This window comes from Aplidium turbinatum, chromosome 2 (assembly GCF_918807975.1).
Source record: "Aplidium turbinatum chromosome 2, kaAplTurb1.1, whole genome shotgun sequence".
NCBI lineage: Eukaryota > Metazoa > Chordata > Ascidiacea > Aplousobranchia > Polyclinidae > Aplidium > Aplidium turbinatum.
The window spans coordinates 4,168,955-4,241,043 of NC_137473.1; the positions used below are offsets into that span (position 1 = coordinate 4,168,955).

At 37.0% G+C, this 72,089-nt stretch overlaps 2 protein-coding genes and 1 pseudogene across 2 annotated transcripts; 2 read left to right on the plus strand and 1 right to left on the minus strand.

Annotated features, from left to right (window-relative positions):
* Positions 1 to 2,786: 2,786 nt before the first annotated feature.
* LOC145785963 (uncharacterized) lies at positions 2,787 to 35,585 on the plus strand. The gene is made up of 17 exons (XM_082597659.1): positions 2,787 to 2,862; positions 3,332 to 3,417; positions 3,745 to 3,904; positions 6,143 to 6,220; positions 7,252 to 8,571; positions 8,966 to 9,058; positions 9,363 to 9,455; positions 10,137 to 10,307; positions 10,505 to 10,594; positions 12,256 to 12,345; positions 12,707 to 12,820; positions 15,708 to 15,800; positions 17,751 to 17,909; positions 22,883 to 22,951; positions 32,975 to 33,285; positions 34,216 to 34,398; positions 34,489 to 35,585. Exons 1-17 carry the CDS (start codon positions 2,787 to 2,789, stop codon positions 34,540 to 34,542), a joined length of 3,240 nt encoding a protein of 1,079 aa, XP_082453785.1. The 3' UTR covers positions 34,543 to 35,585.
* Positions 35,586 to 37,501: 1,916 nt separating this feature from the next.
* LOC145785982 (protein FAM200C-like) lies at positions 37,502 to 38,145 on the plus strand. The gene is made up of 2 exons (XM_082597677.1): positions 37,502 to 38,027; positions 38,135 to 38,145. The coding sequence occupies exons 1-2, from the start codon at positions 37,502 to 37,504 to the stop codon at positions 38,143 to 38,145; spliced, it is 537 nt and encodes a 178-aa protein (XP_082453803.1).
* Positions 38,146 to 51,364: 13,219 nt separating this feature from the next.
* LOC145786022 (uncharacterized) lies at positions 51,365 to 53,015 on the minus strand (annotated as a pseudogene).
* Between the last annotated feature and the right edge of the window lie 19,074 nt (positions 53,016 to 72,089).

The following is a 72,089-nucleotide window of genomic DNA, read 5'->3' on the forward strand; positions in this document are numbered from 1 at the left end:
CAAGCAACAACTTCGTAAAAATGAAAAAGACATTAACAACACGCAAAATTAACATCAACACTCGAAAACGAATTATAAAATGTTATATCTGGACTACGTTACTTTACAATGCAGAAACATGGACACTGTCATCACAGATGGTTAAACGACTTGAGGCATTTGAAATGCGGATTTATAGAAGAATGCTTAAAATTTCATGGAAGGATAAAATCACAAACAAAGATGCACTATCCAGAATACAAACCAACATGGAAATTCTACAAACAATTAAATCAAGAAAATTGAAACATTTTGGCCACATGATTCGCAATAATTCTATTCAAAGACAACTACTAGAAGGAAAAATGAACGGCAAACGAAATAGAGGCAGACCACCAAGAATTTGGACTAATGATGTTGAAGACTGGTCAGGACTTAATTACAAAACTGCAGTAAAAAATCTCACAACAGAGAAACTTGGCGTCTCATTGCCTCCAACCCTCGGCGAGAGGAAGGAACTTAATGATGATGATGATGATGAAGTAGAGGGGTTGGTCAAACGTTAGCGGTGTACAATGTATGCTCATTTTTCTCGCTTGGTCTTGAACGAATACCATTGTATTGTAAACAGCTTCATCTGTTGCGGGATAAAGCGCTATCATAGGATTAAATGATACTGACGAAACCTGAAACTCACCTTGAACTACATTAGCCATGAACCCTTGCCATTGTACTGGCTAAGATTTGAATATGTTTGAACACAGCCATAGAGTGTCATGCAATTCATGGTGCGTAAATAACACGGAAGAGACGTTCAGCTGCTTGATTCGTACGTCTTTCCAAGTACCTGTCTTTGCACCAGTAGACGACTTGTCTAAATTGCCTGATTCCAGTAGTTCAGTTGCACTGACGTGTTGTTTTTCAATAACTAGTGATCGAGTTTCCATTCTTTGTGTTTGACAATTTATAATGCCCATTATATGCGTTGTATCATGAGTTCATGAAAGTCAGAGTATCTTCGTTAAAATCGAAGTTATCTGCTACCCACTGACAGAAAGAGCCGGGATGACTTGTAGAGTCCATTACCTCATCCGTATTATCACTATTCGCTTGGCTTACAGTAGCTGATCGTTTAAACGCTATTACTTGACCATAACTTGAACAAAGACCAAGGGATGATAGTACATCCAAGAGAATACTCGATCTTGTGACCTGATGTATAAAAATGCCAATTGACAATAAAAGTTTGGCGACATTGCATCGACGTAAGAATGGCTACTTATGTAACGACTTATTTCTTCAGGTAAGTATTTTTGTGCAGCTTTGGCGATGATGCAATAGATTTAATGACTTGGCTGGTATGATGTTATAGTTGTTATCCAACTCCTTAATTATGCTTTTTCTGAAATCTTTTCTTTGTGAAAGTTCAAGATATAAATCATTACCAAATTTTATGTGTCCGTAATTTTTATGTTCGTCAGATACGTTGTAACAGACGAAATTACATTTTCCGAAATCCATCTTGGTTAATTAGCATTTTGTAGAATTTTACAACCACTACACTGTGGGTTGGCACAACGGGTAAGGCGTTGGCTTTCCAATTATGCTAACCTGGCTCGACTCCCGGCTTCAGCTGGTTGTTGAAAACATCGCTTAGGCCTATCTCTACCTAGGGTGTAATAGATTGGGTGGGCATAACTGCTGCAGGAAAGGCGGCCGAGAAAAAGGAACTGGCCACCATACTCTCCTTAGTGCCGAAGGCTTAGTACAATGAGGACCTTATCTTCTCATACCTAACACTTGAATCAAGTATGGGACCACCTTTTTAGACTATCATTGGAGCCTAATTTCTGTTACATGAGGCACTCAGCAAACAAACTATGTTATTTTGCGTCGATTCAACGTTGCCAGACGTTGAATCAACGTAAAATAGCAAATTTTGCTGAAGGGTAATTCTAGACACTATGTTAATCATCCTTGTTTCACTTGAAATTCTCGAATTAGCACGACAGAAAATACATAAATTTTTCTTCCGCTAGGTGGCGCGCCAATCAATAATTGCCCCAGTGACAAAGGCCTTTCCCCATGTCCGAATTTTGCCGAATTTTAGATTTGGGGTGTCAAACAGGTAACCCATTATTTTATGAAGAAAAATGGTTGTTATCAAAAATGTCCGGGCCCGGCTATTTTTATGTCAATGCTTACTCGCCTAGTAGTCTAATGAAGGTCAAAACAAAGTAGCCTAAACAAATTAAATTGCTGTTTCTACTCTTCGTGATGAAAATAAGTTTGAGTTAGAACAATAACTTATGAATCCCGCGTGGATAATTTTGTATCATTTGTTGTTAAACAAGCTGGTTTTTCGCCAAAAAAAAACATGAAAATCATAAGGATCAGTGGAAACTATTACCCGCCCCGATAGCTCAATTGGTTAGCGCGTCACTTCTGGAATGAAGAAGCTTCACGATCAAGCGGCGCTGGTTCGACTCTGCGCTGGTTCGCGCTTGAGCATCGCACGGGACTGCTCTCCATTCAGCGGCATCTAATGGATGGAATAATTCCTGGCAACAAGACTTCAACAATCGGAAACTTCACTCTGTCAATCTCGGTGACCAGGCCTGCGTCAGTGATAAAGGTTTATGTTGGCTTGCTCAATGGAATTTTATCATTGCTTGATTTGCCATGTTTTTCTTGAGGAAAGCACCGCTAAAATCAATCACATTTGCGTTTTGCAGCATCACCAACAAATAGCCTACTTATAGTTTTAAACTTGTTTCTTTTTTCAAGTTCCTTAAACTAAATACAAAATGTCTCATAAACAAACCAGAACGGTTGTTCCGAATGAGGAAGGGATGGGTGAAGATGACTTGTCAACCAATCCTGGTGAGTTTGCTTGGAGGGTTTTTATGATGCGTAGATTAGCCTACTTTGATATTCATGATTTTTTGACATTTTGCACATAAATATCACGTTTTGAAATGTGTTGCTACATTTTACTGCAAAAGAACGAAAATTTGCGACCACTATGATTCTAGCATCAATTTGTGTGCGTCAAATTTAACTCTATGTATAATTACCGGGATTTTTTCTACCTAAAATTACCACAATTTTCTATAAGACACCGTTGATGATACCGTTTGGAAATTTTACTTCGTCAACTACTTCAATATTCCCACTGTCGATTACCAGTGTAAAAATGATCAATATGAAACTTGATTCAATGCTTTCCGTTGACCATGATGTCGATATTGATAACAATCATATGTTTGATTGCCACCTCGATATTGTAGATTATATTTCATGATGTCTTGATTATTCTTTTTTGAGTGTGAATTCATCTTTTACTTTCCAGATACTATGGAGAACGTGGAAGGTCAAACTCAGGGCAAAAAAGTGAGCAGAGTGGAGATTGGAAGTGGCACGGCGAGAAATGCTGAGGTGAGTCAACATCAGCAATGAATCGTTGTTCACTGAATAAGCACAATGTCCGCGTTTCTTGAATAATAACCTTGCGGTTAGCGGTGGCTACTCGATGTTGTGGATTTTACAATGTGGCCCGAAGCTTTCTTTGTGACTTATTCTAAGCCTTTTACAGTATGTGATTGTTTTGAGAAATTGCTTTGTGCCATCACAAAGATTAAATTCTTATATCCCACATGGAAAAACTGGATGGGTTTTATAATTTTGTTCTTGATTGGCTATTTTTTTAACTGTTAATATGTTTTTAACTGTTTAAACTATTTCTTTCAAATTTGTACTTTTCAGGAATGGGCAGTGGCATCTGGCAGTGGTTTGTCTTCTGGACCATCAATTCTTGTCGGACAAGCTGAAAACAGCATACTTTCAGCTGGAACGGTTGTTCAAAATCCAACAGTCAATCGATCTTATACCGTGATCCACCAACACCACCATCATCATCCGCCAGGTGAGAGTTTTTTTTTTTGCTGAGACATGTTTGCAAAGAAGATTGTTTATTTTATAGTTTACTTTTGTATGTATTAGCACAAACTACTGTATCTGTATTCGCACAACCATGCACAGCCACTTATAACCTTAATAACAATCATATTTTTGAGATAAACCACGCACAGTCACATAAAACCTAACAATAGCCCCTCTGAGATTTTAGCAGATTATTTCCGAAAGCACAAATTCGAAAAACTATCAATACAAAATAAATTTATTTAGACAACAATCAGTGTAATATCATACAGCTAAACAAGCGATTTCAATCTTGTTAGATCAATTTTTTTTAACCTTTTTTTCTTTTGTTTAAACCATTTTTTTATTCAACATTTCTTCAAACTCTCATGCTCCCTTTCGCACAAATGCTCCATAAATCTTTGTGGTTGAAGTAATAATCAATCGGTTTCTGGGAAGACTTACAAGCGTGAAATAATGAAAACGTCAAATCATAAAAACTCGAATGTGAAGCGACACTTAACAATGCAATTTAGCCTATTAATCTTATGGTCCTCTTACAGAGTAATGAGCTAATCTTTTGCACTTTATTAGATCATTATTGTGCAAGTTAAAAATTTTAGGATGATAACGAACTAACTAACTAGGATCATAATTTTATGACGTCATCTTGAGGTCATCGTCAAAAATAAATCTGAGGTCTCTTTCTGTCAGACTAGACCCATTGAAAAATTTTGCAAGATGTGTATGTAGGCTGTGTGTATAGGTTGCCTGAAATAAGCAAAATGTTCTTTCCACTAGTAGCGCTAAGTGCTGCTCCTTAATCTTCTTAATCCTCCACACTTTTCAAAATAGTGAAATAAAACAAAGTGACTACAGCGAGTTTAGCATGATGTATTACATACACAAATATAACATAATTAAAAATAAACTCTAACGTTTTCGACACGTACGTGTGTCCTCATCAGGAATTACATATCTGCAATATACATAAAATGAAAATTGTAAGGTAAATTTGACTTTGCACTATAACTGTAACTTTTCAAAATGATGCCAAATATCCAAAAGTTGATTTTCCCTTGTAAGCTATCAGTAAGGCATTGGATGAAAGTGTTTTCAGTCGAAATAAACAGTTCAACCGTCAAGGGCAACTTTTATCGCATTGGCAGCTCAATCACGGAAACATGATAATTTCATGCTATTTTTTCAGTTTATTATTGATTACTGTCTGCTTTGTACAGCGCTGAGGAGCAACGCATTCTGCGATATAAATATACATTATTATTATAATAACTTTATTATTCCTATCAAGGCTTTCGCCCGGTGGCTGAAGATTTAAATTAAGTGGACGGGAAGGCATGGAAGCTTCGTGTCCACCTTCAGGCATGCCTTTAAGTGTCCTGCCGAAGACACAGCCACATGGTCTTGAACGGTATCGAACCGGCACCCATTCGAGTGCCGTGCCAAAGCTCTCACCACTCGGCTGTGCTATCATTATAACTAAAAGATGTATATGGTGCAGCATATTGGCGGCCAGGTTTTAAAAGGAATTTAATATCATTCTGCGGCTATAAAATGTTGAATAAATTAAATGACCCGGGGTAGGGAGTTTGACACACGTGACCTGAAGCGTAGTTACAACAATAGTAGGTTACGTAATTGTCAAATAATGATAAATGGATCTTCTGTTACGACTTGTCAATGGAAATAGTTTGTTAAAACATAAAGAGCTAAAAAGAATAATAATAAAATATAATAATAGGAAATAACAATAAAATACAGTACAATGAGATAAATAATAATATTAAAAAATGATGTTTACTAGGAGAAAATAAGTGCAACCATAGTACCTTAAGTTAAATTTCAATAAATTAGAAGTGGAGTACTTCTACCCCTACTTCACCATTTAAACATAACATATTCAAAATGATTATTGGCGACTTGAGCCTTTCTAAGCAATAGGGGTGGCGCTGGCTACTTTTTGTTTGTAGCGGTAGTGCGTTACTTTCCATAACTGGTCGTACCGCTTTTTTGGCATATTGTAGCGGTAGCGATAGCGCGCTATTTTCAAAGTAACAGATGCCCACCATTGTGTGCACACAACTATCACACATCATAGATGGGAAACTCTAATGAGTGTTATACATCAACAACATCATCAAGAGTGAGCTAGTGAACCCAGTGAAGGATAACATGGCTTTGAAATCGAAGGAAACTAAATTTCTTTTTCTTTTTTCAAAAGCAACGCCTCAACTGACGTCACATACACCAACGTCATGCCAAGGAACTACGTCATCTTTTCACTCTGAACAACAAGAGAGTAAGCTCTAAACAATTTCAAAAAACACATTAAAATGTATTGTCTATTTCTAAAGTTTTGTTTGTATATTTTGTTGCAAAATAAGGTTCAACCCCAGAATTATTTTGAAAAGCTCCCAGATGGAATTTCATAATTATATAACTGTTGATTAGGCTAGGCTGGACAACACTCGGCTACCGCAAGATGTTCAAAATGACAACCACCTTTATTTCTGACATTTCGTCAGTCAGCACGACTGATTATCAAGGTGGCTGATACAGTTGCATACTACCAGTTCAGCAACAACATTGAACAACACAGAATTATATTGAACAAAATGAAGAACTTTTCAGGATAGAAAGTTAAAAAACCCACAAATTTGCTCCCCAATGTTTTAGCTTCCTTGATAAAGTCAGTCGTGCTGACTAAAGATACGTCGGAAATAAGGCTGGTTGCCATAGGCAACATTTTGTGGTGGTTCAGTCTACAACCACTGGAAAAAACTAATAATTAAATGCCTGGTTAACATATTCATTCTGTATTTAACACCATTAATGTTACTAAGTTTTGTATATCTGTAGTAAGTCTTTGTCAGCTTCCAAAAAGCATGGCTTATTAAAACTAATAAAACTTAGTAAAGCTAAGAAACTCCTTTCTTGTGGCGTATCATTGGAATATTGATAGCTTTTACAAAAGTTTTAAAACTAGAACCATTACTTCGCTTAATCACTTAATCAATAAATAAATCATCCAATCACGTTGTAATGAATGGAAGATAATAAGAATTAATTGATAGTTAGTTGATTTGTTAATATTATTTTACAATTATAATTAGTTGTGAAACTGCAGTTATAGACAAATCGATTTCTAATTATAAAAATGAGAAAGGTGAACTGTTGCTGCATTATTAACAAGGCACATTTAACTAAATATTTAATAAACTTTTGTGAAAAAATAAACCATCCAAAGTCTAATCACGGAAAGTTAATATTAACGCTAGTGGCTAGTTTGAAAAATAATGTTTTGCAGATGTTTTTATTTTTGATTTTAAGGTCCAAAAAAAGATTTCAAAAAATTGCAAAGGATAACTCGTAAACATTATGATCCGAAGCATGACGTTGTTCTCTCTAATTTTAAAGATCTTCCAATGAAAATTCCAGAAATTTATCCTGAAATGCTTCAAATTGATTTTTACCAAGGAAGGTTCATTCCTGATGATGAAAAGTACAATCCAAAAAGTCAAGGAATTAGTTTAAGTAAATCTGACCAAGCAGTAACAATCGATCAATTGGTTTCTGATATTCGAAAGAACAGTTTTGTGTCGATAATTGGATATCCTGGATCAGGAAAAACAACTCTATCGAAACGCCTGGCAAGACGACTTTCTCAAAATGAAAACTGCCTTGTCCTAAGGAAGCTTTTTATGGAGATGAATGACTGCAACGAACAATCATCATTGAAAGAGTTTCTACTGGGAGACTGCAATTACAACTTAAATGACGAAGAAAAGAATTCTGTTTTTAAATGCATCACAGACAATCCGGAAAACTTTTTTATAATTTTAGATGGATTTGATCAGGTGAGTTGGACCCTGGAAGAAAGTGTGAAAAAATCCAATTACAGCACTCCACTCAGTTATCAGAAGATTGTGGCAAATCTGTGTTTAGGAAGATTTCTTCAAAGCTGTCACTTGATATTCACTTCTCGACCACACGCTATGCTTGATATTCCAAAAACATATCGGCCCAAATGCACTTATTTCATTCGTGATCTGACCTCTGACAACATGAAAATTTTATTTGACGCCTCAATCAACGACCAACAACAATTTGACACTCTTTGGAACAATCTTACAGTGAAAACTCCACATTTAAAGTCAATCTGCCACAACCCTCTGATGCTGCAACTCTACCTGAGAGCATCCCTTGGATCGTCAAAAATTGATGATATATCCACAATGACCAGGATATTTCATACTGTATTGTTGAATCTTAAAACTTCAGAACATGCCGTTTCCATATCTGATAATATTGTCATCAGACTTTCCAAAATCGCATACGAAGCAACAAAAAAAGAAACCGTATTAATCACAGCAGACGACCTTGAAACAGAACATCTCTCCAGTCAGGAAGTTCAAGACCTTGTCGTCACTCTAATGGGAGCAAACAGAGAATATGCACTCCTGGAAGGGCAGCAACGCTTCTATTTTAGCCACCAGACCTTCCAAGAGTACTTCAGTGCTTTATACATCTGTAGTGAAATGTCATTACCTGATTTCAAATTATTTGTTCAAAATAACTTACTGAAGGGCCATTGGTCTGTGGTTGTCCAATTTACGGCCGGACTCCTTTTGGATCCGATCATGAACAAAGGTGAGTTTGTGTATTATCTACAATTTATTTGTCGTATCACTATTAACAAATCTTCAATATAATAAGCCAAGGCCAAGTCAAGATATAATTTGTCAACTTTATGGAAAAATCGATTATAATAATTGATATTCCTTTCAACAAATTATCATTTGTTATTGGACCCTTGACGTTATTTGTGAATGAGCGCTCAGACAATTATGTAATTAATATTTCTTATATTTTTGATTTTGTCAATTGTATTCTCTCAATCTTGTGTTATATAACTTTATACTAGAAGAGGCACAAGTGTTACACAGCGAGTACCTTGTGACAATAAACAATATTTGCTTGTTTATCTGCTATAACTAAATTACATCTATTGCACAAACAACAAATTATTTATTCAACTTTACAGATCAATCGAGTACTGCAATGCACCAACGTCCTTCAGTAGAATCTACGTCAGCACTGATGCAACAATCAACTTCGTCTTCACAAATTGCCTCAAGTAGGATGATTGGCTAAATATTTTGTGAATATGTTGTGACAAGGAACAAAATACTATATGTGCTTTCTTGTCAGCTACAAGTAAAATATATTTATCACCTTTTGAAACCACTAGGCTAGGCTATAGTTTATATACATCGATGATCTATTTTCCAGCTCTTCCACCACTCAGCTGCTTCAGAGCAGTGTATTGCATAGTGGGAATGAATTGTGGGAACTGCAGTTTGCAAAATGGGCTCCAACATTATTTCAACAAAAATAAATTTATTGATTTTGTTTTTACAACATCGTTAGTATCGTTTTAGATCTATTGAGCTCTGCAGTCAATCACCTTCCACCAAATGAATTTACGTCAACACTGATGCAATCAACATTTCAGACGTCACAAATCGCTTCAAGTAGGAATATTGTTTAGGTCGCTAGATCAGCGGTTCCTAAAGTCTGGCCCAACCTAAGTACATATCTTTCTTCTTCCCGACAGCGCAGTAGCAAGCTTACCGATCACAATGCTTTAATATGAAAGTTTCTTTGTTACGTATTAGTATTAGCTATTAGTTACCTTTTGGTTCATTAGTTGTCATAATCTGGCAATCTTATAGAGTTGTTGGCAAGATATGTAGAGGTTTTGTTTAGGTTAGTTATTCGACAGTTTGTATTTTCAAGTTTCTTTTTGTAAGGTAACACTATGTTTAAGTTCAATAGAGCTTTTGTTAAGTGAACAAAGGCTCTATTATCATGCCAATCACTAAATAATTGATTTGTATTTGTAGTTAATCTTTGTTACGTATTGTTACAACCAGTGTTTTTTTTAAGGTGTTTTGGGGGACCGAAACGGTCTCCCAAATTTTTCCAGCGGTTTACCAAAATTTGGACTTGCAACTACAGTAGCCTAATAAATAATTCGTTTAAGCAAATATGGCTATTTTTTGGTATTTAAATGAAACACTTGCGGTCTCTTAAAACTACTTAGCGGTCACCGAAACCAAACCTTAAAAAAAAACCTGGTTACAACCACACCAAAAGCTTTTCTAAGCAACTACATTATACAAAAAAACATATAACAGTATATTAATTTTTAGATCTCCTTCAAGATTCCCTTCTTCAAGAATCTCAACAACTGACTACACCACCCAACGCTTCAAATCGACTTCAATCATCATCTCAGAATGCTTCATCTTCAGCTTCACAAGACTCAAAACCTCAACTGTTGAAGCGCAGATTTACATCTTTAAGGAAAAAAATATTTCGAAGTAAAAATAAACTAAATAATTTTGTTTTAAAATTTTTTATTTCACCCAACCAGGGTAGTCTTTTCACTTTATACTTTGTTTATTAGTAGTTTTTTAACTTTGTTTATTAAGTTTTTTATTTCACCTAACAAGGGAAGTCTTTTAACTTCATTATGTTTAAATTTATATTAAAGTTAAAGTTAATAATAATTTTACAGGTAACTCAACCTTCAAAACAACCAAACAACCTTTAAGAGCATCTACCTCATCAGAGGCGACATCATCTTCCCACCAACCAAGCTCTTCTGGTGATATTATCGTATAACAAATAAACATCCCAATAAACATATTGTTGACATATTGTCAGGCATGTTAGACAAGCAGGAATATCGACTAGATAATGGTCACTGTGTCCATAAAATTGATTTTCTTGATTTTTGGCTTGATTTTCTTACAGAATAAGCTACTTTTTAAATGATTTCATAAGTTTCTTTGTTCTTCTTCATCGTGTGTCACACGGCCATAGCCCAGAGTATCACGCAAGATCTTGCTCTATCGTTGAACTTGGCCAAATCCTATTTAGAGCCCCTTTCTTTCAGGTCAGGGCATTCGAGTGGATGTTGCATTGTTTGCTCCTGTCCGCATTTGTAACTTGTACTCCGCATGGAATACTGCTGGAGTTTCATTAAATTTTTACACCTGCCAATGCCAGTTCTTAAGCGGTTGAGGCATTGCCAATAGGCTACTTCCACGGTTCACGCTTTCCGGGAGGAAGGCCCTCTACGGGTGAGAGCTCCATATTGGCCAATATCGGTCCGGCTGCCAGTCCCTCCTGCCATAGTTGAACCCGCACATTGGTGGCGACATCGTCTTGACCTAATGGGACAACTGAGGCAAGGAAACTTTTTCTTGACTTCAGATGCCTGTATGCTGGAGTCTGGCCATACAGTGGGTGTCTCAAATCCATGTCCTGGCAAGATCTTTCCTTTCTGCTGGTCACGCTTCTTCTGATGTTGGGGGAGTAATTCAAGACAAAATGTACAGCGACGTGATGTTGGTTGGTTTGAGACAACCTGTAATCAAACGGCAGCTTTGGTTCAACATGGGGTCAATTTTCTTGGCACGTGCTGAATTCTGAGCGTTCCCACACTGGGAAAGCATATTCTGCAACCAAATAGCATAAGGCTAAAGCAGTTGATCGAATTGTATCAGGGAAGGCACCCAATTAGAGTTTCCTAGTTTCTGTAAAATATTATATCTAGAACCAACCTTAGCTCTTTCTTTTTCGATATGGGATTTGTATGTGAGGGACATATCTAGTTTGACACCGAGGTATGTGGGATTGATACAGTGTGCCAGTTTGGTTCCATTCCAGGAAATGTTTAGTTGGCGTGATGCATCCCGGGATCTGAGGTGGAATGAGCAGACTTGAGTTTTATTGGGGTTGGCACGCAGGTGGTTGTCCGTGTAGTATGTTGTCTGCCCATCCAGAGCATCGCTGAGTACTTTCTCCGTGGAAGTGAAGTGTTTGTGTTGTGTTGTTATACACAAATCGTCAACGTATAGGAAGCTTCTTGTACCAGGATGGATTGGTTGGTCGTTGGTATAAATATTGTACAAGATGGGGGCTAAAATACTCACTGTAGTAGACCTTTGTTACGTATTGGTTCGTTAATTGTCATAATCTGGCAGTCTTGTAGAGTTGTTGGCAGGATATGTAGAGGTTTTGTTTAGGTCAGTCATTCGATAGTTTGTGTTTGCAATTGCAAGTTTTACCGCTTTGTGTCAATTTGTAAAGTAACACCATGTTTAAGTTTAATAGAGCTTTTGCTAAGTGAAAATGTTTATTAGTCACGAAAATACAATTTAGTTTTGAAGTTTATTTATGCACCTAACCAGGGCAGTCTATTAACTTCATTATATTTAAATTTATATTAAAATTAAAGTTAATCATAATAAAATTTTACAGGGAACTCAACCTCCAAAACAATCCAACAACTTTTAAAAACATCTACCTCATCACAAACGCCATCATCTTCCCACCAACCAAGCTCTTCTGGTAATATTATCGTATAACAAATAAATATCCCAATAAACATATTGTTGACATAATTTCAGGCTTGGTGACCGTATTTAAATGTGCTTTAATTTACATATATGCTTTAAGTCTATATTATAGCACGCTTTAAACTTTTGCAGTTTTGCCACTTTTTCCTGTTGTTGGTTTTGTTCCCGTATATTATTCCAACATTATCATTAAATGTTGCATTCAAGCAAAAGAAAAATAAATTGGATTGAATGTTTGTAATGAAGGATAAGATTTTGAAATATTTCAAAAATTGTTTGTAAGCGCTTTTTTTTCTTACAAGTTAAATATTGTTCAAAACATTAATTGTTGAAGTGATATCAATTCGTTACAGCGATTTCATCTTTCCAAAGTTCTTCATTTAAGTTTCAACTCAAGTCAAAAACACAAGCATTGAAGAAAAGTGTCAGATCTACAATGCAAAAAATTTTTCTACGTAAGCCTACCGGTGAGTAACAAATTATGCAAATTAAATTAAGAATCCCAATGGAGACCACAAAATCAATGTCAAAATTTCTATCAAATGAAAACAAGCTTTTTGTGTTTTCCGCACGTGGAATGGATATAAATAATGGATGAATATGACAAACATGAAAAATGTAAAGATGATGTCATACTTTTAAACAGTAGTTCCAAAGTGACTCCATGACGCGTCTATAATATCCCAATTGCAATTATCGCATGCAGACCAAGAAAACATTTTAAGAGGGTGTCGACAAAATGGACCATGTAAAAGTTGAGCCCCAACAAATAAAATAGTGCGAGAGATGGTCTCGGTACTTGCCCCAAGAAACAACTGACAATTTTAACCTTTATTGGCCGCCTATTGTGCATTCTAGGCTCATTAATGGGTTTTTCATCAAGACGGACACTTTGTATTTGCTCAAATTTATCAAATAAAAACTAGATGTTTTTACAAGGTTAAGTTTAAAATTGAAGTTACGGTTAAAGTTACATCAGGACTCCTTTTGGATCCGTTCATAAACAAAGGTTAATTTATATTTCATCTACAGTTTATTTATCGTACCACTAATAACAAATCTTATCATAGAGTTTATTTTTCTTCATCATAACAAGCCAAGTCAAAATATGATTTGTCAACTTTATGGAGAAATTCTTTATAATAATTGATATTCATTTCAAAAAATTATCATTGGCAATTAGACCCTTGACGATATTTGTGAATGAGCGCTCAAACAATTGTGTAATTAATATATTTTTGATTTTGCTAGTTGTATTTTCTCAATCTTGTGTTTGTTATCTTTATGCTGGAAGAGACACAGGTGTTACACAGCGATTACAATACAATATATTACATACATACAATACAAGATTACATACAATATTTGCTTGTTTGTTTATCTGCTATAACTAAATGATATATAGCTTTGGTAGAGAGATACTTTTTGAATACCACATACAGATAATCGATAACAGCTTTATAAGATTGAATTGCATAGTTCAAAAAATAATACATAAAATAAAATACAGTAGCTACATAACTTCAAACGTTTTCGGCAAAGCTTTATGCCCTCGTCAGGAAAATACCTTAATTCATCTAAACAAAAACAAATATTCGTGAAATGTTAATAATAAATGACTGAAAATAAATAAAACGGCACTGACCTGCGTACAAGCAACAACTGATGAACAAACACAAAAGGTGGAAACAATCTGTCATAAACTATGCGGAAGTGTGGTCATGAGACAAGATAGTGAGCGGAACGACATAAAGGCAATCCAGGAAAAAAACACTAAGCAACATAAAACAAACGTAATCTAATACAAATTCAACAGAATAGATGCCCCTCCAGGGAATAATTGTTTGTTGAGCCTGGGGTTGTGCTGCTTAATTTGGAGTGCCTCATGAATTTTAGTTTCAAACTCTGATTGACAGTTGCGAATTATTTTGAATGAATCTAATGTAAATTTGATGTTGGAACAAATACTGCAGTCATAGATGTGGTCTTTAATTGCACTGTGTTTGTTGATGTCTTTTAAATTTAGGTGTTCCGTTGCTCTAGTAACCAAGTGTCTTGTGGACATTCCTATGTATGTCATGTTCGTGTCACACGAACAAGTGAATTTGTAGACAATGTTGGAACGAAGAGAGTGCGGAACAGGAGATTTCAGCGAAAATTATCTACTTATTTTAAAAGTTTTGTACAGAGGAACAACGTCGATATCAAATTTACACTTAAAGAGTTTAGACAGTTTTTTAGCGTATACGAGTGATTCCTTTCCTAGGAAAGGTATGGCTATAGAGTTCTGGAAATTTACATACAGACGATTACCATTCAAAACTTGACTCTATTGTTGATGATCACTCCAAGTTCATTAAGATTGATGATACCGTTAGGACGCATCCTATCATCAAAAAAGAAAAGTCTATCGCGTACTATATCCGCACGTATTTGAAAGAATTTGATAAAGACTTGTGTAAAAAACTTATCCCATCCGGAAGCAACCCAGGAAAACTCTATGGTCTTATAAAAGTCCATAAAGATGAAAACCCAGTCAGGCCAGTAGTATCAATGATTGGTGCACCTGAATACCCATTAGCAAAATTTTTGGACTCGATAATTAAACCTTATATTCCTAATAAATATATGCTCATATAATCCTGCAAATCGGTGTCTAGCGCCAAATAAGACTTGGCTTGTACTCAAGTCATAACTAAAATTGTCATTGCAAGAAGCCAGATGTATATTTGATGGTTGAAGATTGAAATTAATGAATGAAAATCTAACAAAGCCGACCTGTGTGCCACGTTCAGACAACGTCATTAAGTGCCTTGTCTAAAAATATTTCCTGGATGGGAGTTGAACCGACGCCCTTTTGATCTTTGTAAAGTAAAATCATTTGACGTTGATCCATCTGCATACGTTGAATCAATGTAAAAAGAACCAATTTTGCTCTCTGGATTATTACAATATTACGTCATTGTGACACGTCGCCCATCGTCACACATCTTCCTTCTTCCTGTCAGCTCAGTAGCAAGCTTACCTTTGCAAGTTTATTTGTTACGTACCGGATCATCAGTTGTCATAATCTTGCAGTCTTGTAGACTTGTTAGACTTGTACCACTAATAACAAATCTTATCATAGAGTTTCTTACTCATCATAACAGGCCAAGTCAAGATATGATTTGTCAACTTTATGGAGAAATTCATTATTATAATTGATAGATCTTGTATTTCTTATCTTTATGCTGGAAGAGACACAGGTGTTACACAGCGAGTACATTGTGACAATAAACAATATTTGCTTGTTTGTCTGATGTAACTAAATAATATCTATCGCACAAACAACAAATTATTTTTTCAAATTTACAGATCAATCGAGCACTGCAATGCACCAACGTCCTTCAGTAGAATCTTTGTCAGCACTGACGCAAGCATCAACTTTGTCTTCACAAGTTTCCTTAAGTAGGAATATTGGATAATGTTTGTTTGTTTGTTTTATCTTTATCCTGCATTGCAAGAAAGCGAACTTGAGCGCTATGCATCGGTGTACGCCTTCCGACGTACACCTGACGCACGCTGCAGCCGACGGCAATGTCTGTTTCCGGTTGTCTACTCTACTTATGACTTAAATTTGGTACTACCCATTACTCGAAATCGATCACTGGGTAGACGCAATTATCGTAAAGTTTCTTCCCCAGAGAAACAACAGCAAGTGCGGGTGGCTCGAGTCGAACATGCAGGCTCTCGACTGCGAGCCCAACGCGCTAACCACGCTAACGCGCTAACCACGCTAACGCGCTAACCACTAAATATGTTGTGACTATGTTGTGACAAGGAACAATATACAATACAGTATGTGCTTTCTTGTCAGCTACAAGTGAAAGATATTTATCACTTTTGGGAACCACTTGACTCGGTGATCGCTCATATGCATCGATAATCTTTATTTCTCAGCTCTTCCATCACACAGCTGCTTCAGAGCAGTGTATTGTATTATGGGGAATAAATTGTTGGCACTGCACTTAGCAAAAAGGCTTCTAAGATTATTTCAAGAATAATAAATTTATTCATTTTGTTTTTACAACATCGTTTTAGGTGTATCGAGCTCTGATGTCAACCAGTTCTTCCAAATGAATCTAAGTCAACACTTATGCAATCAACATTTCTGACGTCACAAATCGCTTCATGTAGGAATATTGTTTAGATCGATAGATCAGCGTTTCCCAAAGTCTGACCCAACGTGATTACTTTTATACGTGTTGTATTTTCAATACGTAAAATATTCTACCCACCGACGCTGTTAAAATGGCGAACTTGGCCCTGTGCCGAAAAATATTGGTGATTGCTAGCCTACACAAGACAAAATCATTGTTTGTTTGTTACGTGCTGAGTGGGACCTGTATTGGTGGCAATCTTTTCTTCACAGCGCTTTAGCGACACAGCTGCATTAAGCGCGCTGTACTTCACAGTAGGAGATCACTTGTATATGACTGTTTTAATAGCAAGCTGCATTACATGATGGAGTTGTGATCCTCCTAACCAGTGTCCAGTGCCAAATAAGACTTGGCTTGTAGCCTACTCAAGGTATAACAAAAGTTGTCATTGCAAGAAGCTAGACAGATGTTTGATGGTTGAAGATTGAAATTAATGAATGAAAATCTAACAAAGCCGATCTGCGTGCCACGTTCAGACAACGTCATTAAGTGCCTTGTCTAAAAATATTTCCTGGATGGGAGTTGAACCGACGCCCTTTGATCTTTGTAAAGTAAAAATATTTCCTGGATGGGAGTTGAACAGACGTCCTTTGATCTTTGTAAAGTAAAATCATTTCAAATATAATTCCCATGTAAAAATATTGTGCATTTGACGTTAATCCATCTGCAGACGTTGAATCAATGTAAAAAGAAACAATTTTGCTCTCTGGATTATTACATCATTGTGACACGTCGCCCGTCGTCACACATCTTCCTTCTTCCCGGCAGCTCAGTAGCAAGCTTACCGATCACAATGCTTTAATATGAAAGTTTGTTATGTATTGGTTCATTAGTTGTCATCATCTGGCTGTCTTGTGGAGTTGTTGGCAGCATAAGTAGAGGTTTTGTTTAGGTCAGTTATTCGGTAGTTTGTGTTTGCAAGTTTTACCGCTTTGTGTCATTTTGTAAGGTAACACCATGTTTAAGTTTAATAGAGCTTTTGTTTAGCGAAAATGTTTATTAGTCACGAAAATATAATGTGCGCAATCATGTCATTCACCAAATGCTTGAGTTGTATTTGTCGTCAATCTTTTTTATTTCAAACAAAACTGAGTAATAAATAAACATGGTTGAAAAGTGTATCTTGTGGCAACCACACCAAAAGCTTTTATAAGCAACTGCAGTATAATATAAACATATTACAGTATATTATGTTTAGATCTCCTTCACCATTCACTTTTTCAAGACTTTCAACAACTGACTGCATCGCCCAACGCTTCAAATCGACCTCAATCATCATCTCAGAATGCTTCATCTTCAGCTTCACAAAACTCAAAACCTCAACCGTTGAAGCGCAGATTTACATCTTTAAGGACAAGTAAAAAATAAATTAAATAATTTAGTTTTAAAGTTTATTTATTTCACCTAACAAGGGAAGTCATTTAACTTCATTATATTTACATTTATATTAAATTTAAAGTTAATCATAATTTTAGAGGTAACTCAACCTCCAAAACAACCCAACTACCTTTAAGTGCATCTACCTCATCACAAACGCCGTCATCTTCCCACCAACCAAGCTCTTCTGGTAATATTATCGTATAACCAATAAATATCTCAATAAACATGTTGTTGACATAATATCAGGCTTGGTGGCCCTGTTTAAATGTGCTTTGATTTACATATATGCTTTAAGTCTACTGGTACATCATATGCACGCCTTAACCCAATCTGTAGCGACACGGGGATTTATGAGGACGCCCCACTCTAGTAGTGAAATATTTCTCAGAAGGAAATATGCTAGAAATGTGAAATTTCTTGACTTTTAGTTTTTGTTCTTTGCGAATTTTCTAAACCTACACTGGTCATTTTTCTACCTTCCTGCCCTTCACAATGAGTATTTCGTCTCAGGTAGCTAGACATTTTCGTGCAATGGTAGTTATACATATGTTAATGTTATTGCAATATAAATGTTAGTGCAATTACTTTGAAATGTAAAAACGCCTAAAAACGTCTTATATTTATGAGCAAAAGTAATTTTTTGTTTAGTTTAGCATTACTTTATGTTATAATTCAAAAATTTCAATTTTGAAGCTATTTTTGGGAAAGTAGAATAAAAACGACTTTCTGACGTCTTTTCATCTTAAACACTTTATTTCAATAAATTTTTTGGGTACAAATTTAATTTCTATACGCACAATACACATGGCTATTATCTTGCAAAAAATTTTCTTCTGTGATTTTCATAGTTTCGTTATTAACGATTAATTTGCACGGGGCTAAGATAGCCCGTGACGTGCTTTCCGCGTACGAAAACAGCTCGTATGAAGATGGGCTTAAACAGTTTTGTCACTTTTTTCTGTTGTTGGTTTTGTTCCCATATATTATTCCAACATTAAAATTAAATGTTGATATTATAAGAATATTATATCGTTATAAAATTTTCTTACAAGTTTAAATTTCAAATTGAAGTCACGTTTTAAATGATTTTTTCTTTCCGACCACAAAAGGGCTTCAATGATTTATTTACTAAGTTTGTTTAATGTTATGTCGTCTCACAGTTAAATTTCAAAAGTCTGACGTGTCCAAGCCTTTCCCTATGCGTGGTATACAAGGCACATTGTAACTCATACTTCTATCAATCTGAAATAGGTTATTTTAAGTGTTGAGTAGTTAAATGGGCTGGTGGTTTACATTATTGTCTTAGATTTTGACGAAACACATAAAACATTTCTACCCCTAAAATCCACAGCTGAAACTTTGCGTGCCAAATGCTGTCGATTAGGTTAATATCATGTTAAAAATTAAGAAAAATTACACTCTTTTTCTCGATTTTTGTTATGGGGTAGTACGTGACCAAGTGCCTCCCTACATATTTTATTGCTCACAAGCTCATTGAACAGTGCTTAAATAACTGAGGTTGTTAACAGAATTAAATCGCCTTTGAACGTAATTTTGCAAGGTTACGATAATTAGAACACTTTTAAAATCATCACGCATTGAAGCAACTTTGTCATAAATTTTTAAAGATCATTGACTAAAAAGCGGTTTGCGACGGTGACAAACAACAACAAACCAAACGTAATTATTTGAAATCGAAGTAATAAACCAAACATTTTTATTACACCTAGCGTCAAACATCGATGCAAAGGAAATATATTCGAATCATCTCGAAATCATTATAGGATTTAATTGAGTGATTGTGGAATTTTTATCCACAAACTGAGAAAACTTCTTTGGGAGCTTAATCATGGCAGTATCGCATACTAGTACAGAAGAAGCTTGAGCGGCCACCGAGTTTGACAAAAACTGTTGTTTGTCAAGCATTTCATTCACTTGGTGCCGCTAAATATATAGCTGTCCTTGAAATGCGTTTCTCAAGCGCACACCCCGAGAGGCGAACCAGCTTAGTTTAATGTTACGGTTTCTTATAGCCTACACAGAGTCGACGCTTAACTAACTGAGCTATCGCTCTGACAGTTTTGCAGCCACGTGTCATACAAACCTGTTCTGCATTGTGAGACCTATTAGTAGGGGTGGGCAAATAAAGGCATTTTGATAATAGTATTTCCAGGACCCAATTTTTTCATGGCCATTTTTCTCTCTGAATAAGAATCCGATGAGTTCTTTTGTCTATGACGTCATTTTAGGTTGGTTCAGTGGCCATTATCAAAATGGCCGCTGAAAAATTGATATTTTCCATCAATCAGATGAAGATTTGATCATATGGGTCATGTAATATGTCTAAATATAGGTTGTTTGGGGCGTAGATTCTAAAAATTAACTCAGTTTTGCGATTCACTGCATTGCTGTGGCGATATCATCTGAAAGTACGAAAAAAAAAACGCTTTTTACATGAAAAATTAAAATTTTTTAGTGTGTTTCACCATCTAACAGAAAATAATCATACGGATATCTCATTGACAATCATTCCCGCATAATTACACATGCCAGTTCACGTAATTCCGCTCAAAAGAGAGTCCACAGTCGTCGTAATGTTGGATACTGGCTTTAGTACATTTTTAATGGAGGACTTCAGTTCTTCTGCACCAAATTTTTCAACTCGGTATCGTCTGTCAGCCGCCTTAACTCGTCTCATTTGTCGAATTTCGGGTGCTATAGTTAGTCGAAGATGGCTAACTTCGGCTAAAAGTTGTTTTCCACTCAAACATTCCAATAAATCAAGCGATGTACTTGTAACTGGACCGCCACGCAACTTGCACAAGTCGATTTGACGTAAGGTCTTCTGTGTCTTCTTGTTCTTTAGATCTGCTTTTTTAATCAGTGAAAGCTGTTTTGTTGCCTCCACAGTAGCCAGAAAGTCCGATTCCAGTTTTTTCACGCTGTTGACTTCTTCTGAGCATCTTGCCCATTTCCAGCGTGCTTTCTTTTCCAATACAGATTTTTGTTCAAAGCTGGAGTCCACCAGTAAGCCATTTGTAACAACCACATTTTTTCGCGAGTGTGTAGTAACAGACGTACTCCCACCTGTAACTCTTATACGATTGTCAAATTTTGCAAACTGCGACTCACAGCCCAAATTTGTCAGTGGTGCCTGCTTCAGTGCTTCTCTATTTACGCCCACGTTTACATCTTGCCACAGGAATTCAACTGCCGAAAGTTTCCTCTCCACAGAATCAATAACCTCCCCCATCACTGCAGCTTCCAACTTATCCAGACCACTTGGTTCGCCTTCTCACTTCTTTCATCACATTCAATTTTTGATAAGAAAAAAACTTCACTCCATTCCAATTTCTGTCGTCATGCCGCACCTTGTTGTCAGTCTCATCAATGCCCAAAAATTGCATCAGAGGGAATATGATTACATTTCCCATTTTGGTGTAGATTTCTGAGCATCGAGTGAACCATTCATTCTGTGCGTATGCGGCAACTGCAAGCACCAACTTATTGCTGTTGATGTCTAACCCTTGGTTAAAGAACGCATCTATGTGCACACGATGTTGCAAATACAACCGCGCTAAATCTGCAATACGCCCAAATCGGTTAGATACAAATCCTCTGAATCCTCGGTGATCAATTTTATTATCTTCCATCCACTGTGTATAGTCATTGTAAAGTGAAACACTGTGAGACGCATGACTTGGCGAAAACAACTTAGCGAGTGCTATGAGTCCTAAGGTATGAACTGATGTGCCATGGGAGCCGAAGACTTTCTCACCAACAGTTAGTGGTAAGAGATTTTGCAATCCAATTTTCTGCTCATCATTTTTGTACACTTTATCTATGCCGTGGTCAACACACAGTAGGCTATTATGTGAGCACAACATTTTAATCGCTTGTTGGTGTCTATGTCCAGTTTGTCCAGTAAAATATTACAACCAGCCGCCCAGTCAGACATCCAAAAGTCAATTTGACTCTTGATATCCTCCACAGTGCAGTTCGCGAGGACAGCTAAGGTTTTCAATTTGAAACTGTACGCTTTCGCTCCGTCTTCCCGGAATGACTCAAATTTTCCACGTAACTAGTAGTAAATGACATTTTATCACCAGCATTTCCAACGATTGTAATGTGATCTGTTTTAACATCGTAATGACGGTGACTGGCAGCTTTCTGTGTGTCATCGAGTCCTGTAGTGATTTTCTTGAGCTGACGGAAGTTCGCGCGCCATTTTCGCTTCATGTGTGAAGTTCAGTGAACGAAGTTTGCGGAAGTTGACAACAGCCACGAACTAAAAGTACAAAAACGAATATCCGTGAACTTCCATGCAGTTTGAAAGTGCCTTCTCAATCTTCCTGGTAACATGGTTGCATATAACAAGAAGCTCAAACGATCATTGGCGTAATAAATACACAAATAAAAACCTAAAAATGATCTTTTCTGCAGAAAAATACAAGAAGGTGTCATGCCAGGTAGCTAAAAGTGCTTTTATTGTAATTTTTGACCCTCAAAACATATGTTTAGACATATTGCACAGGTATATTCGTCTCACTCGTATGTCCTGAGAGCAAAATAGCCATTTTTGGCCGCCATTTTGAAAATGGCCACTGAACCAACCTATTATGACGTCATAGAGCAAAAAAATCAACGGATTCATGTTTACCAGCCCAAATGGCATTAGAAAAAATGGGTCCCGAAAAATCGACCTGGATTTGCCCACCCCTACTATTAGAACAAATTATAAAATACGAATATTCACCAATAAATCATCAGGAAATTTATTGAAGCAATCTTCTATGAAGATGCATTTGCAATTTGGTAACATTTGTTTTATTTTAATAACATTTGATAATTTGTTTAAGAATTAAAATAAATGCATATACTATAGTTCTGCTACCTTATTGAAGTGACGTTTACAAATCATAATTTTATTGACAAATTTTTATAATTTAGATGAAAAAATGGAAAAAAGGCAAATATTTCTTGAGGAATTGATGTACAAAACCTGGAACGTTGCTGCAGGTAAATAAAAGTAGGCTAAAGTTAGTCTAAAACTCCAATACAATGAAAATCAAAAAGAAAATAAATTTAAATGTAAGTACAGTAGTGTCAAGTTTCCAGAATTTTTTACTTTGAAAGTTTTACTCAAATAAACACAAAATAGTGAAGTCGTAAAACAAAGATTCAAGATGAAAAATCATAAGAACCTGCTCTGTGCGACCGCACGAATTTATAAAAAAAAGACTAATTAAATACATTCGTACCACTTTTTGCATAAAGTTTGATGAATGAAATTAAGCTACTTTTTACTCAAATAAAAAAAATTGTGAAGTGAAAACAAAGATTCATCAACGTGAAAAATCACAGGAAACCGGCTCAGGAAACCAAGCGACTTTTACAAAATTCACTAGTAATATTTAGGAAAAGTCAAGAAATTTCAACTTAACTCGACCTGTTATCAGTCGGGACCTGATGGTCCCGCCCTTCACTAGTTTTGAAATTTTATATAGTAGGAATTTTCCTAAAACGCTGATATTTCTTGACTTTTACTTTTTATCATTTGAGCATTGTTTAAACCTAATTTGGTTATTTTTGGAACATTATGTTGTTCACAATAAGCATTTTGTCACAGGTTGTTCAGAAATTTTGTATAAATTCCTATATTTTGGCAATCGGCATCGAAGTGACTCATCGCTTCTGCTATTGTATACACAGTGGCCGCAGTCAACCGCAAGTCAAATCATCAATCACACATTTAAACTAAGAACTAAACGCAATAGAAATCCTAGTGCAATTTATCGTTTTATCTAAATCCAGGCAGTTTTTGTTGCGTCATTGCACAATCTCGGCAAGTGAAGTTGACCAGTTTTTACGAAGGTTCGACGTGTTCAAAACATGAAAAGCAAACTTTGGAAACTAGGAATGATCCATTACTTTAGTTTAGTATTTACACTTTGCTACTTCTGAAAAGAAAAACAGGGCTAATCACAACCGAATCATCAACCACAGCTATCCACAAAGCGTTGTACCATTATGTGTAGACGACATCAGAGGAACGGGTTATTTCAAAAAAAAGAAATAATCTCGGCAAAGTTTGTGATGGTCGCTCCAAATGCAATATGCCTTTTTGCACAAAGCACTTGTTGAAACTATGTATGTTATTGCCATTCATGACATGTACAGTTGAGAAGGAGCGATCTGCCTGGCGTAAGCACTACCTGACTACTTACAACAGAACAGCGAGCATTGTGTTTCGCTAAATGTTTGTAAACTGAACTTTTCATAACTCCACGATCATTTGTGTGTTGATCCAGAATTGTGGTACATTTCATTTTTAATCTTGTAAAAGTAAAATTAACTATTCTTACATTGTCTCGACATTGCCAGACTCAAATTAACCCAGACAGAAAAACCCGCCATTTTTACATTGATTCAACGTCTGAAAAATGACCGGTTTTGCTGTCTGGGAAATTTAGCAAAAAGCAGCAGCCCAGGCAGAAAAGTTGGCTTTTATGTCGTTTCAACGTTTAGCTACATTGAAAAGTATCAAAAATGATTTTTTTTCTGATTCTAAAACATTTTGGCAGGTTGAAATGAAAGCTACACTCTATGTCATGAAATGAAACACCTGAAAAAACAGCTGACTGGAAATCGTGTTACCTATACTTCTAACCCAGCCAGTAAATCAACCACTTTCAACAATGATTCGACGTATGCAGACGTTGAATAAATGTAAAAAGGACCAATTTTGCTGGCTGGGAAAGAATGTGATAAACTAGAGCTCTTTCAACCAGACAATCAATCTGCGAACGTTGAATCAATGTAAAAAAATGATTTGCTGGCTGGGACGCAACAACTATTTTATGCTTTCATTCATCTTGACTTGTCATGAGAGATACTGCGATGCTAAGCAGCCATGACCGCATGTGGAGAACCTATCAGTGCAATTCATCACAATAAACTCAAAATCGCTTGATGTAGTATGAATATGAAAAATACTGCATTTTTTGTAGGAAAAATAATTTGTTTCAAAGTATTTTTTTGAATGTTCACAAATCATCAAAATTAAAATTCGAACGAAGAAAATCGGACATAAAATGTTTAAATGCCAGTAAAATTTGCGTTTTTAGAGCTTTTTTGCAACATATGTCTTCAGAAGACACAAACAGGGTTGCATTCCTGGGAGGGGGGCTCGGGGGGGCTGAGCCCCCCGAAATACGAAAAGGCTTGATGTAGGGGGGGCTCGTTCAAGCTTCCATTTTTCAGCTTTTCTGGCTGAACAACAACTTCTCGACTGAACAAGTAACACTTTAACAGCTTTTTCACAACAGAACTGCAAAAAAAAACACGAACATAAGTTGATAGCAATCGCCAATTATCACTTTTGTCAGAAACTCTCCAGACTGGGAATATCAACTTCGTAGTAGCTAATCGTCATGTCAATGGACTGTTAATTCTCTACTTCAAATAAAAAAAGCTATTCAAGAAGGAAAGTATTCGTTTGATGAAGTTGTTAAAACTTGAGTCCCGGAAGTACAAAAAACTACTCCTTTAAAGGCACAACTAATAATATAATCAAAGCTCGACGTAGAGACTACCCTTCTTTTGATCGTAATCGGTTTATTCAAGCTTTAGTTGACAACATTGGAAGCAGGATGGTGGACACTAACAATGAAAATTCTGTGAAGAGCTTGGAAATTATTGTACCAGAGCTATGGCCTGCTGCAGTCGAAGTTCCATGGCAAGAAGGGGAGCAGAGATTACGAAAAATAGAGGAGAGATTTCATGTCATCACTCCTATTTCTGATTTTCGATTGTATGTTGACAATCCTTGTCATATACCAGATACGATCAAGTTTCTCAAGAACGTAGTACTAAACATGATACAATTTTGGTAAAGAGGTCACTTTCTTCAACCACAGACATATACAACCAAGCAACCACACGGCATTTAACATAATCGATTAAAATTGAACAAAACTATAAGCTACAAACGTTTTCGGCCATACACACGTTAGCCCTTATCAAGTAACAAAAAATAACTGCTTATCATATCTACAATGAAAATGAATAACTGATCTAAACACTGAATTGAAAAACGAAATGCAAAATGAAACGGCAGAACATAGGAGAAAGGCACATCACATGGAGTTTAAATTACACCAGGCAAAGACGCATCATATGACGTATCAAGAAAAGACGTTGAATAAATAAGAAGCACCTGAGGCAAACAACTGTGCATTGAGGCGAGGATTGTATGATTTTATTAGCAAAGCCTCGTGGATTTTAGTGTCGAATTCGGTGAAACATTCACGCATAATTCTAAAGGACTCCAAGGATGGTTTGTTATTTGAACATGTTTGACAATCGAATATGTGATCTTTAATGGCACTTTGCTTGTTCAAATTAGTTAAATCCAAGTGCTCCCTCACTCTCGTGGCCAAATGCCGCGTAGACATACCGATGTATGTACAATTCGCGTCATGCGAACAAGTGAACTTGTGCACGACATTTGCACACAAGCAGGAGGGAGTCCTAGATTTAAGCTGAAAATAATAGCCAACTTTGAACGTTTTATACACAGGAACAATATCCACGTTGAACTTCATTTTGATAAAACTTGACATATTACTGACAAAGCGTCTCGATGCTTTACCCACAAAGGGAACTGTAAGACAGTTTTTCCATTCACGCTCGTCCGCTTGAGAGTGCGTAGAACGTGAATCCAAAAACCCCCTCAGCACCTTATTGAAAAACCATGTGGGGTAGTTATTCGCAATAAAACAAGACCGTAAACGATTGACTTCAACATTAAAATTATCAAAATTAGAGCAAATATCTTGTGCTCGCTTGAGCAGGCATTTAATTAATCCAGATTTGTAGGTTGAAGGACATACAGCATTAAAATTGAGAAGGAGATTGGTATTGGTTGGTTTTCGCCAAACCCAAGTGTCAAATTTGTTTTTATTAATTTTAATTTCGACATCGAGAAAGGGAATGGTCTGGTTGGCTTTTTCTACCGTGAAAGTTATATTAGGATGTTGCGAGTTGAGAATGTTGAGAAACTGCATACAAGAATTATCATCATTAAATATAGCAAAAACGTCGTCAACATAACGTAGGTACAATTTAGGATGGCAGTTCACATCAGTTTCAGAAAAAAATCTTTTGTTCAATATGTGCCAAAAAGAAATTAGCAAGCGTTGGACCCAGAGGCGAGCCCATTGCCACACCATCAATTTGTTTATATTTGTCTTTGTATAAAAACATACCTTCGGTGGCTATGTGCAACAGTTTTATAAAAAATTCTTTTTTGATAGGTGGTTGGTTGGGTTGATCTTGCGAAAAAATACAATTGGCGATAATGTTTATAGTTTCTTTTAAAGGAACATTGGTGAATAATGACTTTACATCGAAACTAACCATCAGTGGTAGCACACTGGAATTTATTGAGTTTTTCCAAAAAATCGTTAGTAGAATTGAGCATGTAATCATTCGGTATATAAGGTTTGATAATAGAGTCCAAAAACTTTGCCAAACCGTACTCAGGGGTAGAAATCATGGATACAACAGGACGCGCGGGATTATTTTTTTTATGAACTTTGATAAGACCGTACAGCTTACCTGAGCTGCTCCCAGAAGGAATCAATTCCACATCAAGCAAGGCATGGTAGCCCATATCTCCGGCAACTGCAGTGAGGTGGACACGATTTGCAATTGCAGTGTATCATGTTCAGTAGGTTGTCCGGGGCGCGAAATTTTTTTTCCCACGAGCTTTCTGTCTCATTGATTCTAGTCACTCTAAAAGTAAGATTTTCCGAAAGTGTTTTGAGAGATTGGTTGATTCAGATTGCGAAATAACTATTTGCCAATGAAATTCTGCAATGATAATAAAATATAAGCTTTCCCTAACCCTACTTTTTTTGAAAAGCTCTTGTGCACCGCAAAAACTTAATTAAAGAAAAAAAAAAGTTTGACTTCGACGGGCGTCGAACCCTCATTCTTACGAACACTAGGCAGAGGATGAAACCACTGAACCAACCGAGCCAACGAGAAAATCTTGCATTCACACGGTTTTAATACAAACTTTTACCAAAATATGCAAATGAGACAGAAATCTCGTAGGAAAAAAAATTTCGCGTCCGGGGCAGCTTTCGTGTCCGTCATGGTTGGAACCATCTGATTATTGTCTACTTTCCATCCCCAGCCTAGAGCATCCATACCATCGTCTGTACCCTACCCTTCCAGACCATAATCTGGTAGTCAACTTTGAGGTAGTGAAGTTTGATAGAGGATGATGTAGGTGGCAAATGTTCAGGGTGAACAAAGGACTTGGCTGTTGTAATTTTCTTGAACAATGTATTGTAGCGCAGTGTGTCCACTGTAGGGTGGTCCTTATATGTAGTCAAAAATTTAAGTTGGAAGAAATTGTATGGGCGCCCCTTACATTGATTCCACTTGATGTAAAAACACTTACTGTAAAATATTTTCTATTCTAAACGAAAATTAAGGTATGCTCAATGCAAACGAAATTTCACGTGGCTGAATCCAATTAATATGATAACACAAAATGTTAGCGGTTATCAAATGTTCTACAAAAAAACAAAATGACGAATGTCTCTTTACTCTTCTACAATAGTCTGTCTTTCTGATTCTCAACAAGAACAGCTTTAGTTATGTGGGGCAGTTTCTTTCGGTGCATAGCCACTACTTGGAGGATAAATTGTGTTTGTTCCTCTGACTTTTTCTGCAACCCATTATATTCCTGAATGAGAGCTACACCCCTCTTTGCTGTGTCGTTCGTAACACGAAGTGTTCCAACAGTTTTCTTGGCCTCAATAAATGCTGGCAAACTGGACCATAAATTAGCATCTTCTTCTAGAAATGAAGTTGAAATACTCAAAGTCTCAAAGAAATTATTCGTGTTTTTTGTGACGAAGTCAGGGATCTCCTTCGTTTGTATGTCTTGGTCTGACAAACTGACTTGCTCGGCTGGATGTTCTGCTCCTTGTTCAACCAATGCCTGAACCATCTTTCTCTTGTCTTCTAAGGAAATGGAGGCATCAAAGAATGAAAATCCAATAGTTTCTTCAGACAGGTACCAAAAGTGTCGTTTCAGTTTCTTTAGAGCAGTGAGTGATACTTGGTCACCAGATGCCAACAATTCTTTAGCTAGTTGGAGGTCATTCTTTGGAGCTGAAATTCCAAGAGGTGAAGAAAACCAGCTTTTAATATAGAACTTCACTGCAAAGATACATAGGTCTTTGAGACCCTTTAGCTCACGCTTAGTCAGACAAAATCCACTGTTTTGAAAGATGAATATCTTCTGTAAATGAGACGAGACATAAATCTTGCTCGGTGCATGGCTCCAGGCTTCATGAATCTTATCTCTTCAGGTGGAAATCCCCCTAAGAAGATAATCGTGATTTCGACAAGTTCTCTGTAATCATCTCTGGGATGTTTGCTGTCTAGCTGCTCCTTGGCATAGGACAGCACCCTCTGCTGAGTTTCAGTATCCAATTCAGCCAGTACAACTTCATCCTGAATTCCAGGAGTGTAGTCATGATGCTTAATCTTAGGCCAAAATTGCTTAAACCTCTTGAATAGCTGTATTTCTGGGGCAGATGAAGGGCCAAAGCAAGACGAAAACACCTCCTCAAGTATAATCTCACGAATATGGTGGCGGCATGCCAGATACAGAGCATCATGTTCAAGCTTTGCTTCAAGAAGTGAACAAGCTCCTTTAAGTCGCCCAGTGTTGGCTGCTGTGGTGTCAAAGCTGAAGGCCTTAATGTCTTCCCTGATATTCCACTCATCAACAGTCTGGATTATGGCATCACATATGGCCTGTCCTGTTCCAAATGAAAGTTTAGGTATACTGCTAGAAGCTGATCAACGCCATCAGAAGAAACTATAATGGGCAGTCTATCAACTTTCTCATCTCTTGTCAAATCAAGCATCAGCTTTCCATCCCAGTGAATCGTTAGTGGTTTTCCATAACTCTGAAACGCTGCTTTCAGGTCCCTTGACCTATTTTCACGATACTTTCTGCGATATCGTCGAAGAGAAGAGCGGTTAATAGCAAATTCTGAAAGATTCAAACCTGTTGCAGATAGCACAGATGCTACAGTGTGAACTGCATGCCTATCGCTGATCCTACCTCTGTCAAGAGAAGCAAGGACATCTGGTTTAAAAAAAATTTTCTGCCACGTTTTTTTGAAGAGGTGAAGGTCTGAAGTCAGATGCTGAAGATCGTATGAAATCTTCGTCTCCTTGTAAATCCTCTTCACTTGAAGAAGAGCTGCTCTCTAGAACAACTTTATCAAACAGTTCCTTCCTGGCTTCGTCACTAGCAGTTTTCCGTTTCTTTATTTGTTTCACTCTTGTTGCCTTTTTATTCTCTCTTTTCTTCAGCTTCTTGTCCAATCCTGCCATATACCCTCTCCTGCCAGGTTCCCGTTGAGCAACCAAAAATTCTATGTCCTCTTGAATGTCAATCATTTTGAGAGCATTGCCATGAGAAACATCAAACAAATTTGGATACTCTGCAGTGAAGATTTCTTCATTCATTTTCTGCGTGTCGGTCTTTCTATTCTTATTCTTTTTTAGGTTCTCCCATGCTGTGATAAGACCATCCAACTTCTTAATTGCTCTTCTTTCATCCCGTACTGGAATCTTTGCTCGGCTCCAGTATGCGAAAAGTTTCTGGATAGTATGCTTAGCTTCCTCCCTTTTTGTTTCCTTCATGATCTTTATCCGGTAAAAGTAGGCTACACGGCGAGAGCATCATGCACAGATGGCAATTTTGAGCCAGTAAACTCATCCTTCACTGGCCCAACTAAGTATATCTCAGACTGTTTTCTTGTAGATTCTGCCATTAACGCTTACAGTACATGAAAAAACAAGACTATTAGTATTAGCCTATATTATTATTAATCAGGCTGCTACAATATTCAGTATCCTACTCAGCAGGCAAAACACGGCGCAGAGTGCAGACATAGCATTGTGACATCACTCAGTACGATTTGGCTGCACATGTGTTCGGCGTGTCTATCTCGTGATCACGGCGTGGAAAAGAAATGCCAAAATCTTTTATAGTTTGAAAGATTTGAAATAAGGATCCCCCTATAATAACTATCGTTATTAACTTCTCATTTGATATATGCGAGCCCCCAGTAGAATGAAAGTGCAGTAACACATGTGCACCCATGCCTCAATGCTATTACCGACTTAAGCCGTTATGCTTAGAAAGTTTAAGCTCTTTGAGCACACCTTAGACGTCGATGATTTTTTTTTTAATTTGAGGTTTTCCATTTTAACCAAATTGGAACAGCTTGAGAGGGCGCCCGCTTAAAAATTCAAAAGTTGACAAATAAGGACCACCCTAGACTGTCCAGGTTACTACTGCGATCGTTGCCAAACATAACGGTCATAGTTTTCAATCAATTGGTAATACTTGATCTATGTGCTTTTTTTACACGGATTTAGTCAAGAGTCTGCATGACCACATCGTATGAACTCTTTCTGCCTGCTTAGTTTACCCAAATATATAACTTATAGAAATTCACCGGGTTTTTTAATAACCAATACATTGTTATTGTTCATTTTTAATTGTTTTGGTAGCCTTCTTGGATTGCCATATTGAATTTATAGGCTATCAGATAATTCAACAACTCTAAGAATGGTCTCACGGACTTTACAGGGTATAAAAACCTAGATATAGACACCAAAACTACATGTTTTGGTCAAATGATGACCGAGTTATGGCCAAAAATACTGTTATTTTAATGGTTTGGCGCCCATCTTGGAAGCCATCTTGAAAATAACCACTTTCCGGAAGTTGGATCCCTTAAGATTTTGAATATGTTAATACTGACACCCAATACTAATCAAATAAGTTGAAAACCTTTTGTTTCAATTTTTTAGGGTAAGGGTACCATACGTCATAAATACCCCTACCTATTTGGTACAAATCAAAAAATCTTTCCATCGGAGTAACCACAAACAAATAATTTTTTCAATTTTACTAAACTTGAGGTGTCCTCAATTCTAGATTTTTTTGTAAGACAAAATTTTAGTTTTGAACGTAGATAGCGAAACTTAAGCTGTCGATTTTACAACAGCGCGGTAGTGCCACTCTTTATGGGTCCACTAAGCTGATACAAGAGAGAGTACCCGTTTCGCAATTGTCTTACTGACTAGAATAGATAAAATAATGGTAAACAACTTGTAAAGATGCGAATTATAGTCATTTCCAATAAATATTTTCAACCACTCGGTTTCATCTGTATACTTGCAGAATTTATACTCCAGAATATTTTTGAGAAGATTGTTGAGAGCCGAAACCTAATCAAACATCCTATCTCTGATTGCCATCTATAGACCAACTTGCTTTGCTAAGTGTTTTAACATTGCAGTCGTTGAAGAGAGAGGAATAGGATCAGCTTTGATTCAGTTACAAGAAAAATAGTTGGTTTAGCTTTCAATTCTGTCATCATTCTGCTTGGTTTCATCAGACAAATGTTTTAAAGTTTGTTTTTTACCATTCCTCTTGAGTTTGAAGAAAGCATCAGCTTTGATTGAGCTGCAGCAAGAAATGGCTGATTTGGAAATTTTCATGGTCAAGTTCTAGAGTTACTTCGAAGATTTATCGACAAAGAAATCAAAGTTTATTTTAATTTGCAAGCTCTGGTTCGTTTAATGTTTTAACACAAGTTTAGTTTCCACCTGCAAATTTAGCCTAACTATTTTGTCCTAATTTGATAAAACTTCGAAGCCGTTGAAGACAGGACTTGTGATTTTGTGACCAGCTAACAAAAGTCTACTCCTGTTATTTTTAAACTACATTGACTCAAACCTGAAAGTTTTGTTCAAAATAAGTTGTTGATATTTTTGTTTTAGAGATAAATAAATTAATATTCTGTTCTTTAGTAAACAACTTGTGTTCAATGTTTCATTATTTTATGCTCAAAACCAAACTTTGGTTTTAGACTACAACCTGGTTAGCCGAGCTAATATCAATTGATATTGTTCCTGCATTATTAGATCACAATAATCACAATTGCTCCACCATCTCGCATGCTCCAGCATTTCGCAATGATGGTCGCTCCATCTTCGCCATCACAAAGATTCTGCGGGAAGGCAACGACTTGGAAGTGACAGTCACTGCAGGACATCGTTTTTATAAAGGGTGGATAGAGATGGAATACTCTGACACTCAGAATGACATCCATGCTGTGACGTCATTCCTCAAGTCGATGCCTACGCGAGTTAAATTCCTTAATCTGGCCGGATGCCTCATGAATTCCAATCAATTCCGTCCATTGAAGGAGGCGATAAAATCGATGCCTGGATCCGTAAGTAATGTTTAACTTTCATAACCAACTTTTACATTGATTCATGGTCAGTTGTTACGTTGATTCAACGTTGCATTACGTTGTTTTAACGTCTGAGTTTCAACAAGTTTCTCAAAGTAAGTTCGAGTTTCTAATTTTTATCGTTTTCTAACAATTCTTATAAACATAAAATAAATAAACCAAAGTCACAACATAAACAAATTGTTTATGTTTAATTGTTGAATCATAATGACAAAGTAAGTTCGAGTTTCCAATTTTAATCATTTTCTAACAATTCTTGTAAAAACAGAGAGAGAGACTGTTCACCAGGCATTTGATTATTAAAGTAATTTGCGTTCTTCTGGTGACTATTTACTAGGTTACCTCCTGATGTTAAAGATGATAACTAGCTTTTTGTATTTCCGACGTTTCGTCAGTCAGCACGACTGACTTTATCAAGGTGGCTAAAACACAAAAACATACTGATAAATGATCTTTTTTCTGTCTTGTCTGATGTCTTTTCAACGTCTCTTGACGGTGGAACTATAGATGATAAGTTTACGCTGTTGGAAAGCAACCTACTGGTTTTAGGCATTTACTTTATTCAGTTTAACATCTAGGTATCTTGTTGCGTGTTTTAACTCTGATTCTTGCTGCTTTACTTTATTCATTTTATCAGTATATTTTTGTGTTATGCCATCGTTGCTGAACAGGTTCTGTTAACCTGTTTAAGCCACCTTAATAAAGTTAGTCGTGCTGACTGACGAAACGTCGGAAATACAAAAAGCTAGTTATCATCTTTAACATCAGGAGGTAACCTAGTAAATAGTCACCAGAAGAACGCAAATTACTTTAATAATTCTTGTAAACATAACATAAATAAACAAAAAGTTCAAAACATAAATAAATTGTTTATGTTTGATTGCTGAATCATAATTAATTTGTGTTTAGATTGTTGAAATGCGTCTCCTTGGCAACCTCCTATCTGTCGATGACGTCATCGAGGTGTTGCACAAGATTGAGAAGAAAGTTGAGATGTGGCGATCTCTCGATGTTGGAGATGGGGAGGGGAGAGATCCGAACATGAAGGAAAGATCCAAGCTACAAAAAGCATTGGATCGGTTGGATAATAAAGTGAGAGTTGTTTACGTTGTATCAACGTTATAACAAATAATTTTGTTAACATTAAATCAACTTCAATTATTTTCCCTTTGTCTTTTACAGAAGTTAAAGATCGATGTTGGCTTCCGCGATTACATCACGCACAAGGATCGTTGATGTTTTTATTTATTTGTTGATATTTATATGTTACCCAGTAATTTTGTTTGGTTGAGTTAAAAATACAACAAATTGTTTGTTTACATCATGTGACGTAACATCAACAAAATGGTTATAATATTATCAAACCAAGGTTTGTTTATGTTCTTCAACTTGAGGTCGATAAACATCAACAATAGTAAGTTTGTTTACTTCACTTATCAATTTTTATGAAATAATTCCAATGAAGAATTCAAATTAGGTTGCTTGTTTGCAGTGTTGCCAGATTAAATATTTATTTTTTGTGAATTCAAAGTAAATAAAAAATAGTTAAACTGTTTTACTGTTTAATTTTGCGAAAGCAGTGCTGCCAGACCTTTTTGGATCTTTTGTATCGTATTTATTATCACTGTTATATATCAACTGTTTTACTGCTTTAGCTTTATTTTTTTTGGATGAACTGTCACAATCGTTCTCCTTCCTTTTTTAAAATTGTTTTTTTTTTGCTTTTGATAACTTGGCTACCTTTTTTTAGATAGAAATGTGTTTAAATCACGAAAATTAATTTTAATAGAGAATATAAAACCTTTAACCATGGATCACTGAATTAGAAGGATTGGAGTCTTTAAATGCGGCTTTACATGAGTGGTCCAACTTTTGCGTTCGCAACCTCGGCCAACCACTGGTGTTTAAAATCATTCAAGATTTTAAAATTGTTACAATATTCAAACCCTGAAATTCAGAGTTGTTTTACGTCGGTCATTAGGTGACGTCATAAAGGATGCATTGCAAATGTGACGTCACAATATATATAGTCAACGATGCACGCAATTTCAAAAAAGTGCAAAAACTGTAATAATACCAGATTTTTATTTCACATTTGATCTACAGTATAATTACAGATGCACTGCAGTAGACAGCTGGAACCACATAAAAGAGTGTCATGACAGAAAATGTTTATTTTCCTTTCATTGTCAGCCTGTTAATTAAATGCATCATAATTCATAAGCATACGCCAGAAGCAACATTTTGCTGTTTTGTTTTTATTTGCTGTTTCGAAAAGAATAAACTAAATGAAAGTAAACAATGAGCGTCCCATCATATGTGAAACGAGTCACCGAAACAAAGCAACAGTTAAACTTTTGAGATACGGCGAATGAAAACAACAGTGAATTTTTTCAGGATTGGCTGGATTTGCAATAACTGGTTCAAGATGTTTCGTCCCACTCAAATTTACCATAAACCTTCGATTCACAGCAAGATTGTCAGTTACAATAGCTGAAAAGTGCACATAAAAATACTATGTTAGTAATGTATTTTTTTAAATAATCAAATAGCCTGTTACCGGTAGGCTTGTCAACGAGCACCTTTGGTTAATCAAATTAATACATAGTAGCCAACAAGGGTCAAAGCGTATAAGATATTAGCCTACACTGAATACAAAAAATACACAATTTGTAAAAATAAACATACAAACAGTGTTTGCATGCTTTAAACAGTTCTAGTCAATACTTTATAGTTTGATTAAAGACATTATATTGATCACTTGAGACAGTGTTTCAATTCTTCCATTTCCCAGCAAACATTGATTGCTGGGCCAGCGTTGGCTATATGCTGGGTATGTTGGCACAAGGCTGGCAATTTTGTCCAACATTTTACCAACATTGCCAACATTACGCCAACAATTTCAATACTTCTTATTATGCGTTCAAAATAGTCTTAAAGATTTTATTTCAAGTTTATTTGTTTTAAACTTTAAAAATACTAACACAAACCTCTTTTCATGTGGTATTGCTTCAAAACACAGTTGTGTGATGGGCTAACATCGGTCAGAAGCATTGCCCGCGTTGTGCCAATTTATAACAATTTCGGTGTTTTCTTCAAAATTATGCAAATGTATACCATCATTTTGCTACAATTTTACACTTTAATAATAGGCTATCAATGCTGTTATTATTTTCTGATACCGTACAAGTATACTATGAATACTTAAGACCAGGGTTGGTCAGAAGGGTAGCCAACAGTTTGCCAACATAATTTATTTATGCCAAACTGAGCAGAGGTCTAGAAAAAGGCAGGAGCAACAAAACGCGAACGCGATTCCGTGCTTGATACCGAACCAGTTTAAAGTTTCCATTAGCCCTACACGTTTCCACAAAATAAACAATTGCAATGTCGGCTATATGCTGGATGTGAGGGCACAAGATTGGCAATTATGTGTAACATGTTGCCAACAATACGCCATCAATTTCAATAACTTATTTCTTATCATGCGTTCAAAAAGGTCTTAAAGATTTTACTTCAGGTTTATTTGTTTTAATCTTTAAAATTGCTAACACAAACCTCTTTTCATGTGGTATTGCTTCAAAACACAGTTGTGTGGTTGGCTAACATCGGTCAGAAGCATTGCCCGCGTTGTGCCAATTCATAACAATTTCGGTGTTTTCTTTAAAATTATGCAAATGTATACCATCATTTTGCTACAATTTTACATTTTTATAATAGGCTATTAATGCTGTTATTATTTTCTGATACCGTACAAGTATACTATGAATATTTAAGACCAGGGTTGGTCAGAAGTGTAGCCAACAGTTTGCCAAGTTCGTTTATGCCAAACGGAGCAGAGGTCTAGAAAAAGGCAGGAGCAACAAAACGCGAACGCGATAACGTGCTTGATACCGAACCAGTGTAAAGTTTCCATTCGCCCTAGACCAGCGGTTCATAAACTGGGGGGCGCGCCCCCCTTGGGGGGCGCGAAAGGTTCACAAGGGGGGCGTGAGCGATGTCAAACTATGTGACTAAACGCGTGTGACTAAGTGGATTTATTGCCAGGATAAAGCAAAATAGTCCCAATGCCATTGGATCTCACTGCGTGATTCATCGTGAGGCTCTGGCCTCCAGGACTCTACCAGCTGCAATGAAAGATAAGCTTACAGTAATCATACGAGCCGTCACCTTCGTCAAAACCAGTGCCGTCAATATGAGACTGTTTACCAAGCTGTGCAAGGATATGGATTCGAACCATAAGACTCTCCTCTTCCATACATCTGTTCGTTGGTTATCGAAAGGTAATCAGTTAGCCCGCGTGTATGAAATGAGAGATGAACTGATGCTATTTTTGGAAGGTCATGGGAAGCAAGATCTCCTTCTGCCATTTTCATCAGAGAAGTTTCAGCTGGAGTTGGCATATTTCGTGGACATTTTCGAGGCCCTCAATAACTTAAATCTGCTCTTACAGGGCAGAAATACTAACCGGATTAATAGCTATGATTCCATTCGAGCATTTGTGGCAAAGCTGGGGTTGTGGCACCGCCGAATACAAATAGGAAATGCAGCTTCATTTACCAACCTAGATACTGCACTTGACAAAAAGCAACTTGAACTGGAAGGTGAGCTTTTGAAAAAAGAATTCGAACGCTATTTCCCAGACTTGGGTGACACCGACCTTCCAGAATGGAAGATGACAAGAAATCCCTTTCGTGCTAACGAGGACATTCTTCCCGACGGTTTGCAAGAGGAATTCTTGGAAATAAAGTGTAACTCCACTGCAAAAGACGATTATGAAGCAATGCCACTAACTGATTTTTTGGTTAAACATTTGCACATATACAAGGGAGTGGGTAGCGTGGCGATGCGCACACTTCTTCCGTTTTCGTCCACTTATCTGTGCGAAAGTAGCTTTTCTACAATTTTGAACATAAAAACAAAACATCGAAACAAACTTATTGATTGTGAAGCCGATCTGAGGTGTGCATTATCAGCTACAAAGCCTCGAATTAAACTTTTGGTTTCCGAAAAACAATACATCCCTCACATAGATGAAAGCTAAATATAAATTCCTGTAGTCATTACACTTTAATGTTTGCTAATTTTGTAGTTTGGTGGGGCGCAAGTTTGGATGGCACGTCAAAAGGGGGCGCGGCTCAAAAAGTTTAAGAACCCCTGCCCTAGACGTTTCTACAAAATAAACAATTGCAACGTTGGCTACTTCATTTCAGCTTCACTTGATTTATTCTTTGAAAATATTAATAGCCAACAATAAAATGACTCTGTAACTAAATGACTCATGTGGTTTAGTGGAAAAACACAGTTTCTTTAGCATACCGTATTCTTGTACCAAGAACGCCATGATAAAAATCGTTTGTTCATATTCAATTGCTTCAGATAATTTAGTGCAATAAATGTCTTGTGATTCAGAGGACACTTCCAGAAAGTTTAGGCTTTGGCGCCTCCAATACCCAACTAGCATAATCCGTTCTTTTTACATTCATTCAACGTCTGCAGACGTTGGTAAGGTAACTAACAAGCGATAAACTTAAAAACGTGGTTGCTAATTCAAGTTGCCAGGTCTTCATTTTTTTCTTGTGTTCAACAAAAGCTTTTTTAATTTTCAAGTTTAACTATACTAAAATGTGTTGTAATATTTTTGAAAACATTTTTTCAGGACTAACCTCAAAATTTGCGTGCAGTTCAAGAAAATTTAAAACAACTTGTAAGTTTAATCGAATTCACTTGTTGATGTTTGGTAGCGCTCGACACAGCAGCATGATTGTGGTGATCATGTGATCATTGAGTTGCGGTTGCACTGCCGCCGCGCTGCTGACCTGTCTGCAGACGCTGAATCAATGTAAAAAAAAATCGATTGATGCGCTATCACTTATTGATTTTGTTTTGAGAGCAGTCTCGCTCACTGTCTGATTTTGACCACGTGGATGAGATTCTCGTGTCGCCAACAAAGGGGCGCCTTTACTTTAAATGTAGCAAAGCTTGCACAATAGGCCAGCTTCAGGAGCAGTCATGTTGCGTCGAAATCTCTCCTCAATTTCTTGAAGCGAGATTTCACAAAACGATCGCTACTTTTACTTTCAACGATCCGGCGAATCGTTTTTTCTCCTCCCGCGGTGCATAGAACAATACTGAAGACACAATAATTGTTGTGAAAACTCCATTATGACGTCACTACTTAAACTTTGACTGGGCAATATGACGCGTTGAAGTGAAATAGGCAACAAAGCTTTAGAATGCGGCGATGTGTTATATCAACGTGAGGAGATGCAATTTAGCAGAACTTGTTTTTCTTTTATGAAGGAAGACAAAGGCCATGACTTAATCCTTTGCTAAAGGGATTATGACGTCACTCGATTCACTTCGACTGTTCAAGCATGGCGGTTGTGCGCAATACACAATTACGTGGAGAGCCGAAAGCACAATGCTTATGTGAACAGCGCTAAGAGGAATTTTCGCTTCTTGCATCGAAAATATAAAAAATCGAATTCAATTGAGATATTACGGCCAAAAGAAGTTTTAGAAATGATCAAAATGAAACTATAGGAATGACTTACAACAATGTTTATGAAAACCTGGTAAGTGAATGTCTTTTATTCATTGAACCTGAAATAATTGTGTAAAGTCGTTTTTGTCACTAGGCTATGTTTACACAATTTAAAGAAAGTTATAAAACTCAATTTAGAGAAAGTTATAAAACTCAATGACCAATGGAAAACTTTCATATGAAATATTCTCGTGACAAATTTAGTGCCAGTGCTCCTAGATGAGTGCTAAGAAGATATCAGCAAAGTAGCAGAGCTTGTGATGTCCCACAACATGTGTAGGGTTTTGCTCAATCTTTGATTTTGCTGCTCCGGCAGTGTTTGCCTGACTGCTTGAATGTGTTTGTATTTTTATGTCGTGTGGATAGGTCTCTGATGGTTGTAGAGTATTTGCAAATGTAGCTTTCATTGCCGTCAACTGAATAATAATAATAATAACATGTTTTATTTTGCGCCCATTGCGACAACATAGCCTACAGTAGCCTACACTGCGACCTACATACGCAACACAACAGACGATTGGAATCCCAAAATAAACTTTAAACGTTGGCTGTCATTTGTAACAGTCGAAAATTTCTGTAACAAGTGCTGAAGCTTTTTAATATGATGGATGACACCCCTGTCATTACATTCGATTTACATTTTGCAGGTGGCAAATTTAAGTCAAGATGTTGGCAAAAATGCAAGCGATTGTATCAGTGGACTTAGCACTCGCTTGATTGTTTGCTTAGCAAGTCTAAGCACTTGTTTGATTGTTTAAAAAAGAATCTGAAAAAGGTTGTTCTTGGTGAGTACGGATAAATACTTCTACTACGACTAAATGATTATGTCATAACTATACCATTTTGTTCTTTTGATTAATGTATGATGTAATTGTGAAGAGTATTGAGTGATGTATGAAAATGTTTTAGTGGTGTACTCGCATTGATGTGAACAACAAACATGGTGGTTAGTAGGCTATGTCGGTATTTATATACTGATTTAACCCTTCTTTTTTTACTTTCATGATTAGACATGGTGATGGCGCACGACAAAGCTGCTGCCGTGCAGCAAATTGATGAAGAGTTTTAGAGTGATTTCGAAATTGGAAGGACAGGCAAGGTGGCCGAAAACGGCAAAAACTAACTTTTGGTGAGCTTGTTATATGTTTGAAAGACAACAGCGAATGTGTTGCTTTAGTTGTTGAATAACTATTGTATACGCAACTAGAATGTATTGGAACTTGATCATCGCTCTGCGTGGCGCAGAATCGAATGATAAGTTTTTTGTCACGCACGTTGGAGAGAGGGATATTACATTGATATTGCAGATTGTCAATTAACTTCGTATTATCTTGGACGACAACTGATCAAAATCCCACACTGTTGCCAAACAGCCCTCTTGAATTAAATATTTTTGTTTCATTCGCAGGAATTCACAATGATAAAGATACGCAAGAAAAAGCTGCTGATGTGCAATGAATCTCCATCTATCAATACGATTTGATGTGGCTTGTTTTGTTTCTAATATATGTGAAAATATACGAAGCTCGGCTGTTACTTTGCTTTGTCACAAAGGGAGTAGTGTTGCTTATAAATCCGTGTTGCTGCTGTTCTTTCGCCCAAGGATTAGCTAGGTTCAACAATAAACTTTTGGTGATGAGCGAGGTTTAAGTACAGAGACGTTTGGCAAATGTAGATGCCAATGCTGTTCAGATGTTTTATGCACCAGCTTGCTTTGCATGGCCAACCTTGGTCAAAGTGCGGGCATCACAATAGTCAATAGGTCAGATGAAGCAGCATCATGGTGCATAAAAGTCAACCAGAATTTAGGCGCCAGATGAAGCAAAATGGTGCACAAGCCATCTTGCCAACGTTGGCCAGATACAGATGCCAACGTTGGCAAGATGAAACAAAATGGTGCATAAAACATTTTGCCAACGTTGGCAAGATACAGAAGCCAACGTTAGCTAGATGCAGAAGTCGACGTTGGCTAGATGCAGACGCCAACGGTGGCAAGATGCAGACGCCAACGTTGGCAAGATGCAGACGCCAACGCTGGCCAGATGCATCCAAATGGTGCATAAAACATTTTGCCAACGTTGACAAGATGCAGAAGCCAATGTTGGCAAGATGTAGAAGCCAACGTTGGCAAGATGCAGAAGCCAGCGTTGGCAAGATGCAGATGCCAACGCTGGCCAAATGCATCCAAATGGTGCATAAAACATTTTGCCAACGTTGGCAAGATGCAGAAGCCAGCGTTGGCAAGATGCAGACGCCAACGCTGGCCAGATGCATCCAAATGGTGCATAAAACATCTTGCCAATGTTGGCGTCTGCATCTTGCCAATGTTGCGGCCAACTTCTTGCCAATGTTGCCCCAACAATCAATGTTTACTGGGTTGTCAGTAAGTGCTTAAAATCTTTGGAACTGATTGGATTGCTATCAACAAAAACTTTCAATTGCATACTTTCCTCTATAGTGACAATTGCAGAAATAGATGGCATCAAAACATTATTCAATTGAATGTAGCACACATAGAGATTAGAGAATGTTATCTTCCAACCAGCCATGAAATCCTAAAAGGCACAATTAAAATATTAACTGTAAAATTTAAGCCAACAATATAGGCTACAAGTATTTCTGCAGAGTTATAGTAAAGTGCCAATGATGTGTTGAACAATTTTTAAACTAATCGATATGTGACCAATGAGGCTTATATGCACGGCATCATAAGTATTGCCACCTCCTTTTACCACTGCATTAACAAACAATTTTTAGTTTGAATAAAATGTCAGAATTAATATGCCATTGCCCTGACAAGGGTCCATTTTGATAAGGCAGTGGCTATTTGACCAGCTCCGGTCTTTGAATCTGAAGCACTATTTGACCGGTCATGACGTCACTACATAAGCACATTTTTCTTTTTCTCTTTTAAAGCAAAAGACGAGAATTAAGGGCTACTCAAATTAAAAATTGACCACAAAAATGCACTTCGGGTCAAAATTAAGTTGAAAAAAAGAAAAGAACGCTTCGGGTAGTATCGAACTCATTCCGTCTAAATAGCAGCCAGAGACGTATCGTACGTGCCACGAATCGAGTTGAATGGAACTTGTCGAATTTAGAACTTATATAGGCGCTTCTTATCTTTTGCTTTGAAAGAGAAAAGAAAAAAAGTGCTTATGTAGTGACGTCATGACCGGTCAAATAGTGTTTCAGATTCAAAGACCGGGGCCGGTCAAATAGCCACTGCCTTTTGATAAACCTAAAATGATAAAATGTTTAAGCTAACCTTTAGGTGTTTTCTCCTGCTTCAATCTCACTTAAGGTATAGACACGATCCTTCTCAAACATTTCAGCAATAGATTATATTTGACGTTGTTCCATTATATAAAGTCTAGATGTAGAGGTGGCATTCCCTGATCTTGAAGTTGATGGAGAAGACACAATATATTTAGGAAGATTTTCAAACACAGTTGGAATGACGCAAGGTTTCAATATTTTGCGAACCAAGTTCTTTTTAAGTTTTTTCTGCCTTGTAATACTTTTATCTACACTGGTTGAAATGAAATCACTGGGTAGAAAGTGCAATGACCATATGCGACTACTTTTGGTAGGAGCAAATTCTCATGACTGATATTCTTCAACCACAACTGCAACAAACTTGGATTGTTTATCGGATACCTATGAATTGAAACCCCAGAAGGAATTTTTCAAGTTCCATAACCAGTTTTACAATTTAGTGCTGAGCAGCAATATGGCATTTTTGAAGGGCAACACTAAAAGACGGAAATGCGGAAGGCGGAAATAAGCCGGGCATGAAATGGCGTATTGTCCGCAGAAGTAGCGATTTAATGCCGATGTAGAAAACCCGGAACTACGATCTTGGAGTCCATATTGTTTAACATAGTTATAACTTCATCATGAAAGAATGAAATGTTGCAACATGGAAAAAGGCGGACATGCGATTTTTAACAACAACTCATCACCGAACCTACTTTTATGTTGAAATATCATTGAAAGATATTGTTTAGAAGCAATTGTGGGGTCATTAAATACTTTGACTGTTTTAATTCCACAGTTATTGGAGTAAATTTGGAAATTTAATGAAATTTATTGAAATAGGAAAAAGGCGGAAATGCGATTTTTAGCCACAACTCAATACCGAACATTTTCTTATTTTGAAATATCATTGAAAGATATTATTTAGAAGCAATTGTGAGATCATTAAATACTATGACTGTTTTAATTCTAAAGTTATTTCAGCTTATTCCGCGTTTCCGCATTTCCGCCTTTTAGTGTTACCCATTTTTGAATCACAAAGTCAGCCTAAGTTACACTAGTTCTGGAAACGGAATAAAGAAATAACTTTATTGCCTACGGTATATCATTGAAGTTCATTATCATTAAATAATGGAGTTCCATGACCAATTTTACAATGTAGTGCTGAGCAACAATATGGCATTTTTGAATCACAAAGTAAGCCTAAGTTACACTAGTTCTGGAATAAAGAAATAACTTTAATTGCCTATATCATTGAAGTTCATTATCATTAAATTTTGGAGTTCCATGACCAGTTTTACAATTTAGTGCTGAGCAGCAATATGGCATTTTTAAATCACAAAGTCAGCCTAAGTTACACTAGTTCTGGAAGAAATAATTTTATTGCCTAGCCTATATCATTGGTTAGCAGGACAAAATCATATGCAAATATAGTAACCTAAAGGAAGACCTTAACCCCTCAGTGTTCAACTAAACTAGGTTAAAATAAAAGCATACGGTAGCTTCATTACAAATCTACTAAAATATATTTCTTAATATAATGTAAAAAACTGGGATGGCGCAGTGGGTAAGGCGCTCGCTTTCCAATCATACAATCCTGGTTCGACTCCCGGCTTATGCTGGTTGTTGACAAACACCGCTCACCTCTACCCAGGGTGTAATAAATTGGGTGGGCGTAGTTGCTGAAGGAAAGGCGGCTGAGAGAAAGGAACTGGCCACCCTACTCTCGTTAGTGCCGAAGGCTTAGTATAATGAGAACCTTATCTTCTCTTCCCCCGATGCTTGGATTCAAGTATGGGACTCACCTTTACTTTTACTGCCTGGCTGTACGGTACATTGCATGCAAGCACTTGAATAACCTAAACCACTGTATCTGGTTGCGCATGGTCATGAATCACAACTTCACAAGCAATGAAACTTCTGGACTACTGCTGAAATATCCTTAAAGCGGAAAAGCGGACACTCCAATCCTTCTAATTCCGTGATCCATGCTTTAACCCTATTTCCTGTAACGTTTTTTGGCCAGTTGACCTGCGGACGGGGGAGGGTCGGTTCGACACTAGAAATTTGAGCTCGTGTAACTCAAAAACTATGCAAGATAGATCAATCAAATTTTCACATGATGCAGATAATTTATCTGACAACACAGCATCAAAAATCTTTTGCAATTTGTTCAACAGTGCAACTTGAAAAATGAAATAATTTGATGCTTGGTCATATTTTTTTATTTGACTTGAGAAATCGCTTTTTAATTGCCGTATAATTGAGTGTGACGGGGCAATCTTTTTGTGTTCCATTTTAATCTTTTACGCGTGGACGTCGTCTACGCTTCAATGAAATCGTAATTGCCGTCCGACTTGCGTTGCTTGTTATTTTACTGGAGGCATTGTAAAAAAAAATTTCTTTGTCTCAACATTTGCAGAGAATGAAACAAAATCAAAAAAGAATAAAAAAAAGAATTGTTTCAATTTATTTTTGAGCCTCATGTTATAATCTATACTTTTTCAAACGTACTGTCATCACTTGATATGACAACTAAATCAAGCAATGAGTTTTAGTAAACATTTAATTATTTGTGACAATTGTGTTTAGTTCAGTTTTCTTTTCACATTCACACTGTTCAATTTGGTTATACATCAAGAAACACTTTGTATTTTGCAGCATATCCCAGAGAGGTATTTATTCGTTTTTAACGTTGTTTCAACAAGTAGACACGTTGAATCGATGTAAAAATTGTCTAATTTGCTTTCTAGCTAGCCGTTGAATACAGAAAAGTAAGGTATAGCCTACTGGTGTCACATGGTATTTGAGCAACAACCTATTCAAAGGTCGTTACTTGCTTCGATAGGAGCTCGTTCCAACTTAGGCCTTCAATTCATGTACTTCAAAAACAAATAGCGTCTACAACTCCTGAATGGTAAACTATGTCACGACGCATTACAAAAGTGATATGTTTCCATACTTACCAACAATGATCACTTTGAATGAAATAATTTTGCAAACAGTTTTGATAAAGTGTAGTGATAACACTGGTCAACAAAAATGTTGTTGCATTTTCAAATTCACTTGGTTTTGGGTAATTTTGGGGTGCTGAATCCCAATATGACGTTATTTTTGATCTAGAAGCTCTAGATTTTTTGGAAATATTGATTTTTTTTCTTGTTTTGAGTAAAAATTGAATATTTTTCAAAAAAATTATATTTGATGAATAGGAAAAAAAACATTTTTTACTACTGAGATAACTGCTTAACTGTTTTGTGTATAGCTTAGATCTATACTTACTGATAGAAATTCACCGAAATATTGGAAAAAACATTACAAAATTATTCGAAAAGCGTCGTAAACAAAATTTCAAAAACTATATAAGCTATATACATAACAAACGAATCATTTTCACGACTACAGTAGTAACCATAGCACTGCATGCAGACCTATTGCAATTACAAGGATAAATAAGCTCCTTCAAAAGTTTGATGTTCTGAGAAAAGTTCACTGGCTGAAAATAGAAAGCGAAATTCACACTACATGCTTGGCAAAATTTGGCGTTTGAGGCTCTTGCGTTTGTAAGCTTTTTCGGGGCAGTCTCGTTTAATGCTCCAGCAGAAATCAGCCATCATGTGTCGATTCCATCGACTTTGGTAACGTTCTTCTACTTTCATGAGATCCTAGTGGAACCGCTCTCCTTGTTCGTCACTGACAGCTCCAAGGTTTTCTGGAAATTTTTCCAGATGACTGAATAAGAAATGAACTTTAATGCTCATTCTGCTTCCTAAGTCGCGGAAAGCAAAGAGCATTTTGCTTACAAGAACCTCGTAATTGTGAGCCTTTTTGTTTCCAAGAAAGTTTTTAGTGACGTCCACAAAGGACAACCATGCTGCTCTCTGTTTGGTTTTCATCTTATCGGTGAACTGTTGGTATCGCACAAGGCTTCGAATTTGTGGTCCATTGAAGACACCAGCTTTAATCTTTTCGTATGAAATGGAGGGAAATGTATGAACAATACATTGGAAGCAGTCGCTATCAAGGCTTAAAGCTTTCACAAACTGTTTCATCAACCCTAACTTGATGTGAAGAGGGGAGAAAATAATTCTGTCTCTACTTACAATCGGATCGTTTAACATGTTTGGCATGCCGGCTTCAAGTGTTTCACGTAAGGGCCAATCCTTTTGGGTCCAATGCTTGTCATTAGCTCTGCTGTCTCACATGCAAAGATAACATGGAAACTTTGTGTATCCTTTTTGCTGACCAAGTAAGAAACCAATCATTTTCAGGTCAACACATAATATCCAATTGTGCTGATGATTTTTCAGCAAGTCAATGACTAGCTTAATGTCATCATATGATTTTTTTAAGACAGTTGAATGACCAACTGGAACTCCTCCATATGCATTACCATTGTGCAAAAGAGCACAATTCAGGCTTCGCCTGGAACTGTCTATAAATAAGCGCCATTCACCTGAATCGTATGAAGAAACTCCTAGTTGGACGAGAAGGCCTGTGTCACAATCAATGTGCAATGCCTCGCAATGGGTTGCTTTGTATCTTGATCGCATGCGCTGTTTTAATTATGAAATTCTTGAACGGCATGTTATTATTGGTCAAATGACCAGTAGTAACCTTTGATTGTAATATCGTTGTAACGTAATTCTAGATCATTCTGTAAGATTCGAATCGGGAACATTCTGTTGATCTCTCAATCACCAAATATCGTTTGTCATGATGTCACAGGGATGTTTGCAATGGATCTGTGATTGCGAAACCTTTATTATGCATGTATTTTCTGGAATCGTTTTACTACGTGATATCTGGAGACTTTGGCTTGTTTACGATTTAATGGAACTTGACAGAACCATGAGTCCTATGATGTAACATTACGTAACCTTCTCGAAGTTACTAGACCGAACAACCTTCTATAAATAGTGGTGTAATTTGCGTAATCATTTATTATTATGAGTTGATTATGAGAGATCATTGTTGTAGTAGTGGCAGTTGTTAATAGACGCAAAGATTATTGTTGATCGAGAGTTGAAGTTATTAAATACGAGTAAAACAAAGTTGATGCTAATATAATTTCTGATTGAAATTAGAATTGTATGAGAAGCTGTGAGTGGATTACGTTGAAACTCGATCAACAGTTGCAAGCATTAGAATCTATTGCTGTTTACTGTTACTATTACTTTGATTAATTGCTGGGAGTGGTGAACCATTCGTTGGAGTCCTTCAAGCGTGTTCATATATCATTTCACCAGTAGAACTATCCGTGAATTTAATTGACTGCTTTTCGGTTATATCCCATTAAACTACGTCATTGAATCTTTCCAAGTTTCTTTTCTGGTAAGAGATAGAAAGAAATCGTGACAGCCTGGAATATCATTGCAGTAAATTACCTGCTTTTCCTCTGAAAAAAAAAAGACATAAACATTTCATCTCGTTTCCTGAAAAACGAAACTTTTGTGGAACGGTCCAATACGTGTTTTTCACTAAGCCTTGATGCTAAAAGCTCAGCAGCTTGCTTGGATAAGTCCAAGTCTCGTACCAAGTCATTTAGTTCTGACTGGTTAAATTTCTGAATGGTTTCAGAACTAGAGCCTTCTGAGTCTGCATCTGCTTCCTTAGTATACTCGCATTCCATACTACCGTGGTAAATCTCAAGAGTCTGTTTCTTCATCATCGGAGGATGCAAAACCTTTAAATACTGGAGGTGGAAACGTTTCAGAGTGAAGGACAGGTGGAATAGAGGAAGGAATATTTGGATAAGAAATGTTTTGTCTGTTTTTCCTGCCAATGCCCTTGGTGTTAGTGAAACAAAAGTAACAATCAGTGCAGTTGTCCTTCGGTTTACGCCACACCATAGGGACACCAAAAGGAAGTGCGTTACGTTTTTTCTTTGTCCAGTCTCTAAGCATTTCTTCGCAATTATGGCAGAAATATGTTTTGTGGAGCCCATTTCTTCTCTTGATCTCCCAGAGGAACTTGAAAATAAGCTTTGTAGGCCTGCTTCACGAATAAATCTTAAGTTGACTCATGGCCACCTGGAGATGCGGCCTGATTTGTCACATTTTGCATATTTTGATTACAGCTACTGCTAGTGCTTGACTGACATTTTCTGAGATGTTTTTACTTTTTGCGGTTTCCTAATGACATAAAACTTTTTGTTGCCTTGGGGAACCATTAGCAAACGAGAAAAAGTAAGTTGAAAAACGCAAAATCAGACTGTTATTGAAAATTAACAGTCTGACTAAAATCTTCGAAATCAAATTTTTTTTGTTTTTCAACATGTAAGGATGTTAAAACTTATTGTATCATCTGAGGAAAAGAATAAAGAAAGTGTAAAAGTCCACTTTTTAGAAAAATTTATTTAAACGTTTGCCCAAAGTTAGAAAAACCTGGAAATTTCTGCAAAATGTGACAAATCAGGCCATATCTTTAGGTGGCCATGGTTGACTGTAAATCGAGGTTAACTGCCGTGGTAATTAGAACTAAATAGTTGGAATTTTGTTTTAAATTTCAGACCAAATGCTGCAAGCCTCAAAATATCCACTGGTGTATTGCATAAAAACTAGAGCTTGCAGAAAAAATCTGATTGCAGATGTGGAATCAGTGGCTAAAACTCATTCAGAATCGATCAAAAAATCTCTTGCAACAAGAATTTTTTTTTTTACCAGTGTAATAATCGTTTAGTCAAATTGTATTGGTAGGCTATAATAGAAAAGGTCGTTTGTACATTGCCAAATGGAACTCCTGTTCTGCGTGACAAACTCAAAGTCGTGGCATAACGATACGAAAAATAAATACATTTAGCAAGAAATCAAATCTTGCAAAAAAATCTTTTTTGGCTGATTGCTATTGTCGTACAAAAAAAAAAATTCACTAAAGTTTTGACTTTTCCCTTCGGAAAAATTGAAGGTTATTGATATTTTAGAAATGCACGTTTGTGTCTAAACGATTGAAATAGCTTTTTTCATGTTGTCAACTAAATTTGCAAGATACGATTTTGTACATTTTTTTTCTAATTTCTTGGACATGCATTTTGTGTCAAGCTATTTCTTGCACATTAGAATATTTCTTTCTCTTCAAATTTTGAAATAGCATTTTAGATGCAGTTTGCGGTTGACGGCGTTACTGCAAAAGCCATCGTTTGTAACTGATACACAACCAAAACAAAAGGCGCATAAACTAGCCTACTGCTGGCTGATAGCTCACGTCACAATACTTCATCATGATGTTTTTCCGAACCAAAGACCCAGAAAAACAATTTTGTTGTATATTGGTTCAGACGTTGCAGACGTTGAACTAATGGCAAAAATTAATTTGCTGATTTGAAACATATAATGCTGTTCCCAATGTGCAAACATTTTGATTAAAAGTAATCAAGTTTTGGCCACAGCTTTCTGGTCCACATAGGCTACTCTGGTAAATGACTCGCGTAGCAAATAACCCATCTACATTAGGCCTACTGGGTAGGCTCACACTGAAGTTGTTTTGTGTATGTCTTTCTTGTGTAAATGTATAAGTAAAAACACAAAAATGAAGTAAGCTATATTTGCAAAGTATTATATTCTTGAATAAACCATAGTTTTTAAAAAAAAATGTAGCTTTCATCTGATAGCCAATATAATTGATATCATCGCGAAGGATCAAATAGCTGTAAAAATCACTTCGAGCAAGTCTTTGTTGTGATTTTCATTTTTCACTATGCAAACCAAGGTAAACCTCAATATACATATTTTTATGCCAAACCATAAAAATTGCTTTTCCTTTTTTAATTAGTTTTACGAGACAAGGAAAACGTTCCGTATAACAAATAACACCATGTAACACAAAATTTGTCCATGGGTTAAAACTATTATTTTCTGATTTAGTATGGGCTAAATCAATAAAAATGAGCATTCAAAAAGTTCAAACTTTGGTTCTGACATTATGAGATTAATTTATTGGAATTTTTTCGTCTAATTTTGCTTTGCTAATGCCTTTGCTCCCCCCTATATCTTTTTGAATCATTAGAATGGAGTTAAATCTAATTTTAGTTGTTGTTGTTTGCTTTCTCATAATAAAATAATAACGGAACATGTTGTTTTCAGAATCTATTTCCTATAAATTACATAAAGAAGAGCACATGTAGGCTATGCAAGGCGATTTTACTACATAAACACGAGACAAAAGCCATAAGGCCTGTTGCTATAGGCCTTTATTCAAAATTGTTACAGAGCAAACCAGTGCTGTCACTTAAAGCCCTCAAAACTTATAACGTAATCAAAAAGAAACATTCTTTCGAGATTAGCGACGATATGTCAGTTCAATTTCACGTAAAAGGTTCCATATAAAGCCCCCATCATATTTTCATTGTACAGTCTTTGATAGCGTTACTCGAAAGACCTGCTGACATCTTGATGAAACCTTTCACCTTGTTCTTCTGAGTAGTCCCCCATGTTATCCTTAAATACATCAAGATGAGCATGTAGTATGTGTAGTTTCAGCGACATCCTGTATCCCATCTTGCAATACGCATTACGCATTCACAAGTTCATCGACAAGTTTCATGTAGTTCTCTGCCTTGTGATTGCCCAAGAACTACAGAAACGAAAGAAGTCCAAGCTCTCCGCTCAACCTCAGGCAGCATATCTGGAAAATCGATGGAATTTATCAGACGCTTCACTTCAGGTCCCACAAATACTCCAGCTTTGATTTTTGCTTGATAATTTTGGAAACAGCTCTTGAATGTGCTTGAATGCTCACCCTCTGTGTCGAGTTGTTAAACAAACTGCTGATTAGACCTAGTTTTATGTGCAGAGGTGGCATCAGTATTTTCGTTGCGTCTACCAGTGGTTGTTGCTTCATATTATAAGTTCCAAGCGCATAGCTGGTCCTTAGAGGCCAATTCCTTTTCTTGTAGTGAAGAGCTGCATTTCTGCTGTCCCAGAGACAAAGATAGAAATGAAAATTGATATAGCCACCCTGAAGGCCCATCAAGAAAGCCACCATTTTGAAATCACCAATGACCTCCCAATTGTAGTGGTCATACTTTAATGCACTCATCAGGATTTTGATGTTCTGATACTCTTCATTCATATAAACTGAGTGAGCCAGAGAAATGGAGGGACACTTGTTTGTGTTGTGCAGCAAAATAGCTTTGACACTTCTAGATGAGCTGTCGATGAAGAGCTTCCACTCAGAAGGATTGCAAGAAATGCCCATAGGCTGAAAGAGTCCTTCTATATCATGGCAGTAGCATAAATCATCTGTGAAAGTGCAGAACACTGAGAAGCCGCGATGTCGCTTTCTCTGTAAAGTAATTCGAACACTGTCATCCAGTAAGTCCCATTGCTTTAGTCTGGAAATGAGTAGCTCAGCATTCGACTTTGTCAATGACAGTTCCCTGACAAGATCGTTCATGTTTTCTTGGTTGGGGTAGTAGGGGCACCTTTCACCGGCAATTCGGCGTTGAAGATGAGCAACAGATGATTCATCCGCTTCTGTATCTGTAGAGCTTGCATGTGCAATGAATTGTTCATCTTTCAACCTGGGTAATTGTGGGACAGATGTGCGAGTTGTGTTATGGGGTACAGGTGCAATAGGTCACGGAATGTCAGGGTACTGGGATGGGAAGGGCGTTTTTTTTTCTTTCGTCGTTGGTTTGGGTCTACTATACAGAAGTAACAGTTGTGAGATGGTTTGTGGCCTCATGCCAGACACGGGAGAAAGCCAAACGCATTTCCCTTTCTCTTCTCTATACCAACCGTTTTGGAGTACGGCGGTAGCATTACGTATAATGTGTGGTGCCAAACGTTTATCTTGATCACAGACTGGCATTATAAACTATGCATCATAGATATTTTGCACGGCTGTAACTCTCTAAACCAGTGTTTCCCAACTTTTGCCGAGCCTCGTGGAGAACAACATACATCATATAATGAACAACATATATTTTTGGCGCAACTTTGGTGCCACGTTACCCCATAAAGTATTGTATATGTCCCCCCAGAGGTAATTTTCCCCTAACTTGGAAACCACTGCTCTGGACAGTGCTATTTTTGTAAAGAGCTCACCACACGTCAAAAGGAAACTGCTGTGTACTTGCAACCACGGCAAGCCATAGAACACTACTAACAATTGCGATATAGCCGACAATCAATGTAATTTACATGCTTATTACCATGAGAAATGGGTAAAATTTCAAACTTGTCTTAGGAACACAAACCCAAAGTTATAGTGGTATAATAATGATTCTTCATGTATTTTAGGCAAAAGCAACCAAAGTATAGCAATTGTTTCCCAAGGACAAGAAAAAAAATTTTTTTTGTTACATGTGAATTCAATTCAACATATTTCCCTTATTTTGTCAGATATATATTTTGTGCAACAATGCTTTAGAAAAGTTGTTGGGTATGGTATAGTGTTTGAGATGCAGACAGAGAATGTAACTTTATGGTTGATGGCGTTATCCCAAAAGGCAATCTTTTGTCACGGAAATGCATTCGAAAACAAAAGCGGCTGACTGATAGATTACGTTACAGTGAGTTACAAAAACGGGTCATTGATTTCAGATTCTTTCAACCCAACAAACAATTCTGCTCCAAATGACATAAACGTCCATATTTGAATAAAAAGTTTGAATTTATTGAGTTGGTCCTAATAGTGTTTCTGCTGAGATATGTCAAAACTTTTGAATCCTTGTAGAGAAAATAAAATTTTGCAATCTCTCAAGCACCTGCAAAATTACCATTTAGGTAAAGATTCAGTGCTGGTACAAAACAGTAAGTGCAATGTTTGTCAAACACAATAATGTAGCTGTGCGTGTTTTTTTCACAAAAGCAAAGCAGTTTAGGTAGCCGATATCAAATTCTTTTCAGTATTCTTCAATCTTTCCTTTTTATAAAACATTTTAACAACATCTTTAAATATTTATGTGAATATAAATGTACCGGTACATGCAAAAGTTTATTGGCGGGTCAAGAACTCACTCCTTGTTGCTTTCCGACAAGAAATCAACGAAAAACTTACAGCATCAGTCTGTTTGTTTTATGAAATAAGCTGAATTTTTTCAAGAATTTTCCGACTGCTTCTTGTTATAAGTTAGAAACAAAGTGTATTAGCCATAGAAAACAATGTAAAATGACATCTTTTTCAGCAAGGCTGATCGTATGCTCTCTGATAACTTCAAAGAAACTCAGATGTAAGATTAATCAAAGCAACTCAAAACTCGAGTTTGCAAGCAAAAGGCGGAATCCTTATGGTTGAATGCTTTCCAACAAAGCCAACTCATGACTTATCTGCGTCGCAGTTCGACTCACGACGGCGCTCAGTAATCCTATTAAGCCGTATAATTTGAAAACAAAAGGACTAGCTAGTAGCAAGCTAAAATATCAGAGTATGTTATGAAAATCATGCCATATCTCTAAAACTATAGACAATAACAACGTCATTTCAAGCGGAATATATACTTGAACAATTTTTAGGAAATATCAGAAAATTTCAAAGGTATGGATTGCGTAGTTCTTTAGTGATATTGGTTTAAAAAGCTTCAAGTCCCACCCGACCCCCCCCCCGGTCACAGGGCAAAGGGTTAATTAGTCTCAACTAAAACTGGTTAATCAAAGTTTAACTAAAAAAAAAATAGTTGGCTACGTGTGTATTTTATTATTATTAATTATATCTCAGGTTTTTTTTTTTTCTGGATTCGTATGGTCACCCTGAGCCAGTTTCTTATATTTTTTCACCTTGTTGAGTTTTTCTATGACATCACAATTTATTTTATCCTTACCTTTTAACAGAACCTGTTACTGGCGTAGACCCTATGGTCTCGCCCTCTGTTAATTCAGCAATTTCACATGGAAGCAGTGACGCTAGAAACCTGAGATTTCTTGACTTTTACTTTTTTTTCTTGCCCCAACTTTTAATCCCGATTATGTTGGTATCGGATAATTGTGAAGTTCACAATAAACCTTTTGTCACAGCCAGATATGAAATGCAAGAAATTTGCTGATATTCAATAGCTTGATTGACAGTTTACTATTAGCGTGCGGTTTCATTTCGAGTTTGTCACTCATAACGCGACAGCGCTAAAAGTCCATTCTGTACCCAGGCAGCAAAATCCGTCATTTTTACATTGATTCAACGTCGATTTTGCTGTCTGGGTAGGGAGTCTGTCTCTGACGCGATATGAGTCATTCTTTGCTGGCAGACAATAATTAGGAAGGTAATTTGTTATTATACAATTTTGATAAAGAGGTCACTTTCTTCAAGCACAGGCATATACAACCAAGCAACAACACGGCATTTAACATAATCCATTAAAATTGAACATAAATTCGCGTAATTTAAACGCCATGTGATGTGCCTTTTTCCTTTGCTCTGCCGTTTCATTTTATGCATTTCGTTTTTCAATTCAGTGTTTAGATCAGTTATTCATTTTCATTGTAGATATGATAAGCAGTTATTTTTTTGTTACTTCTTCTTCTTCTTCGTCGTATGAGCTGTTCTTCTGGACTATATGTTTGGGCATGATGTCATCAGCCACTCGACAGTTTCGTCATCCAGGGCCTTCAGTCCAAGCGCTCCATGTGGTAATAAGGGCTAACGTGTGTATGGCCGAAAACGTTTGTAGCTTATAGTTTATGTTCACTGGTTGCTATGTTCACTGAACAACCAGTGAACATATATGTTCACTATGTTCACAGGTTGTTCACTGGTTGCTTGGTTGTATATTAGGGTGGATCGTTTTTTAATTTTTTTTCCAAATTACTTATTAATAGTGCGGAAAAGTTGTGCACTGACATCGTAAGCACAACACAAAAAAAATTTTTCAAAAATTTTAATATCTTTGGTTGCTCCAAAGAAGTTGAAATATTAGAAAAAGTTAAAAATTTCCAAAAATTTTATTTTTTGTTTTAATTTTTAATCGCTTATTAAGAGCGCGGAAAAGTTGTGCACTGACATTGTAAGCATAATACAAAAATAAATTTCCGCAAAAAATCAATATTTACAAGTAGAATTACAAGTACATGTAGGATACGCAAACCTTTTAAGAACATAATCTAAAATCTTGTATTGAGACGGGGCATGTCTTTGTTGGACTGCAGCCGACTTCTGATGAATCCAACGCGGTTAACGGCACCACATACTGCAACAGAGACCTGCGTGACAAACTTGACACCTTGCTCGACTGCTTGCGTGTGGCAGGGGAAATTAAGAGAATGTTGGCTTGTGTTGATGTTGTTGAACGACCAAAGTTCTCTGTTGTCATTTTTTGTCGTTATCGGTTGCCAGCATATCATTATCAACATAACTACAGCAGTAAAATTGAATTTTGGCAGTTTGAAGCGCCGGATTCCAGTGCAAACGGGAGTTTCTCGTGCAAACAGTATACGGCGTATTCCCAGCTCACGCCCCTGTGATTCTTTGTCAAACAGCATTGATAAAAGTATGTTTTCCCTGTGGCCAAAAAATCCATTTCTTTGAATAACATGCGGTCGACAATGGCCTTTAGTTTATCCGACAGGTAGCAAAATTTGCTGATGGTTTGCCATAGATGAACACCACCGCTGATACAGAGTGAATTGCACTTTATTTTGAACCACATAGGAAGATACCTTCATGACAAAGGTAGCAAACGTTTTTAAATTATCAGAGGCTTCTGTGGTCCTTATAATACAACCGCAGAATGCAATTTCCGCAGTTAGCCAGCGTGAGTGACTAAGCTTACCTGGAAATTTCTCCTGTACAAACGCAATGACAAATGTCCCAGAGGTGTCTTTGGTCCGTGCTTAAATCGGTCACACCCATATGAGGCAAATTACTTGGTATTGATTCAAATCGTCGGATAGGCATTTTATCACATGTAAGTAAAGCCTTTCCAATCTGTCCGGAATACCCACGAGGACCAGTTGTACTGCTATCCAAAAACTCAAAAAGATGCAGTAGGGGTAATTTTTTTGAGTGGAGTTGATATACCAACCATTGCAGCGGTTTTCGAAACTCTAATTCCAACAGTCGGATAACACCGCCTGCATGACCCGTATCTACCACAGTACCATCACACCCCACGACTGTTATTAAGCTCGTGTCTGTTCCTCTATCATGAACTACTGATATTGTGGAGTCGGCAATGCTTCTGGCTGTTCCTGCGGTTGGACTTAAATACTGAGATCCAGGTTCGGCGACAATACACACATGCTCTTTAACAACAGATCTTCTGTGAGACACCCCATGATCGTCTAATTCAATCTTTAGTGTCTTGTCTTTTCTGCCATCAAAATACAAACTGTGTAAAACGTCCGACCTGGACTCTTGCAATTCTTCTCAATTTCTACTCCTTGATTTCCGCACTTTGTTTCTATCAATAATACCAGACTTATCAGCACTAACTATTACCATACCTACGTCGTGCAATGCAGCAGACGCTACAAGTCTGGTGGTCTAGTCGTCATGAGATCGATTTGCGATCCGTGTAACTGCGTGAGAGAGATACAGCTTGAAACCTGCAGTAAGTCAAGTGTGTGCTGTGTTACCTACACATAACACACAAAAGGTCCGCACTAAAGGGAAGGCAGCAAACGTTGGTGAAAATTCATGTTATTAAATAGGATACAGACAACTATGATATCAGCAATGCGAAGTAAATATTGATTTTAGGAAAATTTCTGAAGCGATTAAAAACTAATACAAAAATGAAATTTTTGGAAATTTTCAACTTTTTCTAATATTTCAACTTCTTTGGGGCAATCCAAGATATTAAAAATTTTGAATTTTTTTTTGTGTTGTGCTTACAATGTCAGTGCACAGCTTTTTCGCGCTCTTAACAAGCGATTAAAAACTAAAACAAAAAATAAAATTTTTGGAAATTTTCAACTTTTTCCAATATTTCAACTTCTTTGGGGCAACCCAAGATATTAAAATTTTTGAAATTTTTTTTTGTGTTGTGCTTACAATGTCAGTGCACAACTTTTCCGCACTATTAATAAGCAATTAAGATAAAAAAATTAAAAAACGATCCACCCTATTGTAGGTCCCAAGTAGCAAAGATTGGCGTCTAGCCAGCTCCACGCTAGCGAAGTTATTGGCGACGCGCCAGCGATAATCGCCAGCCAGCCGCCACCGATCTGCTCATCGTTTAACCGGCGTAACGCTGGCGAAAATCGACAATAAAGTTGGCGGCGCGTAAACGCCCCGAACACGAAAGTCGCTCAAGTCGGTTAACGGCGCGCTGTCTGTATGTCAACGAATTTCGCTAAACTTACTGGCACGTTTTTCCGGCTGCGCGCGCTGACGCTTGGCTGACGAATGCCGCCCTGCTGAAGCCCTTTTTTTCGGCCACTATCAGCAGCTGTTGTTTTGCAAAATTACCAAAACAAAACACTAAAACTTTTGGAAGCATTTTGTGTATTAATTGTCTTTTTGTGATTAAAGCCAGACGCAATTCAAGAATGTAAAACAACGAAAACAATGAAGATTTTTAATACACAGTCTTCCCACAGCTCCATTTTCGTAATAGCCTACAATGCTAAAAAATGTTTCAGTAATTAATGAATGGCGGTTTTTATGATCATTTGTAATACAAATAACAAAACAATTTACAAGTCCAAGCCATGTGAGAGCAAAGCTAGACTATAAACATGAGGTTATTTCATAAAAGCCCAACAGCTGTTAAGTGAATTTTGACAGTTATCGCGCAAACAATAATTTTTAAGGAAGAAATTCTATTAAAAAACTTTCTTGGTTTTCGAAACTATAATGGGTGTGAGTGTGATTAAAATTTTTGCTTGCATGATTTACCCTAGGGTAAGGGTAAGTAAAATTTACTCCCGATTAGAAACGAATTGTGTACTACATACTACAGTATCATAACTATAGTTATATAACTATATATAGTTATATTTAGTTATATATCGTTATATATAACTATATATAGTAATATACAACTGTAAAGTTATACAACTAGTTTCGAAAACCAAGAAAGTTTTTTTTAATAGAATTTCTTCCTTAAAAATTATTGTTTGCGCGATAACCGTCAAAATTCACTTAACAGCTGTTGGGCTTTTATTAAATATTATTATTATTATTTCCTTAAAAATTATTGTTTGCGCGTAAACTGTCAAAATTCACTTAACAGCTGTGGGGCTTTTGCAAATAAGCAATAAGCATAGTATGGTAGGTATTCCAATACGTCAAAATCACAGCACTGGAAAAAAATATACAGCAACATCAGGAACACTATTGCTTCCACTGTACTCTATAATGTAATAAAGATTAATACATAGCCAGCAGAGAAATTCAAATTAATGAGTTTTTAGTGCTATCTGGCTTTGATGGTTGCCAACACGGCAACTACAATTATAGGGAAGGGCCGCTTGAACGACGACCACAACGCATTTTCGTTTGCACATTTGTTGTGGCTGTTATGCTGGCAACCTTCAAAGCCAGATAGCACAAAATTCAAACCCTCATAACATAGCCTGCCATTGCATGAAAAAATCGTAAACCCACGTAGGATATATGCAGTATATCAACAATCACGAGTGATTATTGCGTTTCGACATCCATTAGGTAAATATGAAAAAAAAACTGGGAGCAGGTCGTTTTAACGCCAAAGAGTTTGGGTTCGGGGCAATGTTAGGGATTAGGACTGGCGGCAAAACACCCCTCCGAAAACACGATTGAATAACAACAGTAAACATATTAAAAGTGAACACTAAAAGGTCAAAAAACAATCATAAACCAGATAGCGTTCATGTATTGTCGGAATTTTTATCTGCGCCGGAAGTTTTATTTGCCCAGTTCTTTTTTTTTCGTTTCTGTCACCAGCCGCCTTCAAATATCGCTTCATTGCAGAGTCGATAACTTTGTCCGTCGCCTTGGCTTGCCTTCGAATCACATCTGCAATAATACAAAATGAGCTCTCTGTGAAAACAATTTCGCTCACAACAACTTAATTACACTACTAACTCACAATTAAATGTACTGTATATTGGTATAAACCTCCAATGACGTAGCAAGACGAGTAGTAATATAAAAAATACGTCAAAAAATTGTAATTAGGGAACGTTCAAATATTACGTAACGCCTTCGACGGGGGGGGGGGTTATGCAAAGCGTTACGGTAGCGTCACATTTTGGGGAGGAGGTTCAAGCAAAACGTTACGTAACGCTTTCGATAACATAAGTGATATATATAATATACCGGTAATTCATCAGTGATCAACTCAGCATTATTGAAACATCGTTTGTGATAAGGTGCTGCTGAAACCCGTGTTTTATCCTGCAACAACAACCTCGCATATGATATTGGGAAGGCAGGGCTAAATAGTAGAAGCTGATCTAATACTGGACGTTGTCACATTTTCACGTTTAAATTACAGAAAAATATTCCATTCCTTGATAAAACTTCCAATTTGTCAATCCTCAGTTGATTTGATTTATATTTAACTTGCATTCATAAAAACAAAGAGGCCTGGCATTTTCCACCATCGTACTGTAGTATGCATGGTGTTAGCATTGGCAGCACTTATTACTGACGATAGCTCGTAAAACTACGTAAATATACAATTATATAAATACAAACTTACCAAATAACACTTTTTTTATTTTCAGATCAAGAAAGGCAGTTTTTACATTTTTTCCAGTCCAATTAAACTGAACGGCCAGATCGTCTTTCATTAAAAGTCGCATAACTCTCCACACAGTTTCGGTACAATCGTTTCCTCCAACCGTTGTTATTTTCCATCGCTGTTAAATAAACATCCACACGTTACTCAATAGTCAGTTCAAAACTGAACAACGTAACGAGCCAAGTCTAGATCGTGAACTCAAACCAAACAACTACACGTTCTATATATTGGTTAATCGTTAGGTTATGCTATAAAAATCATCATAAATTGGTCTAATAAACATGATTCTATTTTACAAACTAAAGTTTTTCTGCACACAAAATGTATGTGGAAGCGTTTAGAGCAAAACAAACAAGTTTTAAAAATTAAAACTGAGCAGTTGAATAGTTAGAAGGTTCTAATCTTTTTTAAGTATGATTTACCGTAGTTACCACCTGCAAAGCGAAAAAAAAACATGAACATTTGTAATGTAACATTAACTCACTTTCTGAAGAAGCAGCAGCTAAACGTTTTGATGCACCAGGTTGATATTCAGACGCATGAGTATGATAGAGCAATTTATAACTAAAATATAAATCAGGAGACAGACAAATAGACCGGGAGCCCGCGACGTCCACCCTAGGTGAAAAAGTTACCAATTTCTATGCATACAGCGATGTCCGGTGGTATGTGGGTATTCATAATCTGAAAGTCTGCCGGGCCACCGGTGGTGGGTATGGGAATGGGGGCATTTTTCATGGCCCAAAAAATGCGCTAGGTCAGCTGAAATAGTTACCGCTTGAAACTTAGTTGGTCGTAAAGTAAATTGTTTCTAGACGATTGTCTGGTATGTGACAGACATTTTTGGTGGTGGGGGGGCTCTGACAGACAAGTTTTATACCCCCCAAAATTTGCGCTAGGTCAGCTGAAAAAGTTACCGGATAAAACCAACTGATTATTAATCTGTGAGTGTTAAGCTTCACAAAAATATATGTGACAGACAAATTTGTTGGTGGGTGTCCCCTGACAGACGACCTAAAGTAGGTAACCCCCCTAACTGAGCTAGGTCAGCTGAAATAGTTACCGGATAAAACCAATTGAAAATTAATGTGCGAGTTTTAAGCTTCATAAAAATGTATGTGACAGACAAATTTGGTGGTGGGTGTCCCCTGACAGACGACCTAAAGTAGGTGACCCCCCTAACTGAGCTAGGTCAGCTGAAATAATTACCAGATAAAACCAATTGAAAATTAATGTGTAAGTGTTAAGCTTCACAAAAATGTATGTGACAGACAAATTTGGTGGTGGGTGGCCTCTGACAGACGACTTGAAATAGGCCTAGGTAACCCCCAGGTTTACACTAAGTCAATTGATAGGAGGGATTTATTAGCTGTGCTTTTGAAGTATGGTATACTAAGTAACAGAACGTGATTTGTCTATTTCATTTGTCTACACAGATAAAAATAGTTGCAGTGCAAGGAACTATATCAAGAGTTTTTGCATTTGCTTGGCTCACTACAATCTCAGCCAATAAATCAACCGTTTTCTACATTGGTTTAACGTCTGCAGACGTTGAATCAATTTAAAAAAAGGTTGATTTGCTGTCTAAGATAGAGAAATCCGGTTGGCTTACTTTTAGCGAGTTTGGTGATTGGAATTTTACAGCCCTAGTGCAAGCTGTTAAATTAGTTTGAAAGGGATCATTGGCTTTTGTGTCACAGTGGGCAACGACACATTACTGACAATTCACTCCTTAAAGCGCTTGATCATCTGACTATCCCTAACCATTTAGCTATGTGATAACACTTTTTTCGAAACTCCTTACAATAGTCTACTATATGACATCACGATGGTAAATAATCATGTACGCTGTACAGTACTGTACGTTTTTTATTTCTCCAAACCGTTATTCCATGAACAAGACTTCAAAGTCAGTGACAATTCACTTTAGGCTACGCAACAAATCAGCGATCTAACGAGTATGGATAAATATTAGTAGGCTAAGTTGAAGAATATGATACAAAAACAGTGTAAAAAGCATCCTTTCGAAAAAACATTGACAGCAAATCAACCGTTTTTTTTTTCATTGCTTCAACGTCTGCAGACGTCTAGCATGTTGCAGACGTTGAATTGATGGAAAAACGGTTGATTTGCTGTCTGGGAGTAATTAGTGTAGGCCTACGTTATTAGCCAATACAAGTATTGCAACTATTTCTATAGTTTTGATTCTGGTAATGCCCAGGTAATGTCTGCAATACGTACTCCTAACTTTACAAGAGTTATCAGGTGGCTTGGCTACGTTATTATTTTCAAGCCAGTAATGTTTCGCCCATCACACCAAGGTTTTATTTACCCATAATTCTAGGAGTTACTCAAAAGATTGGCAAGATTTTTTGTAACAAGCTTTTTGGAAAAGCAGCAGTAACCTGGACAGACTTCAAAAGAATGTCCGAATTTCGGAATGATATTTTACAGACAAACAACTACCAAATGGAGGAGTGTGTCATTGATCAGTTGCCTACAATCATCGTAACTCCGCCAACCGATGAGGATGCGAATGCGATTAAGGTACCGTATAGGAACTATCACGATAAAGGATGGTATTTCGTACGCGATATGGACGGAATGGCCCGTTTCGGTGAGTCCGATTCGGTGAGTCCGATTCGGTGAGTCCGATTCGGTTAGTCCGATTCGGTGAGTCCGATCCCTTAACGGGGGATTTTTTCAATTTTTTTTTTTAATTATCGGGTACCATAGCCTAATTATTATTGCCGTTTTAGGGTTAGGGGTTAGGAGTTAAGGTTAGGGGTTAGAAGTTAGGAACTCACCGAATCAGACTCACCGAATCGGACTCACCGAATAGTAGCAGACCCCGATATGGAAGCGCTTGATTTGAGAATAACTGGTATACAATTATATCGCGATTGGCAACGCAAAGCTATAGATTAGTCACCAACATGTTGTTAATTTAACTTTACGTTGACATACGTCAAACTCTTTAGGTTCAAACATTTTTTTTTTCAGGTCAACTATGAAAGACCTGGAGAACATCAACTATGTTTTACTTGCTGTAGCACGATTTCAGACGATGCAAAATGTAAAGTTGTGAATGTAACAATCTGGACTTCATGGAAAAACATTGCAAGCATTCGACTACAATATTATTATCATCCGATTGCTTTTCTGTCACCACACGTAAAATCATTCAGACAAGTTCCTCTGCGTTACCCATAGGTGTCTATCATCAGCCATGTCACAAAAAGTTTACCTGTACAGCAGTTAAAAGAACATTTCAACCTAAGGCAGTTGCTTTATCTTCTGCTAAAGTCGCTAAAGTTTAAACAAGATGCAGAAGCTCGCTCCTTAAGTCGGACAAAATAGGTTTATTGAAAGGATCCTGTAATTCCTGTATATTTTGCGCCCGTAAGCGAAAGAAATACAAAAAAAAAACCGTTAAGGTCTCTACGATGGATGGATGCGAATCACTTAAGTCAAGAGCAGTGTTTTCTAAAATCGAAATGATTAAATCACTAATTCGTAGTGGTGTGGACTTAATTGCCAAAGAAGCAGAGTATCACAAGTCTTGCCGGGTTCATTTTGATAGAGAGACTAAAAGCAATCCCCAAACCACCACAAATTGGAATATTTCATCTTGCCAAACTCACAACCTTCCTTTCCTAACAATATGCAAATTTGTTGAGGAAGAGATGCAAAAGCAAAGGCCAATGCTATTTTCAATATTATTTGATCTTTACAAAGATGAGTATTCGGTAAATGGAGGAAATGATGTGGAGGTATGGTCTAACACCACACAGAACCTAGTGAGGAAAATTTATCATAAGTTTGGTAAAGCACTAACAATAAGTAGGCAATTTTATTTACACCTCACTTCTCTCCGCCCAAGAAGAAAAATATGCTCTGATAGGTGATTATAGTGCCAATAATGGATAAAATGGATGAAGAGTCCATCTTGACATGCAAAATGAAGCCGCTAGATATGTAGGCCTGTTGGTTCAGCAAAAGTAAAGATTTTGCAACTCCACTCTATGCTGGATTCATGAGCAATAATAGAGTGGATTGTCTACGTCTACAGCGAATATGTTACATGGACCCAATAACAAGATCACCAACCAACAATAACGTTGTTAAAGAAGCACTTGTTACTGGTTAGAACCATGAAGGTTGCAACTGAAACTCACCAACAATATGCCGTGGTGACGTAGCTGTTGCACACCCATGGTTGCACAAAAAGCCTACTCCATTCAAGCCATTGAAGCCCCTCTTTTTGACAATCTCCTCATTATGCTTGGGAATTTCCACATGAATCTAGCATTTTTCGGAGCAGTAGGAACCTTCATAAATGATTGCGGGATAGAGTCCATATTGTCGGAGTCAAAGATCCTTGCCGAGGGATCATTACAAGGGTTCATTATAGGAAATTTTACAACAGGTGTAGCCTACTCGTGTGCACGAAATTACAGCCAACGTCATGGAAAGAAAGCTATACGATCGATTCTTGACAACTTTAGATGCAGATGAAATTGACAACTTCCAGCAAGTCATGTACACTATTCCAACTGACCCTGATAAAGTAGAAGTATGATTGGCCAATCCAGTCGTCACCGAACATCGGTAAAAGTATGAAGAATGCTTTAACAGGTCCATGAATGGAGTTTTTGGTGAAACCTGTCAGTTCTGGACACTATACGTGTTCTTAATAAACCGACTCTATCGAGAAGTGCAGAGATGCGTCAGGATGAACGACGTAAGTGGTTACATGGTTATTGTACCAATACTTCTAGAAATATATTTCGCTTTGAATCGTCTAAATTATGCAAGATGGGGATCGTTGTTCTACAACAAACTAAAAACGCCGATCCGAAACTGAGGGCTATACTGGATAATGGTGCTTTCTCAGTTAGACGCACCGATACCAAAAAGGATTACTCTAGGACGGCAGTCGATCTGTCTTTAGAGCAAACTACGAATAGGGACGCTGCGTCGCAGGTAAAAGGAATAACTGGCTTTCGGAACTCAAAAAGTGCCATAAAAAGATGTTATGTCACAGTTACACAGAGACCTGCTTCTGTAACAGAGTTAAGATATCTTGCAGGCTTAGAACAAACCGAAGATGCCGGCATGCCGCGAAACAATTACGCAATCACAGAATTGTTAAAGAAAACGAGCAAATGTCACTATTATGGCTGGTCGAAAACAAATGAAGTTATCATTCCAGGCTAGTTTGAAGGCGCAGTTATACCATCAGAGCCAGGGCCTGATTAAGGCTCACGGGGGCCCGAGGCACAGCTAAGTTTAGGGGCCCCTGTTGGCAATCGCTTTCAAAGCAATGCCATGTAGTCTCTGCGAATGATGAAATAGCCTATGGGCTAAAAAATAGTTCAAGCAAAACTATAAATTCATAAATATTAATTTAGCCAATTTACCTACAACTTTCTAACAGGATGAACACTTTTATACTTATTACAAAAATTATTGGATGAAAAATCTCTCTAACAGATTGGAAATTGAGCTCATTTCATACAGGAAACACTAGCAAAATATAGGCTACATTTGAATTTGAACTAGCAGAGTTTATTAATGGTACCTTGAAACCAGTGCTGTGTTAAACTCTTTGTGGGCCCCTGGGCCAGAATAATTTTGGGCCCTCTAACGTCAAGCAGACCTTAATATTCTGTATATTTTCACTGCATCGACATGGAAATGTGGTTCATTTCAATAGACTTTCTCACCAGTTTAGAAAACAACACAGGTGTAAGTAACCGCAAACACAGGTCTATCATTTCTTAGCTACATCTTTGCTCGGAATGAAATTCAAAAGTGTTAACAATTACTAATAAAATAAAAATACTGGAGAGATGGTATACCAGTCCCCGCACCCTTGGCAACCCATGATAAAGAGGAATTGACAAAAACATGTGGATTGAAGTGTGTGAACAGTAAAGCAAAGGTAAAGTAGTTTCACCCTATATGTTGGTTAAGTCCTCTCTTTGTCATGAGTTGCCAAGGGGAGTGGGGGGGGACTTGTATACCAGCTCCAATACTGGCAATGGAACATCATCGGTCACGACTTGGTCATACCATCGTACCACACAAAATTTTGACTGTTTTAACTTTGCCCTGCTTTGCCGCCCGGTACCGCGCAGATAAAACCAAAGTTGTAGAAAGTTTTCATTTCCATTCAGACTTGGTCATCTGGTAACATTATTGTTTTTCACTATTTTTATGTTTTATCTGGCAACATTACTTGTTCTGTCAACCAAGGTGAAACATTGTGATTGTATGGTAATTTGTAAACAAAAGGTTTTGAGGATCATGTGTTCAATTATTTTTATTCAACATTATTTCATTCCAAGGCAAAGCTTTCATAATTTTATGTAGGTATTCAAGTTAATTAAAGTTTTTAGGGTATGGTAGCCTAGGTTAGTGGCAAGAATAAACAGGTCCCTTGTGTTAACAATGATTTTTGTTTTGTACCGTACAACATGTGATATGCCAGGCTTATAGCCTAAGGTATTTGAAGATAAGAGCAATTTCATGTGCATATATTCAGAAAAAGTAAATACAGAAGAACGTTTCTGCTAAAAGTACAGGACAAGTTTTTCCTGCTCGCAACATCACTAGTCAAGGATGTTTATCATTATGGTAGGCTATTGTAAATGTTAAAATTGAAATGATAATTAAACTATCTGAAATGCTATTTTGCTTACAGCTAACAATTTTTTAAAACAAAACACTTTTATTGATGAAAATAAATTGAATATGTGAATTCACAAAGGGCCCAACCCCTTTTTTCATTTTACTTTTTGTGCTTTCCGATTTCTTTCAATGAAAAGAAATTGAATATGTGAATTCAAAAAGGGCCCTCCAGTTGTTTTTTTTTATTTGAATATTTGTGCTTTCCAATTTCTTTCAATGTCTTCTAAATGATACTTAAAAAAAAACAGCCAGATTTTTCAAACATATCGGTAAACACATAAAAAATACTCTATCAATTTTTCCATTGATTTTGAAATAAGCCCAACTACAGCAATTGCACTTCAACTTCTCCATAGTGAACTTTTTAGGTATGATGCTTCTTACCAGTATGTTTGAGCATATAATCATTATCGAAGTTTCACCACAAAAGTAAATGAACAAAATAATTAAAACAGTTGTGCCAAAAACACTTTGTTGCAATTGGGCCCTTTTTGAATTCATATATTCAATTGCATCCAACCTGTTATATGTATATATGTTAAATACATTTCTGCAGATCATGTTACTAACGTTATCGCATTTTAACTTTGTTTTTAGATAGTAATGGTGTTTTTGTAGATGTTTCAGTGTAGTTAGGGCCCATATTTATATAATAGGGCCCAAATTTGAGATATTTTAGTATAATAAGGGCCTAAATCATCTTCTTAATGGACAAGTACATGCAGTGAACTTTAGCAACTCAAAAACACTTTTCTGAAATGCAAAAATCTATTATTTGTGGGCCTCTTGAGATGGTGGGCCTGGGATCCGGGCCCCCTTGACACGGCACTGCTTAAAACCTATAAAAGTATTGACGTCTACGGTATTAATGTAAAAAAAATAGGGGGCCCCCAAAACCAGGGGGCCTAAGGCCTGTGCCTCGTGTGCCTCATGGTTAATCGGGCCCTGATCAGAACTATTTAGTAAATTGGAGGAAAGAAGTGCTAAGGATGACATTGAGAGTTGCGATGAACAGTGGAGCGGAGATTCCGACTCGGAAGATGAATCTGAATTGAAATTCTTTTTTTAGTCAATGACTCATCACCATTGCCAAACATTTTTTCTTATATAGGCTAGACCGCTAGACTGTTCAGTGTTGACGAAAAATTCAGACAAAAACTTTTCAACTTTCAAAAACTTCAAAACTTTTCAATAATTCAGACAAAATCACGTTCTGTTACTTTGTATACCATACTTGAAAAGCACAGCTAACAAATCCCTCCTATCAATTGACTTAGTGCAAACCTGGGGGTTACCTAGGCCTATTTCAAGTCGTCTGTCAGAGGCCACCCACCACCAAATTTGTCTGTCACATACATTTTTGTGAAGCTTAACACTTACACATTAATTTTCAATTGGTTTTATCTGGTAATTATTTCAGCTGACCTAGCTCAGTTAGGGGGTCACCTACTTTAGTTCGTCTGTCAGGGGACACCCACCACCAAATTTGTCTGTCACATACATTTTTGTGAAGCTTAAAACTCGCACATTAATTTTCAATTGGTTTTATCCGGTAACTATTTCAGCTGACCTAGCTCAGTTAGGGGGGTCACCTACTTTAGGTCGTCTGTCAGGGCACACCCACCAACAAATTTGTCTGTCACATATATTTTTGTGAAGCTTAACACTCACAGATTAATAATCAGTTGGTTTTATCCGGTAACTTTTTCAGCTGACCTAGCGCAAATTTTGGGGGGTATAAAACTTGTCTGTCAGAGCCCCCCCACCACCAAAAATGTCTGTCACATACCAGACAATCATCTAGAAACAATTTACTTTACGACCAACTAAGTTTCAAGCGGTAACTATTTCAGCTGACCTAGCGCATTTTTTGGGCCATGAAAAATGCCCCCCATTCCCATACCCACCACCGGCGGCCCGGCAGATTTCCAGATTATGAATACCCATATACCACCGGACATCGCTGTATGAATAGAAATTGGTAACTTTTTCACCTAGGGTGGACGTCGCGGGCTCCCGGTCTAAAGCTTAAATCTAAAATGACAGTCAATGGCGTTAGTGAGTGTTAAAAGTCCTTAAAATTTCGAAATAGAACTGAATTTCCTTGATAGTGAAAGACCTGAAATCATAGCCGTTGGAAAGTACCTTGTCTGATGACGTATTAAGATAAGTGTTTTGGATTGCTGGCTTCTCTGACCTCTGTGCAGGCGTGCTTACTACTACACGTGTCATGTCTAGCAAAGTTGCGAGAAAAAGTAGTCACGTGCTCATTGACCGACTTTGCAGCCTTCTTCGCGCAATTTCGCCTCTGGCAAGCAAATATTTGCAGTACTGTATTTCAGAGTGACGTCACCAACCGCCATTTTGTAAACCAAAACTTTTCACCAGCGAATATTTTCACTAGCCAATCGGACTAGTAGCCTACTGCAACATTTCTACTAGTCCACGCAAATTTTCACTAGCCATTGGCTAGCGGACTAGCGTTAAGATCGAACACAAATTTTGTGTGTATTCTTTAAAGTATTTATGCTAAAGATGTCAAATTTGGTCATCATTGGGTGTAACCAGTTAAAAAACTTGCTGTCCACTTTGAAAAGCACTACAAACACATTGATACAACCAAAAAAAATAGATAAGGCTACTTTAAACACTGTTCAAACTTATGCACACCAACATAAAGCTAAATCGCTAAAAAAAAAAAAAAACCAGAACACTAGATGCAATCCAAAATCACTAGATCTGGTGAAAAACACTAGGAGTGGCACCACTGACAAGTGACAATAAAATTCGACAAAAGACAAACAGGCTTCAACTCAAATCAACCGCTTGTTTGCAATGGCACGTGACTTCAATCAAGCGCAACTAAAACGGTATGACAACGAAATTTTTCTAATGGTCGTAGGAAACTCGACGGCGCGTTGTCAGCGGAAAACGAGCGAATATCGAAAGCGCGTCTCTCGCGCGAAAGTCGATGGCGTGAAGCCAGCAGAAATCGATAAACATTAAAGAAAAAAATTCATGACGATATTCGCCATTCAAGCGCTAGCCTACCGCTAACGATTTTCGATGTCGCCAATGTGAGCGCTCGCCGCCCTGATGACGCCAGCTGCACGACGACTGTTGCTACCTGGGTATGTCTGTAATTTGTTATTTGCGCAAATTGCTTTGTAGTGCAAAAAGTGCATGGAATACTGTTTTCACAGAAATGGAAAAACAGAATTGATGAAATTCTGTGTTCAATGCAAGAAGACTTTCAAAATAAAATGTGAACTGAGAAATTTGACCAACAAATGGCGAAAATAGGTCAAAAACCAAGTCTTTATCACCTTTTCTACCTAAAATACACAATCACGAATATATTTTGCGAAATAAATTGATTGAAGTGATAGAGTTTTGACCAATAGCATAATTTTTCCCGTTGTTATTTGATATAAGCCGACGGAGTAATTAGCAATAGGAGAGACGTATACCTGATGGTCTCGGCCAGTAACTCTTGCCGCCAAAAGAAAGCAGTAACAGATATGGTTAAGACTCTCCAAACAAAATATTCGGAAAACTTATGATTTTTTAAATATTCTGTTGTGTGTACTGATTAAAGTTTAATCGCCCTTGTTACAGGCGTTAATTGAAGTTGTAGGCCGAAATGGCACCGTCGGCTTTCATTGTGTAGTTTTGCTGCTGACTCGTTGACTAATATAGTCTTTCACTGCTTCCTGTATGTTGAGGGATCTGGATTTTTATGGTGCTGTTTTATTTGCATTGCTTAAATTTGTACGGTGTACTATGCTACTATAGGCCTACTATTAAATTTGTAGCCTACCGTAGGCCTATCCTATACTATTCTCGCAACAGACAAAATAAAAGGTTTCACTCTCCCAATGTAAGTCGAAAATGTCAAAGTAGCCATCGATATAAGCCACATTGTAGGTGGCGTCGAATCAGTTGATATGCATAGGCTACAGTGTTGCCAGATTAAATTACTTTTTTTTAAGTCAGAGACCTGCAGGCGTTACTTCTTAATACCCATTATCAGGGTTGCACATTCGGTGCGGACTAGTTTTGCCTATTAAAGTTTAGGTTACAGTGAGGATAACAAGATTTGATAACAAAAGTAGCCCCCTACTGCCAATAGGTAAGCTACACTTTCATACTTAATGTCAGGGTTGCTAGGTTTATTCGGACTAGGTTTGTCGATTAAAGTGAGGGTACCGGTAAACATTATGATCCGACAACCTTTTAAAATGTTTGCTAATCTCTAAAATTGCCGACAATGCCTTGAAGTTATAAGGGTTGCCAGTTACACGATTTTTGCCTCAAAATTGGACTAGTTTTGCTTCGTAATCTGGAGAAATCTATGCCAGCTATGAGTTGTGGTAATGTTGATTTCTTTGTTCTTTTCATTTAGAAACAACTTTTAGCCTTATCTGTAACGACACGGGGCTTTATGAGGACACCCCACTCTAGTAGTGAAATATTTCACGGAAGGAAATATGTTAGAAATGTGAAATTTCTTGACTTTTAGTTTTTATTCTTTGCGAATTTTCTAAACCTAAACTGGTCATTTTTCTACCCTCCTGCCCTTCACAATAAGCATTTCGTCTCAGGTGGCTAGACATTTTCGTGCAATGTTTGTTATGACTTATATTTGTTAATGTTACGGACAATCGTTCTACAAATCAA

Coding starts and splice junctions, on each gene's coding strand:
- LOC145785963 (XM_082597659.1), top strand. CDS start 2,787: ATGTCTCATAAACAAACCAGAACGGTTGTTCCGAATGAGGAAGGGATG. Junction 6,221..7,251: donor TCACTCTGAACAACAAGAGA/GTAAGCTCTAAA, acceptor TTTGATTTTAAG/GTCCAAAAAAAGATTTCAAA. Junction 10,595..12,255: donor CCACCAACCAAGCTCTTCTG/GTGATATTATCG, acceptor AAAATTTTACAG/GGAACTCAACCTCCAAAACA.
- LOC145785982 (XM_082597677.1), top strand. CDS start 37,502: ATGAGACTGTTTACCAAGCTGTGCAAGGATATGGATTCGAACCATAAG.